We start from the raw sequence: 69,516 nt of genomic DNA, 5'->3' as shown, positions 1-69,516 counted from the left end.
ATATAAAAACTCTGATGATGTCACCAATTTCTGAATCGGATGAAAATTAGAACCTACAAAAACCCCAAAACAACCCCAAGATCTTACAGTCGTCATCCATCCATCCATCCATCCATCCATCCATCTTCTTCTTCTTCTGCTTAGCCAAGGTTGGGTGATGAGGGCAGCAGCCTAAGACAAGATGCCCGGGCCGCCCTGGACCAGCGGATCCAGAGGCGGATCCAGAGACGGATCCAGAGGCGTTCCCAGAGGCGGATCCAGAGGCGGATCCAGAGGCGGATCCAGAGACGGATCCAGAGGCGTTCCCAGAGGAACATAGTCTCTCCATCGTGCCCTGGGTCTTCCCTGCGGCCTCCCAATGCCGGGATGGAGGGACCAACGCAGAGGACCAACGCAGACAAAGCTTAGAGAGATGATGTTTCATCAAGTTAGGTTGAGGCTAAGAAAGCTTTGTGCTTTGACAGCAGGAATAAAGTTTGGTTGCGTGAAACGTTAGAGGACACGTCCAATGACACCCACCCCCCTCCTCCCTCCTCCCTCCTCCCTCCCTCCGCCCCTACCCAGGAGGCGGCCCAGGCCCTGTTCTTCCAGATAAGACCTCCTCCCCGGGAGGAGGAGCTGGTAGGGGCTGGTGGGGCCCCCCCCCCGGGGTCACCCCACTCCCGATAGCGCTATCAGCTTATGCTAATCACAGCTAAGTGTTTCAGGGGCGTCGTCCTAAAACATGCGTCTCCTACTTAACCTGCGCCGTATCGCGATGAGCTCGTTTGGCCCCCATTTAACGAGGGACCGGGATGAAGGGCGGGGGCGAGGGGGGCAAATTGATTAATCGTGTCACAAATTGATGTTAAGAGCCATCGCTGCTATCGCTCGTCTTTTTTGGGGCGCTTTTGGAGCGTATTGTTCGCCCTATAATGGCGAACGTGTAAGGAAGTGGAAGATGCCATTGTTGGGGGGCCCCAGATAACCCCAAAAGCCTGACCTTGACAACGTCACGTCACCAAGAGAAGATTTAAGACGTTTATTCTTCTTGGAGGTGTGTTCTTCATTTGAATAACCTTCCTACTTACATGAGGAAGCTATGGAACGCTAGCTAGCTTAAAATGCACCCTTTGGGGACCCAACATCTAAGCTAGCTGTTCATTAGCTAATGTTGGAAATGCTGGAAATTCGGAGCTAGAGCGGGTCATCCCGTAACTGGAGGGTTGGCGGTTCAAACCCCGCTTCCAGTCCCTGCTCTTGTGTCCTTGACATGCTACCCAAAGTCTGTTCCCCCTTGCTGACCCAAAACCCGAACGGCCATTAATACAATTCATCTTCAACAATTCATCTTCAGATAGATGGATGGATGGAAGGAAGGAAGGATGGACTGATGGATGGATGGATGGATAGAAGGAAGGAAGGAAGGATGGACTGATGGATGGATATAAGAAAGGAAGGAAGGAAGGAAGGAAGGAAGGAAGGAAGGAAGGAAGGAAGGAAGGATGGACTGATGGATGGATGGATGGATGGATGGCTGGATAGATGGCTGGACGGATGGTTGGATAGAAGGAAGGAAGGATAGACTGATGGATGGATGGATAGAAGGAAGGAAGGAAGGAAGGAAGGAAGGAAGGAAGGGTGGATGCATGGATGGAAGGAAGGGAGGGAGGATGGATGGAAGGAAGGAAGGAAGGAAGGAAGGATGCATGGAAGTAAGGGAGGAAGGAAGGATGCATGGATTATGGAAGGAAGGAAGGAAGGAAGGATGCATGGAAGTAAGGGAGGAAGGAAGGATGCATGGATTATGGAAGGAAGGAAGGATGGAAGGAAGGAAGGAAGGATGGACTGATGGATGGATAGAAGGAAGAAAGGAAGGATAGAAGGAAGGAAGAAAGGAATGAAGGACGGATGGTAGGAAGGTAGGTAGGAAGGATGCATGGAAGGAAGGATGGATGGATGGATGCATGGAAGGAAGGAAGGATGGATGCATGGAAGGAAGGAAGGAAGGGAGGATGGATGGATGGATGGATGCATGGATTATGGAAGGAAGGAAGGAAGGAAGGAAGGAAGGTCAAAGTGACCACTGAGTGTTTGCATGTAGACCCCAAAGACCCTAAAGACCCTAAAGACCCTAAAGACCCTAAAGACCCTAAAGACCCCAAAGACCCCAAAGACCCTAAAGACCCTAAAGACCCCAAAGACCCCAAAGACCCCAAAGACCCCAAAGACCCTAAAGACCCCAAAGACCCCAAAGACCCCAAAGACCCAAACGGTGTTTGAATGAATAGAATGAATGTTGAACTTGATTGACTTGAAGAAAGAAAGTAAAACTGTGTTAAAAATAGTAGTAGTAGTAGTAATAGTAGTAGTAGTAGTAATAGTAGTAGTAGTAATAATAGTAGTAGTAGTAGTAATAGCAGCAGTAGTCGTGTTTTCCCCTCAGTCCTGCTACACTAACACATGACGCCCTTGCTAGCTAGCTTACCTCGCTAAGCAGCCTGGAAACAAACTTTTAGAAATGACACAAAAATATGACGCTAGGCCGTGACCCTTCCTCGCCAGCCGTGGAAACGAGTCCCCACCGGCACCCCCCTCCGCCCCCACCGGGGCCGTCACCGGCTTGTTGAAACTCAGCAAACACGCTTTGATTGGCCCTGGTATCTCCCGCCACCTCGCCGCTCTCCTCGCGTCCTCGCTCTGCTGTTTAGATAGAGGCGCTGCGGGGAAGTCGGGGGGACATGAGGTGAGGTCCGCAGATACGGGCCCCCATTGTGGTCCGGGGGGAAGGCATTGTGGCTGGATTTGTCCAGTTTTATGTAAAAGCAGTCCTCCTTTCACCTGAACTAATACAAGCTGCGGCGTAAGCCCCTTACTGCCGTGTGCTGCATTTTGTCCTAATCTCTCCGGATTCAGCGGCGTCCTCGCAGACCTCAGGACGGCCGCTGATAACGCCCGGACTCTTCAGCGCTCTACCTCGCCTCCCCGCCACACACCCCCGCCCCCCCGCACCGCCGCCGTGGAGCAGCCTAGCAAAAAATTAAAGTGATCAAGAGATTTAGAGGAGAAAATCACTTTGTGGATTCCATCTTTGCCCAGGAGATGAGAAAGCAGTGGAGGGAGGGAGGAGACATATTGGACTGGACCATGCAGGTCTCCCCCCGATGATGAAACTACGTCCACTTTGTCTTCAAACGACTGACATTCACGTGAAAATCCAAAAGGGAAGCTTCTGTAAATCTTGAACGGAGGCGACCGGACGACTCTTGTCGGTTGACCGGTTCACCGTTTGGATTATAGGAGAATGGTTTATATTTTTAGAAGTGACGAGTCTCCCTATTTAAGTCCCTGGTGGGTGTGTCCACTGGAAAAAAGCACAAAAACTGGGATGGATGCTTTGTTTGGGCCGCTTGGTTCCGCGGAACGACATGCAGGCAAATGGATGGTTGGTCACGAGCAAGTTTGATTGTACGAAAAAACTGGGACACCAATTGTCAGTAAAAATCTAATTGTACAAAAGGTTGGCTGCACGAAAACCACCCAAAATTAAAGCCCCCGCAAAAGTTGAATGGAGTTGAATTTGGGTTTCATTTATTTCTTCTAATTTTGGGGAGTCTCCCTATTTAAGTCTATGGTGGATGTGTGGACTGGAAAAAGGTCCCAGTCCAATAGGTAAGCCCCCCCCCCCCGAAAAATTTGAATGGTGGCAACTGGACTGTTCTTTTTGGTGCATTGCAACCCCCAAAAGGATTCAGTTTTCATTTTTATTCATTCATATCCATTTTTATGGCCCTGGTGGTGGTGGTGGGGGGGGGTCCCGTGGAAAAAGTGTCAAATCTGAGTGGCCAACACGTCAGATGCTTTTCGCCCAATTCCACTGAAGCCCCCCCCAAAAAAATTTTAAGCCCCCCTAAATAATTTAATATTTTTTATTGATTTTTTTATTGATTTTTTTTTACAAAAAAATATCTGGCAAATGTTATATAATAAGGGTAAAAGCAGGTTAATAAGCCAGCCAATAAGCAGGCTGGCTAATTACTAATAATAAGTAGTAAAAATTTTTTGGAATGTCTACAACCCCCCCCCCCCGTCCTCAGAACCTAGTGACGCCCCTGGTTAGAGGCGATGTTTGGTTGTACAAAAACTAAAATAGCGTACAAGGACTGGGGCGAACACGGCTGAAAACCGAGGTTTCACTGTCGATGAAAACCAAAATTTTCATTCAACAGGACTTTTCTTGAACGAGATATTTGCTTTCTTGATTCGGTGAAATGATACTCGGGCAAACTGGTTTTTGGTTGTACGAAAACCGCGACGGCAACTGCTGGGTACAAAAAGTAGGGCAAGCGAGGTTTCACTGTAGACCAAAAATAAAGCAACCAACCAAAATGTGGACGCTGGTCGGAAGTATAAAGGAAGGGTAGCTCGGTCTTGCCAATGTAGGGGTCACCCCCCCCCCCGCTGTAAAAACAACATTGCAAAAGGAAGGCCAGCCTTTTTAGCACCAGCCTAATCTGTCCTTTAATCCCGCCTAACGTCCCCGGGACGCGCCGGTCCCCCTCCGATGCTTGTGATTGTGAATCAGGAAGCCGAGGTGTTCCAGCGGCAGCGGCTCAGGTGGGAAGCGTCTGGCTGACAGCATCTTTATTCCGATGAAGATGCTGTCAAGGCAGATTAAGTGCTCAGCGGCCCACACGGGGATGTTCTTGCCAAAAAGTACACGTCTCGTAGCGCTGACTCCTCGTGTCCCTCCTCTTCTTTCAAAAACGTCCTACATTGTCTCTATCGCCTCCTAATCTAGCCACCGGCTTAGGCGGCCATGTTGGCGCCGAGTGCGATCGCAGAGTGGCTCGTCAGGCGTCACGCCGCGGAATTTGTCTTCTTTTCTTCTTGTGCCGTCCTACACCCCCCCCCCCCCACACACACACTTGTCCTTCCCTGTCGTTGCGAACGTCCTTTTCCCAAATGTTCCGCTTTAGACCACAACCACCACAACAATGGATTGATGAGGACGTTCCAAGGCGATATCCGGCCTGTGCTAACGCTAAGCTAACCTTTACTGAAGCTAATGCTATACATTTTGGAAAAGTCTAAAAGCTGTGACATACAAGCCACATGTTTGTTACGGGAGAGAAATAGAATTCCAAAGGGAATATTCCAATGATGTTTTCATGTCATGCCTTTATCCAACACACCATGCACACTCAGCCCTCAGCTGCACGTGTTCCTACGCTCCCATCGGGGAAGGTCCCTTGGCTTTTTGCCATGATTCCACAACCGCCCCCCACCCACCCACCCCCTCCAACCCCACAACCAAAACTGGCAAAAAAACATGTGAAAGTGGGAACTATTGGCCAGAATCATAATATATGGAAATGAAAAATAAAAATAAATTAAATATATAAATAAATAAATAAATTCTAAATAATTTCACTTTAATAAATATATTGTAATGACATTTTATTTTGTTTAAATTACTTGGAAAATATTTAAAAATGAAATAATTATTTTATAATGATTATAATAATTTCCAATAAGAATAATATAAATAAAAATAATAATCATTTCTATTTTGTATATGTTGAATACACTGGTATTTTTTCGATGTTGCATGGTGGGCGGCCATGACAGTGGGTGGGCCCTATGTGTGTGTGTGTGTGTGTGTTGGTATCGGAACGCTCCATCAGAGAATTCCTATCAGCAGATAAAAAGAAGGAAGAACAACACCTCGGACAAGATACGCCTTGGCTAATCTGCAACACTTATCAAGGCTTCCCTGCTAATATCGCCTCCTTCGCCTGCCCCCCCCCAGCTCTCTTAAAGCCCCCGCCCACATGACCCCGCACGAACACACACACACATCCTCGCGGTGCGTCGGCAATGTGCTTCCGTGTGATACAGAGCGCTCGTCATAAAGAGCAGACCATAATAATCTAGTCTTAACGACAGGTTGTAGCGCCCCCCCCCCACCTTGGCTAGAGAATGACACCAGCATTATAAATAGTCTAATCTATATGGTAATAGTGTTGTATTCTACAAGGGGAGAATAGGAGGAAGATAACATTGTGACTTGTATGGTAATTGTTATCAAAGGTTATTTGGGATGACATCGCCTCCTCCTGATTGGCCGGCCGCTCTTATTTACGATATGAATTATGATAACCGCCGTGTCGCCGAGCCCCGCCGCCGCCGACGCCGCCGCCTCGCCGGCCGCCAGATACAATAAATTGCTATCGTTAATCACGCCGCTTTGTTCTGCCGTCATTACCCTCGGCCGCCATGACACTTTTATTTAAGGAGGAATATGGATTCGCCGGCGAAATGAAAGTGACAATATTTTATGTCCTGACGTTTCATTTGCGGACGTCCGCCTCATTTGCATGGGGCGGGGGGGCGCTCTGCGTTCCCTCCTCGCTGAGGTGTGCTGATCAGGCCGGATGCGAAGCTGAGTTCGCCGGGAATGTCGGCCAGAGTTTGGCTTCGAGGTCTTGTCTCCAAGAGTGTCGAATAAAAGCAGAAACACTGATCCCACTTGCTACATGTTCTTATTCTCTGGTGCCTGCATGAGGTGTGCCACCAGACAGTCCTGTTATAATGTGTTTATTTAGAAGCAAGAGCCAATAGGGAGCACCTGATTCATTTGTGGCGGGCCCGGGTGTGTGTACCGCTCTCACAAATCCATCATTGTACTTACACACTTAGCAATTTAGTTAGCCCCCCCCACCCCCTATTTTAACTTTCTATATTTTCTTGAAATGTTGAAATATAGAATCCACACGTTTTAGGTATTTTAGGTGTACCCCATTGTTGTATTTTAAAAATGCATTTTATTAAAGCATAAATCTGAAAATTTCAAGGATTTACTATATGAGGTGGCCCCCATTTTAGGGGGAAAAACGTGTTCTGATGATTTTTTAAAAACCAAAAATGCACACATTTGTGGGAAATCCCTCCTTTGGGCGGACCCTGTTTTTGTCCAATAAGAGCAGAAACACTGATCCCACCTGCTACGTCTTCTTCTTCTCCGGTGCCTGTATGAGGTGTGCCACTACAGACAGTCCTGTTATAATGTGTTTATTTAGAAGCAAGAGCCAATAGGGAGCACCTGATTTATTTGTGGCGGGCCCGGGTGTGTGTACCGCTCTCACAAATCCATCATTGTACTTACACACCTAGCGATTTAGCCCCCCCCCCATTTAAACTTTGTATATTTTCTTGAAATATAAAATCCAGGTGTACCCCATTTTGGAATATTTTATTAAAGCATAAATCAGAAAATTGCCAGGTATTTACTATATGAGGTGGCCCCCATTTTAGGGGTTCTGCTGATTTTTTAAAAACCAAAACTGCACACGTTTGTGGGAAATCCCTCCTTTGGGTGCACCCTGTTTTTGGACATTTTTCATTTTATTTTGTTTTTTTCAGAATTCCCGGTGCCGGGAACTCTGTTGGAAACTCCCAAATTTCTCTTATTTTCCGTCATTTTCCAGAGAACGTGCCTTATGTCCCAACGTTGGCAGGTATGAGAGCTCGCCTTGCAGACAGGAAGTTGAAATGCTGCATCACATGTGCTTGAACAACAGCAACTCTACTGCAGGGCACGGCAGCTGAGGAGGACCATTAGAGACCCCCCCCACCCCCCCACTTCTTGAACACAGTACATTACAGGAGCCATTTTGGAACGACGGGAATTGTTACTGTTGTTTGGGTTTGGGTTTGACATGGACATCTAAAAAGGGGCGTACCGGAGTTCAGAGTCGACGTGTGGGGTTGATGACACGTGACCACGCTGTCCTCCATGTTGGGTCTGCTGCTTATGATGGCCTTGGGCACACAGAGAGAGAGGGGGGGTTGGGGGGGCAGCCTGTAAACATGGCGGCAAGTAAACAAGAAGCGCCTGCAGACTTTCAGACTGACTTGATCCTGCTTGTCCACACGAGTACACACAAGTACACACGAGTACACAGTCTTAAGACACGGGTACACACCGGCGTGACCTTCCCGTGCGGGATGGAGGATGTACGGGAAGAGGCCCTGACTGGTGCAGCAGCTTTGAATAATTGTGCCACAATATGAGCGTCTCTGATTAATTGCCTGAGATAAGGACTCCTCCCGTTTGTGCAGCTCCTTCCCAGGAACGCCTTGGCGTCCCTAATTCCGACTATACGGCGAGCGAACGCGAGGGGAGAAAACTATTTAAGTGACCCTGTCATCTCGGAGTGCCGTGATGGCTGTCCTAATTACTCAACAATAACAAAAGCGCTCATTTAGCGGCGACGAGCGCCTGCAATCAGCACTTCTATGAATAACTTAACAGGAAGGGGCTGGGGGCGGGGGGGCGGTGGGGGGGGCATATTTACAGTGACATTCATTCACAGCTAAAAGACAATGCTTGTCACCTCCAGCTTACTGAGGACTCAGGTGACAATCAAGAAGCTAATCCGGTGGTGCGTTCAAGGACAAATTGCAAAATCCACTTTGTTTTATTTTAGTTTGGTTTAGTTTTAGTTGGGGGGGGGGTTAACCAAACACTTGCAGGGATCCACTCTGTTAGGTCTGCCCACGTTTGTGGTGTTAGTAGTACCTTCATTTTTAGCTTTTTTATTTTTGATGATTTTTTTAAAACAAAACTTCACAAATTTGAGCTAAGTGTTTCCCTATTTTTTTCAAAAAATTGACAAATTTGCAGGAATTCACTGTAATACATGTTCACTGTGTATTTTTTTAAAACGCACATTTGTGGGGGGCCATTCTTTTCGGTATGCTTTATTTTTGGAGAGTTTATTTTCAGATTTTTGTTTTGAAAAAAATATTTTTTAGAAAGAAAATTTGCGAGTATACGTAAACTCAATTTGGTGCACCCTATTTTTGGAATATTCTTTTGCGAATTTTTAAAAGCAAAAATCAGCAATTTTGCAGGGATATTCAGTGTACACTACTTTTTTTTTTTTGCAAAAATCCATCAATCACTGTATTAGATGTAACATATTTGCAGTATTTGGAATCATTGTTTGGCAGATTTTTAAAAAATCCAAAATACATGGGGGTTGTTTGTTTTGGGCATGTGACCAATCACAGTGGAGTGGGCGTGCCCAGAGACGGGCCGGGGTGGATCACATTAAAACAGAGCGTTTTGGCAGGAAGCAGGAATCCAAAGAAATCCAGCTGGAATAGGTGCATATTGTGGAAGATCTAGAAAACTTTGTGTGCTGGTTATTGTGTGTAGCTGCTCTATAGGAGTCCACAAAAATGAGCATAATAGGTCCCCTTTAAATCAAAAATCTTCCATTTGTGAGTATCCACTGTATTAGATGGACCATATTTTTACAGCATTTTTGCCAGATTTTTGTTGGATAGTTGGACAGATTTTTTTATTTTAATTTTTTTTTACCCAAAATCATAACATTTGCAAGGATTGACTGTTTTAGGTGAAACCTCTTTTTGGAGATTTTCTTTAAGCAGAATTATTATTATTAATTTTTTTTTCAAAAAATAGCATTTACTGTATTTTTGCCATTTTTGCTGAATTAAAAAAAAAACAAAAATCCATAAGTTTGCAGGGTCCACTATAAGACATGTACCCTATTTTGTGTTGGTGCGTTAGGTGTGCCTAATGAAGTGTCCAGTATTTACACATCAAACATGGAGCCTACAGGAAACGAGGAGGATGTAAAAATGTTTTGTGATAAACACTAAAGTCTTTGCCGTGTTACATTCAAATGTTTCGTGCACACACACACACACACACACACACACACACACACACACCATGGGGGCTGCAGAGGTGCGAGACGGCGAGAAGAAGACGTTAGCATGAGGAAGCTGATGAAGATGATGAGGCGGGGCGGCCAGCGTACACTTGACACCGCGCTAATAGCGAATCCTCGGCTTGATACTGTAATTTACCAGGCCGCCTGAAGGCCCCGCCGCCTTTGAAGTGCTCCCAAATGTCGACTCAATTAAATGAAAGAAGAAGGAATTCAATTGAAGCGTTTCACATATGAAGATAATCGCTAACATTTCATGATAAGGGGGGGGGGGGGGGGGGTGGGGTGGGTGTAAGAAAAAAAAAAGTAATTTAAAAAGGCTGGGCTCATTTTTCTTCTTCTTCTTTACAACGGTGGAAAGGTTGTTGGTGGTCACGTGACCATGACGGCAGGAAGAGAATCCATTTAACAGAATAATAGTCTTCATCACCTGACGATGTACTACACCTGCGTGTGCGTTCATCATTCATTACTGGCTAATGTGGCCTCCGAATGAATGAAGACCCCCCCCCCCCCCCCCAACCCCCCCGTTAAAGTAAACCAGGCGTAAACCAGACTTCATCTTGTCCGTCACGCTTTTTCTTTGGCTTGCCGACACTGCGTCCCAATACTTTTGCTTCCATATTCCAAAGGGCACCCTCATGCCGGGGGGGCTGTGCAGCGCGTGGAATAGCATGCCTTTTATACCCCGCCCCCCCACCCCGAGGGGGCGATGAGGGCGTGTGATAGCGCTTACAAAAGCGCAGTCACTGGCACAAAACGTGTTTTTTCAGGGCCTGGCGCCACCCGCAGCAGCGCCAACAATAAACACGCATGTTGTGTACGTGCCGGTCGGCAGGGCGGCGGCGTGCGCGCGGCCCCGCCGCTGTTGTGGCGGCGCTGGCGCATTGTGACGCCCGCCCGTCTCAGATCTGCTCCACTACGTCCTTGTCGACAGCGCGTCAACAAAGTGTTTTTTTAGCACCTTTGGCGTTAAAAGGTCCCATGCTACCTCCAGGCAACCGCCGCCCCCCCCCCCGCCCCCTGCCCCCCAGCCCCTATCTCTGGATCTGTCTCGGCCCGGCTGGCGGTTCTGTTACACGGTGGACTCGTAGCAAATTGTCTATCACTTCAAAGTGGCCGGTGATTGCGTCCCACAGTGATTAGGGGGCCGTTAAGAGGGGGCCACTTGAGCATTCCCAGTGAACCAATGAAGGAATGCCGGCTCGGTGCCGGGCGGCCAGGGAGTACGCCCCCCGGAGATGCACAAATCCCATAAAGGCCGTGCAGAACACGCAGAACTTTCTCTTTTGCTCTTTTCCTCCTAAAAAGTGAAGAAAGAAATTCTCCTCAAGTTGAAGGACTTCCTGTTTCGTCCCACATGGGGACCGGCCAGGACCAGGAAGAGCCCCGCCCACTTTAATGGCAGCTATTTAAGTCCAAATGGATGCTTATCAGCCCGCAAAGAAAACGTTTGTTCCGTTATGTAAACATGATAGCGGGGGGGGGGGGACAACATCACAGCAAGCAAGATGGTCGCCAAACGCCAGCTGACCCCTGACCTCGGGTCGTCCTTGCAAGGTCGCCGCCGAAGATACGACAACGGCGTCGTCGGGCCACACTCGGCTGGCGACGGATAAAAGTCGTCTTGATGCGTGACGGACGTGTTGTCATTCCTGGCGATTTTTGCCCCTCGCGTGACCTCGCCGCCGCCGCCGCCGCCGCCATCGCCGGCCGCATCTTCAGCTTTGTCCTCGCCCACACCGTGACCCGCGCACGACCGCATTCCTGGAAGGCGGCGTTTCACAAACATTCAGTGACACCTACTTGAACTTACAGCACCAGCTCCAATACTACAGTACTACTACTACTACTAGTACTACTACTAGTACACTACGGCTATACATGTGGATGATCTTGGAAGCTGCCATCTGTGGCTCCTTCATGGCTCCTCTGGCACCTCCTTTGGCTCCTGGGGGTCACGTCAGTGGCGAAGGTGGCACATGGTAGGATGCTGTGGCCCCCGAGGGGCTCCTGACAAGCAACTCCATCTAAGGGGCCTCCGTGGCACCTTCATGGCTCCTCTGGCACCCCCGTTGGCCTCTGTGGCACCCCCGTTGGCTTCTGTGGCACCTTCATGGCTCCTCTGGCACCCCTGTTGGCCTTTGTGGCACCCCCGTTGGCCTCTGTGGCACCCCCGTTGGCCTCCGTGGCACCTTCATGGCTCCTCTGGCACCCCCGTTGGCCTCTGTGGCACCCCCGTTGGCCTCCGTGGCACCTTCATGGCTCCTCTGGCACCCCTGTTGGCCTTTGTGGCACCCCCATTGGCCTCCGTGGCACCTTCATGGCTCCTCTGGCACCCCCGTTGGCCTCTGTGACACCCCCGTTGGCCTCTGTGGCACCTTCATGGCTCCTCTGGCACCCCCGTTGGCCTCTGTGGCACCCCCGTTGGCTTCTGTGGCACCTTCATGGCTCCTCTGGCACCCCTGTTGGCCTTTGTGGCACCCCCGTTGGCCTCTGTGGCACCCCCGTTGGCCTCCGTGGCACCTTCATGGCTCCTCTGGCACCCCCGTTGGCCTCTGTGGCACCCCCGTTGGCCTCCGTGGCACCTTCATGGCTCCTCTGGCACCCCCGTTGGCCTTTGTGGCACCCCCGTTGGCCTCCGTGGCACCTTCATGGCTCCTCTGGCACCCCCGTTGGCCTCTGTGACACCCCCGTTGGCCTCTGTGGCACCTTCATGGCTCCTCTGGCACCCCCGTTGGCCTCTGTGGCACCCCCGTTGGCCTCCGTGGCACCTTCATGGCTCCTCTGGCACCCCCGTTGGCCTCTGTGGCACCCCCATTGGCCTCTGTGGCACCTTCATGGCTCCTCTGGCACCTCGTTTGGCTCCTGGTGCTGTGACACCCGAGTGGCTCTTGAAACGCCCCAGTGTGGTACCTCCTATGGTAGTACCGATGTTTATGAAGGACATGAATTTCTAGTACTACTACTAGTACTACTGTATGCAGGAGCACTTCTGTGACCGCTCGTGTGTTGGAGGTGTAATATGGCCTGGGGGGGCTTTAGTATGTTTTGCCCCAGGGTCCAAAGCAACACAAGCCCCCCCCCCACGACCCCAAGCCAGAATGCCTGTGAGGTCATGGGTTGGGGTCAGTCGGAGGGGAACGCTATTGGAGTTTATTTGTTTAATTTTCCATCCAATGCCAGCGTCTGCCTCTGATCAAGATGACTGGATTACTGGGGGGGTTGGGGGCGGGCGAGGGAGGGAGGGAGGGAAAATGGGGGGGGGGGACTGCTTCAAATTAGGCTGTAAAAATAATCCAGCCTGGGCCCGCTAAACACGTTATACTTATTGTCAAAAGTCAAATAAGCTGGAAAAACCACAAAAACAGCCAAGTGCCAACCGACATGGGGGTCAGCGTCGGTCCAGGGATGCTTGGCTCCTTCAGGGCCCTCCTTCTTCATATCTTCATATCTTCATTCTTCATATCTTCATATTTAGCCAACATTTCTTCCCCTTATTTCACCACACAACCAGGAAGTAGACTTGTTGGCCCCGCCTCCAGAGAACTCACGGTGGCCTGAGCCCTCATGTGGGACAAAACCTCCATGTGACTTTTTGCCTGCTCGACGCCGACGCAACAATACACTTAATTTGCTGTGTGAGCGGAGGTGTGTGTGTGTGTGTGTGTGTGTGTGTGTGCGAGCACGGCGCCAGCAGTCTGCCCTTCCCTTGAGAACGTAACGGCTGAGTGCCATCGGAAAGAGGAGCCGGCCGGGAGGGGCGACAGGTAAAGGCTTTCAGGTGAGATGGGAGGGGGGTTGGGGGGGGCAACATTAAAACTTTCTCACCCATCTTTTTAGGCTTTTACATTTTGGCACAATCTGTTTTTGGCGTCCATTTTTTGGAGGAATGTCAAAGAATTCCTAAAATATGACCGCTACAGACAAATTTGGCGCTATCTTTTTTTACTTGGCGCTACCTGTCCAACCCTCAATCATCAACATATTAACATAGAAAATAAATGAAATGGGACTACCACAGATGAATTTGTGTGTTTTTAGACTTGGCGCTACCTGTTCCTGTTGGCTGTTCAGCACATCAGAATGGAAGCGTTTCCGCTACTGTGGATTCCAGCAACAAGCGTACTTGAACACAACATGACGGAAGATTCCAGAAGAGCAACTGCGTCTGGACGGCTCCGATTCCCATGACAGCGTTCCAGCCAACGCCACTTAAGGTCATTACGGGCTATAAATAGCCGCGTTAGCACAGCCAGAATGTCAACAGCGTTTGGGTCTCGTTAGGACACGTAATTGCCTTATTTACATTCGCTTTCCTCCCTCAAAGAGGAGGCCATTATGTGGCCGCCGCCGCCGCCGCCGCCTCCGCCGCCATTAGGCTCATCATCCAATGGGCTCCCGCCTGTCTCGTGGGAATACGGGACACAAACAGGAAGATGCTGAAACAGGAAGTAGGACGTTGTGATGATGCTGGTTTGGTTCACGTCGGGGTGAGCGTGTTTGCGTGTTTTGCTGAGACGATTGCAGCAGTCGAGCATCGAGACGGAAGATAAGCCAGCAGGATGATGAAACGCCAGGCAACGAGCACGAGCCGCTCCAAGATCTCTGATAAACGCAACCGTCACCCGCTCTGCCTGGACCAATATGGCCGCCACCGACACGCCCCTACTTCTCCAGTTGATAGCAGCTGATCATGTGACACGCACGCCGATACGCTACGGTGAAATATATGATGGTCAGCCAACCGGCGATGAGTGGGGCCCCCGCGCCGCCACTCGGGGACACAGCGGTGATTGACAGGGCGGCCCCCTCCCGCTGACAGATTATTCATATCAGCCCAGTTAGGTTTTTCGTGAAGCAATTACGTGGCGTCACACTCCGTCAACTTGGGGGAATGACACGCCGCTCCGGTGGCGGGAAAACGCCCGGGGAAGGAAGAGGAAGCCGGCCCGGACGCTAATAGAATGTGGCGGAAACGAGCGGGAAGATGGACACGCGGCGTCCTGGGAGCTCGGCGAAGGTGAATGCTGATGCACACAGAGTCCCGCCACGTGCTCCAATCAACACACTGCGCTGCACTAGCCCCGCCCCTTTGGGGGCTCATGACAGGGTTCCCCGTACTTTCATTTATTTGGCGCTATCGCATCCAAAAAACGCTAACCGATTGTCCCGAATGTCCCGATTGTCCCGTCAGCACATTAGAATGGAAAATGACAAAAACAAATAGCATTGGACGCTACGCGGCCTCCATCTTGTTTGGCACTACCTGTTTTATTATCACTAATAAAATGGGGGGGGGCGCTACCTGTTGACCCTTGCTCATAAACACATTATAATGGCAAATAAATGGAAGAAAATCAAATATATTAAAAATATTATACTATATTGTATAATATAAAATATTATAAAATATTCTATATTGTATAATATAAAATATTCTAAAATATTCTATATTGTTTAATATAAAATATTATAAAATATTGGACCACCACAGATATTTTTTTATTTTAATAGAAGCAAGAATTTAGAATGTATTTTTGTGATTTGGTGTTTGAGTGTAGAAACTTTTATTGTGTAGCATTATGGGATGTCAGCTGTGATTAATGAAACACCTGCTACACCTGCTTCACCTGATGCACGCTCACTTCCTGTCCTACGTGCAAACAGTCACGCCACTGAAAGACGCCACAAAAGAACCAACAACAACCACCAAAACACGCTAGCCGTGACATCATGGCAAACTGTGCTCCTGGAAACACGCAGGGGGGCTAATTGAATGGGGGGGCAGAGGTGGTGCTGGGGGGTGGCCATGAATACGTTTGTCTGGCTTGGGAAAAACGGCAAAGCGTCTTTGAATATTTCATTAAGCGTGGGAAGCGCGTGCTAGCACGCACCGTTAGCACAAGGTGCTAACATGACCTACGTGACATGCTAACACGGCGCCGCATGCTAGGACAGCGAGGGACGTGAAATGATCTTTCTTTTCACGCCGTCGCCATGGAGCCGTGCCTTCTTCCCGCTCGTGCACGTGCGCGAGCACGTGCACGCGCACGGCGAGGTGAAACGTGGCATTTAACGCCTTCGCCGTCCTCCTTTTTCTTCTCCGCCTCCGGGAGACGCTCGCCTGTTTATTTCATCAGTGCTAGCGCTGGACATGCTCTTATCTGCATAGGAAAGGAAATGAAAGGACATAGGAAAGAGGGTGAAGGAAATGAAAAGAGGAGGTAGGAAAGGTAAACACAAGGAAATGACAGGCTAGGAAAGGAAACAGGAAAGGAAAAAGGCTAGAAAAGGAAGCATACTTACACTTGTCTTGTCGGTGCACAAAATGGACATCTGCCCCCTCCCCCTCTAGAGTCGCCATCTTGGGGAGGAGCCAAGTTCAAATCATGGCGGAGGCCTTGTTTCCAAAATAAAATGCGTATTTATTTTTTCAGAAGAAAATACTTATTTACGTTGTTTGAAGGCAAATCTTTTATTTTCCCAGATTCCCCCCCCCCAAAAAAAACATTCTGTCATTTTCCCTCTATTTTAATAACCAGTTCTTTTATTGTTGCCTGTTTCCTGAAAGCGTTAGCATCAAAGCTATGCTAGAGAGGGTTTGCGCAGCGTTAGCATCGGGGCTGTGCTAGAAAGGGTTAGCGCAGCGTTAGCATCGGGGCTATGCTAGAAAGGGTTAGCGCAGCGTTAGCATCGGGGCTATGGCTGAATGGGTTAGCACAGCATTAGCATCAGGGTTAAGCTAGAAAGGGTTAGCACAGCATTAGCATCGGGACTGTGCCTGAAAGGGTTAGCGCAGCGTTAGCATTGGGGCTATGTCTGAAAGGGCTAGCGCAACATTAACACCGAGGCTATGCCTGAAAGGGTTAGCGCAGCGTTAGCATCGGGGTTATGCTAAGAAGGGTTAGCACAGTGTTAATATCGGGGTTATGCTAGAAAGGGTTAGCACAGCATTAGCATCAGGGCTATGCCTGAAAGGGTTAGCACAGCGTTAGCATCGGGGTTATGCTAGAAAGGATTAGCGCAGTGTTAGCATTGGGGCTATAGAAAGGGTTAGCACGGCGTTAGCATCTGGGCTATGTTAGAAAGGGTTAGCGCAGCATTAGCATTGGGGCACATTTTCTTCCATAATAAGTGAAAAGGGCTGAGATCCTGGTCTTGTAGTAGAATGTTTTTGCCTTTGTTGGACAGGAAGTAATCCAGGAGGAAATAAGAAGGGGCAAAGTAAGGGGGGGGGGTATTGGCAGGTGTGATTGGGAGTAGAAGAAGATACTTCTAAATGTACACATCCAATGTTGTGTTGGTGTGAGATTCCCGTTCCATGTAATATCCGGCAATGGTGTCTGGTTGCCGGTCTCACATACACACGTATGAAAAGGGTGTTATTGGCGTCAACAAGCGTGCGCGTGCGTGCGCGCGCGCGTGAAGGTTGGCGAGGAGATGAAGAGGCGGCGGGAAGAGGGAAGTCGTCCTCTCCAGAGAATCCCATCATGAAAGCACAAAGACGCACAGGAAGCTTTCATCCCAGGAGACGCGGCATCGCCGGAGCAACAGCGCCACCCAGCACACGTCCTCGTCACGGCGCCCCCCCATACCCCCAAAACCCCCTTCCCCCGGCTGACATGTCTGTCAGCGGGAAAACCTTTTTATTTTTAATTCAGCGATCAAAATGAGCGAGGCAATCAAAGGCCGGCCTCCTTGCTCCGTGCGGGAACGGAACACTCAACGCCGCTCCGCACGCAACATCAAACTAATTACAATTCGTCCTTTTTCTCTTTTGTCCTTTTCACAAGATTCCCGTTTCATTCCCAAGTGTGCGTGCGCGCGCGCGTGCGATTTCAATAGGCCGCTCCTCCAGCCGGAAGATGCTAGCAGTGTCATAACAATGACAAGTGGCGGCCCGCGGCGACTATTTACAATATGCTCCTTAAAAAGGCGGATCTGCCATTGAGAGCGGATACGCTATCACACGCCGCGCTTGTCATTCCCGCTCTAATCTCCCGCACGCCCGGAAACACCCAGAAACATCACAGCGCCTTCCCGGTGTCTGCTGGCGGATACGCCAGGCGGACCACACGCCTCGGCGGGGGAAGAACAACAACGCCGTTGGACTATCTTTTATTCCTGCTTTTCCACACGCAGCCATCTTCCAAACGGCACGCCCACCACACCTTTTGGAATGACAGGAAGTGAGCAGGAGAAGCAGGAAGTGACCACAGGAAGCGTACGGCGTGCTGTGTACAAACTAAAACCCGGTGGCCATTTTGCTTTCTTAGCTCTTGGCTGGCTGAGCCATGCCAGGAAATACCAAAATAAGAAACATTTGTCAGCAAAGTGGAATTTTCTTTGTTATTTTTAATGACAGAAAAATGAGGTAAAATCAGCTGACATAACCATAAAACTCCCATATGTTGTTCTTTTTAAGTTTCCCCAATTCCCCCCACTCTCTGCTTGATCCTAAAAGAAGGAGGAGTGGCACCTCTTCGCTTTACACCACCTTTGCAGGGTGGAAAGATGGCCGCTGCCTTTTTAGGACACTTTTTCCTATCTTTCTTCTGCTTCATTTGTATTTTGTGGCCTCAATTAAAAACATAAACTAAATAATCCTTTGAAGAAATAAAAGAAGTAAAGGAAAAGTAAAAAAAATGGACCTAAAGACAGAGAAGATGCTATACGAGCTAGCTTGCGTAGGACGACCTGACTGAAGCTTTTAGTTAAAAAAGAAGACACAATAAAGCTCTTAAAGCAGCTCAACAAAGTCATCTTTTCTTACCTTCACACGTTGATAAAAACAAACCAGGTTGTGTCACCAGGAGCTCCCATGTTTGCTAGTTTGCTAATGTGTAAAATAGTCTTCGTCTCCGCCACAAACACCAACCACAGCCGAAATATGGCAACCTGTCACCTTAACACAATCAATGGGAAATAAAAGCACCTTCAAACTTCGGTCTTCGTTCATTTCCTATCCGACAGCGCCTCCCGGCGGACCTAATCAGAACTGCAAGACACTGCCCGCAGTGGCCGCTAGGAGGTGCTCCTGCACTCGGTGTCCACATCATTAGGTACAGCCACACAATCCAACCATTTGTAATGCAAATGTGGATGTCATAGTACAAATAAATAATAAATACATATTCCCATGTATGTGAAAGCAGGGAAAATTAAAGAATTGCTGGGATTCCTTAGAGTTTACTATTTATTAAAGGGGGATAATATGCAAACACATCCATGTTTACACAAAGAGATGGTTTACATTACGTTCAGATAAAGATACTTTCCATCTTTAAAAAGGACAATGGAAACTCAGGGAATCATAGGGATTTTTCTTTCCAGAAAACAAGGAAAAGCGGGAATTTGGAAAAGACAGCCTTTCTGAAAAGGTTAATTTTTTTTTTTTTTACAAAAATGAGGTAAAATCAGGGATTTTTTTGTACCTCCCATGTAACAAAAATGTTGAAATAGAAAAAAAATGAATATGAGATGATTTATATTTGGTTTGATTTCATTCATTTTCTACCGTTTATCCTCACAAGGGTGGCAGGGGTGCTGGAGCCTATCCCAGCTGTCTTGGGGCGAGAGGCGGGGTCCACCCTGGACTGGTGGCCAGCCAATCCCAGGGCACATATAGACAAACAACCATTCACACTCACATTCATACCTATGGACAATTTGGAGTGGCTAATTAACCTAGCATGTTTTTGGAATGTGGGAGGAAACCGGAATACCCGGAGAAAACCCGGAGAAAATGCACGGGGAGAACATGCAAACTCCACACAGAGATGGCCGAGGGTGGAATCAAACGCCAATCTCCTAGCTGTGAGGCCTGCGTGCTAACCACTGCAGCCGATGTCCAATTTAACGTAGCTAAACATGCTAATGTATGAAGTGAAGCTAGCTGATGCTATCCCATCGTGATAAAAAGTAGATATACTGCATATAGAATATATAGAATGCTATAAATAGAGTATAGCAATACAGCATGTGCATCGTCCCCGTAGGAGCAAAAGGTCATGTGATCCAAGGAGGCACGGGACAGCGTGGGGTGGTCATGTAGAGGTTTATTCTCTGTATATTTTTACAAACACAATTAAGGATCGGAGAGTGTGGACGAGGTCCGCTTCACGTTTCCACGTCCGTCTGCTCCGCTTATCTGCAAAGACGCAGAAGAAGACATGGTCAACAATGGCTCCTCCGTGAGGGGCATGGAGTAGCAGCGTCTACCCGGGACAAATCTAGAACTAAAGCTCCTACAGATAAAAGCTCCTAGAGCCAGCCTACATGGAGGAGCTAACCTCCACTAGGTTACCTCCTCAAGTCCTGGATGGGCAGCAGGTTGGGTTTTACAAAGAACATGTTCACCTTCTTCATTAAAGGAAGGAAAGAAGACGGATTATGAAGATGATGATGAAGATGGACTCACAGGGCGGCGGCTCCAGAGATGATCTCGATCAGCTCCTTGGTGATGACGGCCTGTCTGGTGCGGTTGAAGGTCAAGGTCAGCTTGTCAATCATCTCGGCTGGGAGGGGAAGCACATGAATCAATCACAGTCCGTCACCCCCCCCCACCCCCAAACATGAAGTCATGATGGGGTTGCCATGGTAACAGGCGGACAGGCTCACAAGCGTTCTTGCTGGCGCTGTCCATGGCCGTCATCCTGGCGCTCTGCTCGCTGGTGGACGACTCCTTGAGGGCCAAGTAGATGATGTTGACCAGAGCGAACTCCTGGTAGTTCCTCAGCACGTCGGCGTCGATGTCGTCGTAGACGCTCATGGTTTCTGTCGAGGGAGGGGAGGGGGGGGGGTTTAAAGTCCTGGAGCAGGGTCAGGTGACTCTTTCAAGAAGGTACCTGCGTTTGCCACCACGTCTGTGGAGAACACGGGCTTCTGGTCCGTCTTGTAGGAGATGACCGACCTGCACGAGGAAGGGGGGGGCGGGATTAACGCCAGTCCGACTGCATTGGTCTGAGCGTGTTACCTGAAGCGGTTGTAGACGACGGCGCCCTGGTCAAACTCGTATCCGGAGTTCAGAAGCTCCCCGGCGATGATGGAGGCGTCCCCGAAGGTGGGGGGCTTGCGGCCCACCTCCTTGCAGTTCAGCATGATGTGCTTGCCGTGAGTTCTGAGGAGGAAGAGGAGGAGGATGATGAGCGATAAGAAGCGGCGGCGGCGGTGATTTGCAGGGCGTACCTGTGCAGCAGACCTCTCAGCTTGTCGCCCACGTTGACCACCATCACCTCCTTGCCGCTGCCCGTCAGGGCGGCGATCTCGTTCTTGATGGTTTTGGCCACGCCCGAGTGGATGGCGCCGCAGAGGCCACGGTCGGAGGTGACGCCGATGATCAGGTGCTTGGCGGCCTTGTCCTCAGGCGCCTTAATCTCCGCCTTCTCGTACAGCGCTGCAGGACAAACTCAATTAGCATCTTCTCGTTTTTGGAGTTTCGTACGTGGCGGCAGCGGCGTACAGAGGGCTCCGGTGCCGTAGACTCGTGCGGGTTTCAGCTGCCTCTCGGCCCGCGCGTACTTGGCGGCGGCCACCATTTTCATGGACTTTGTGATCTTCTGGATGTTCTTGATGGACTTCAAACGGATGGTGACTGCGCACAAAAAAAACTTGGTTGGGGCTCCTTTGTACGGCAACACTTGAAATACACAAACATGCATGGGTGATGCCCGGACGTGACGCCACATGGGCAGCATTCACGTCGTCTCGGCAAGAACTTACTGTCCTTCAGGGTAGCCATGTTCCTGACCTGCCCACTGCAAAACAAACAATGTTAACGCTCATTCCACACCGACATCAAACTTCTGTGTGCAAATAAACCCTCGCGGTGTCATTTCATAGAAAAATATCAATATTTTTAGTAAGTCACACGAGAAATGGGTGAAATTGTGAGCTAATGCTAAGGCTGCAGAGATGCTAACTCTCCACTGGTGACGGAGCTGAAGAAACTGCGAGCATTATTTGTGTAACATGGTTAACATATCATATGTACATTGGCATTAGATGCCCTCATAATGTGTAAGTAGCACAATGTCAAGCGGCTTATTTCTTTAGCATTAGCTGTTAGCCTCCGTGCTAACGTCATTCATTAGCCGAGGCCTCCACATTAGCACGTCCTTCCAGAATCCGATAACACTCACGCTACATAAATTATACCACCTGATTTCTAGCAACAAGTAGCTAGACGCGGCACACCACAGTAAATGTAATAAAACAATTAAATAAGTGAAGTTTTACCATTGTGGGGAGAACACCAACAAGCTGGTCCTGGCGAACATGGTTACTGTATGAAGGTCAGACACACAGAACTGCGCATGCGCACGGTGCCGGCAAAATGGCCGAAAGGTGCATTCACTGACGTGCGAAAAATCAGACGAAGAGGCTCCGCGTTCCCCAGAACGGAAATGGCTTTTGTATGCTTGTTAAACAAATAAAGGCTTCTTGTATTCTGACTGCGTGATATAAAACTATTTACAATATTTAAAAATTAAATGATTTATTTATTTTATAGATTTTATTGTTTTAAAGTGTTTAAAATTCAATTATTTATTCTTTAATAATGAAATACATTTAATTTTTAATATAATGTATTTTAGGTAATGCCAAAAAATATTTAATTCAAATTTTGAAAATATTGTAAAAATAATACTTCATGTTTTTATTATTAATAAGTAATTAAATTGTACATAATTATTAATTCTAAATATATTACAATGTAAATGACCTTTGTAGACGTATGAAACAAATAAAGGTTTCTTGTATTATTAAAATAAAATAGCAATTTAATAACTCCCATATATTCTAACTAGAAAATCACTTCAAAACATCTTTTGCATTATTAATGCATGATTATTATTTTGCTTTTGAGTCCGTCAGTCGCAGGCTTTCTCAGCTAGATGGCTCCACACCGGCTTGCGTTTCTCGATGAATGCCCGTATCCCCTCCTGGCCGTCTCTCAGAGCGAGGTTGTCCACCATCACCTTGGAGGCGGTGACGTACGCCGCATCTCGACCTTGAGACATTTGTCTTTGGGGGAAGGACAAGCGCGCGTCAAAGCCAAAGCGATGCCAAAGTGATGAGAAAGGAGTAAATGTTGCGTTCAAACACCTCTGGAAGGTAGCCTTGCCCAGCGCCACCACGGGTCGGCTGGCCTGGCACACCCGCTGGGCGATGGCTAGCGTCTCCGCCTCCAGTCGCTCCTCTGCCACCACCTTACTGAGCAGCCCGTGCAGCAAAGCATCATGGGCTGACAGGGGGGCGCCCGTGAAAAGCATCTCCATGGCAACCTGGCAGACCAGCAAACAATGTCATCAACATGCCATCCAAAAAAAGAGGTGTCATCCTTGTGCCCTCATACCTTCCTGGGCACGGCTCGGCCGATGGCCACGGCCGGCGTGGAACAGAACAGACCCACGTTGACGCCCGGGGTGGCGAAGGTGGACTTCTCGGACGCCACCGCCACGTCACAGCTGGCCACCAGCTGGCAGCCTGCCGCCGTGGCCACGCCGTTCACCATGGCGATCACCGGGACAGGGACGTCCTGGATCAGCGTCATGACCTGGGACACAAAACAGTCATCTGACAAAGACGGAGCAGCTGGGAAAAGGGGGCAGGGGGGGAAGGGACGCACCTCTGCGCAGGTGCGAAACACTCGCGTGTGATGGTCTCGACCCTGTGCTGATGTCAGCTCCTTCAAGTCGTGTCCAGAGGAGAACACCGGACCTTCAGCTGATAATAGTCATGGTCATATAGTCATATTTTACACCATTAAACATGGTTATATAGTCATATAGTCATATTTTACACTATTAGACATGGTTATATAGTCATATTTTACACCATTAAACATGGTTATATAGTCATATAGTCATATTTTACACCATTAAACATGGTTATATAGTCATATATTTACACCATTAGACATGGTTATATAGTCATATAGTCATATTTTACACCATTAAACATGGTTATATAGTAATATACGTATTTACACCATTAGACATGGTTATATAGTCATATTTTACACCATTAAACATGGTTATATAGTCATATAGTCATATATTTACTCCATTAAACATGCTTATATAGTAATATAGTCATATATTTACACCATTAGACATGGTTATATAGTAATATAGTCATATATTTACACCATTAAACATGGTTATATAGTCATATAGTCATATTTTACACCATTAAACATGGTTATATAGTAATATAGTCATTTATTTACTCCATTAAACATGGTTATATAGTCATATAGTCATATATTTACACCATTAGACATGGTTATATAGTCATATAGTCATATATTTACACCATTAGACATGGTTATATAGTCATATAGTCATATTTTACACCATTAAACATGGTTATATAGTAATATAGTCATTTATTTACTCCATTAAACATGGTTATATAGTCATATAGTCATATATTTACACCATTAGACATGGTTATATAGTCATATAGTCATATATTTACACCATTAGACATGGTTATATAGTCATATAGTCATATTTTACACCATTAGACATGGTTATATAGTAATATAGTCATATATTTACACCATTAGACATGGTTATATAGTCATATAGTCATATTTTACACCATTAAACATGGTTATATAGTAATATAGTCATTTATTTACTCCATTAAACATGGTTATATAGTCATATAGTCATATATTTACACCATTAGACATGGTTATATAGTAATATAGTCATATATTTACACCATTAGACATGGTTATATAGTCATATAGTCATATATTTACACCATTAGACATGGTTATATAGTAATATAGTCATATATTTACACCATTAAACATGGTTATATAGTAATATAGTCATATATTTACACCATTAAACATGGTTATATAGTAATATAGTCATATATTTACACCATTAGACATGGTTATATAGTAATATAGTCATATATTTACACCATTAGACATGGTTATATAGTAATATAGTCATATATTTACACCATTAGACACGGCACCCTACCTGAAATGATGATGACTCTGAGGTCCTGGCTGTCCACGTCGGTCAGGATGTCCTCCCTGAGGGACTCCAGCATGGACAGAGACAGTGCATTCCTCTTTTTGGGATTGTTGAGCGTTATTCTCCTACAAACAGCACACACACATTCACAGCAGCTGTACCTATTAAACTGGCCTTCGACTTCAAATACATAAAACGTTACGCAAACTTTTGCCGAAATACGCCGAATCCGTGAGAAGACTTTACTTTGTTGTGTAAGTTCTTTTAAAACAGGCAGCGGTGCCTCGCTAGGTAAATAAAACAGTTTTCGTTTTTTTTTCAAGCTAGTTCGCCGCTGGGGCGCCGAACAACAACACAAAACCGAGGTCACCTGATTCCGTTAGTCTGCCTGCGGAGAGTCAGCGATTCCGGTTCTGTCCGAGAGAAGAAGCGAGGACCAGCAGGCACCTGAGACCTGGTCAGAAGGGTTGTAGTCCTGCACAGAAACCTACCTGCCATGTTTGACTCTGAAGCGGACTGTGACACTTCCGGGTTGGTGACGCCATTACGCATCGTACGTAAAGCGTCCCTGAAAGTGTTTACATCCACCTTTTATTATTCTTGAAATGAAGTTACGAGAATAACAAAACACTTTTTGGATGAATTTTGTAGTGGATTGTTTTGTTAGTGTTAGTTTGTTGTTTATTATTCAACTAGCAAACATGTGTTGTAGCATCGCTCAACAAACAACAAACAGGAAGTGATTAGTGTGATTGTTTATTCAAGTGATGATTTAAATAAATGCTAACATATTGTCAGGGCAGGATAATAAAAGGAACATTTTCTCAGAAAAACACTACTATGAGTCGTTATTTCCACAAATGAAATGCTAGCTGGAGAAATACTGGGAGAGAAGTCGGCTCCTACGGGGTCGGAGGTCACAACCTCCACAAAACCTCCTCCCCACCACGAGGAGGAAGATGGCCACCGGCAGGAGGCGGGCCTCATGTCAGGTGACGGCGTTGATGCCCTGGCCGCTCTCGGCGGGCGTGAAGAACTGGACTTTGGGCGAGGCCTGCAGGGCGGAGTTGTTCCGCCGCAGACTCCCGCTGCTTCCGGCGCCTTTCCGCATGGAGTTGTTGCGGCGCATGGAGTTCCTCTTGCGCAGCGAGTTCTGCTGAGACAGCTCGCTTTTCTGCAGCGTCTGGATCAAGATGGACGGCTTCTCGTCCAGTTCCCTGGCACTGCAGCGCGGCGTGGCGACCTGTCGGGACGGCGGCAATGCAACCGGCGTCAAAGACTACAAACATGGCGCCTCCGCCCGGCTTTGACACCCACCCGCACTGTGTTTCCAAACTTGGAGTAGTCCACGGAGTAGACCCCCTCCTCCTCTGTCACTATGGGAACAAAGCGGTGGCCCCACTGGATCTCCTCGGACACGTAGGAGGTGCGGGCCTGCGTGGTGATCCCCGTGGTCTCCACCACCCCCTCCAGGATGACGATGACCTCCAGGTCGCTGCACTGCAGCTCCATGGCCGACAGCTCGTACAGCGGGCTGCCGCGGCACACGACAACACGTCAAGCGGCGAAGTGGCGGGCGAAGTGGCGGCGGAGTTCAGACCTGTTCTTGTCGATGACGTGGCAGATGATGAGCGGCGCCAGCAGGAACAGGCTGTTGCTGGCCACGGCGCTCTCCGTCTGGACGTCGATCTGGTGGATGGGGATGACCTCGCCCTCGGGGGTGGTGGTCTTCCTCACCACCTGAACATCATCATCATCGTCGTTTTTAGGGGACCCAGGAGGCCGCAAACACACCGCTTAGCATCCGCACACACACACACACACACACCTGCAGCCGCACGGTCGCCCCGATGATCATACTCTTCCTCAGATCTCCGATGCGGATCATGAAGCACAGGCGGTTGTTCCGCACGGCGATGACGGCGTGGCGGCTGAAGATGAGCGTCTCCGCCCGCCGGTTGGATTGCGCCGTCTTCATGAAGATGCACCCTGCAGGAGGTTGACATGACAACAGTACAGCGACGAGCCCTGCCGTTGGCTGGCCACCAGTCCAGGTGCCCGCGGGGACCCGGGGTCTTACCCAGCATGACGGCGTTGATGATGAGGCCCACGATGTTTTGCAGGATGAGGACGGTGATGGCGGCGGGGCATTGCTCCGTGATCATCCGCCCGCCAAAGCCGATGGTCACCTGGACCTCGATGGAGAACAGGAAGGCGGAAGTGAACGACCTGGAGGTCATTAGAAGGACAATCACCAATCAGAGCAGAGGGGGGGGGGGGGGGAGAAGTCAGGGGGCGGGGCCAAACGCTTTCCTTCCCGGTTGGAAATGACGGAAACGGGACAATAAAATGTGTCGAAATAAGAGCATAAAGACGTTCCTACTTGACGTCGGTGACGCAGTGAGTCCCGTTGAGGCGCTCCGGGTCCAGGTCTCCGTGCGCGAAGGCCACCAGCCACCAGCTCATGGCGAACAGGAGCCAGCTGCTGACGAAGGTGGTGGTGAAGATGACGAGGGTGAAGCGCCACTTGAGGTCCACCAGCGTGGTGAAGACGTCCTGCAGGAAGCGGCCCTGCTCGCGGATGTTCTTGTGGGCCAGGTTGCACGAGCCGTTCTTGGCGATGAAGCGCGCCTTGTTGACGCGGTCCCGGAACACAGGCTTGCGAGGCATGCGGGACACCAGCCCCGGCAGGCCGAACTCCTCCGGGATGATGCTCTTCCTCGCCAGCATGGTCGCGCGCCTCCCGGCTGGGCTTCGGTGCGCCTTTTACGCACGGACAGCGTGAGAGTGCGCGGGATGTTTGGGAGCCGCCTCTGCTCCGAGGAGGTTCTGGGTTCTGGGACGGCCCTTCCGAATCCCGAGCCCGGACCCGCTTCTGCTGCTTCCTTCTCGAAGCGCCACAGCCGCCAATCAGCCGCCGACCTTTCTTCTTAACACGTTCTCAGGAGTGTGCAAAAACCTAGGTGGCGCCAGTCAGCACTTCTTGCGGTCCAAAACCGCCCCCCCCCCCCCAGCATTTACTTTCCGCATTCTTTCCAAACCACACCAACAGGACAATAAAGTGGGGGACTAAAAAGCACTTTAGACCAGGACTTGGATATAAGTGTTTGCCCCCCTTCCTGATTTCTTCCGGTTTTGTCACATTTGAATGTTTCATCATCAATCAAATAAATATTATCAATGACAGCACAGCTCAACACAAAATAAAACATTTTATTTTTAAGGGAGAAATAAAACACACATGTCCTCGTGTGAAAAAGTACCTGCCCCCCACCCAGAAAGAAACCAATTGAGATCTAACCGTGGAAAAAGGTTATGAAGCCATTTCTAAAGCTTTGGGACTCCAGCCAACCACAGTGAGAGCCATCCTCCACAAATGTCCAAAACACGGACCAGTGGTGAACCTTCCCAGGAGTTGCTGACCGACCAAAATGACCCCAAAAGCGCAGCCGCGACTCACCTGAGAGGTCACAAAAGACCCCGCAACAACATCAGTGTTCATGCCTCCGCCATCAGAAAGAGTTCCAAGACCAAAACCACTGCAAGAATAACTTTAAGGCTCAATTTTACCAGAAAACATCTTAATGATCCCTAAGACCTTTGGGAAAAACCTTTCGGGAAAAACTGTTTGTCTCAGCAAAAGAAGAGTAAAATATGGTGGTGGTAGTTTGCTGCGTAAACGGAAGCATGAATCCTGCAGAAGGAGAAGGTCGAGAAGGTGTTCAGGGCACATCCGAGCGGTCGGAGGCCTCGGGGAAGACCCAGGACCCGTTGGCGAGACCAGGTTTTCAGTAGCCAGATGAGACTTTAAAGAGGGGCCAGTCATGATTGAAAGACTATAAAACTTTAATGCAAGTTAGTCTTGCGTCATCGTACAAGTGCTGACTTGGAATCAAACACGTAAAAAAAGTGATCCTATCAAAGTGAAACTAGGAATAAAACTACAGAATCGTCTGATGCTGATTCAAGGCGGTCCTGGACCGGTTTTCCCCGTGTCAAGGGGGTCTACATGTCGGCCTTGACGAAAGACGCAAACATGCCGTCCTGCTGCTCCAGGAGAGTCTCGGGCTTGTCGTACTCCAGAATGTTCCCCCGCTTCATGACGATGACCAGGTCTGCCGTGAGGATGGTGTGGACTCGGTGCTGGGGGGGGTAGAGGATGCGTTGGTGAGTACATAGAACACAAAAGGGACAGACCCCAAGCTCCCTCCCTCCAAGTTCTTTGGTACCAACCAGGCTGTCTGTGGCAGACCCGGAGGCGGACCTCCAGCCCCAACCCGACCGGTAAGTGAGAAGAAGGAAAGACAGGAAGAGGAGTGGAACGGGGGGGGGGGGGGGCCCGAGACCAGGTCCGATCCGGGTCTACTTGTGAGTCCTCACTAGCACACTGAAGAGGCTCTCCTCCTGTGCTAGCAGGTTAGGACCCGAGTCACTCTCCACCAAAATCCCTGAGGAGAACACCAGCACCTGTCCGGCGTCCAGGATGGAGGACACGCGGTGCTGAGGGCGGGGCCAGGCAGGAGGAGACAGGACAGGAAAAGAAGGAAGCAAGGAAGGAAGGAGGCGACAGAATTGAAGGGATCATTGAGAAGATGAAGTCTTGGCGTTAAAGTGTGCAAAGGACAGAAGGAAAAGGAAACACGTGAAACATTTCAAGGTCTTCAACTCACAGCGATGGTGACCACCGTCCGATCTGCAAACGCCGTCATCACAACTTTTTGGAGGATGTTCTCCTGCACACAAACACTCCCCGTAAGTATGCCAGTGCACACTTTAAGTATACAAGTAAGGAAGTATACAAGTGTCCTCGTATGCTCTAAAAAGACTAAGTCTGCACTTAAACATCAAAAGATGCACACTCATTTGTACTTGTAACAAGTAAGTACGCGAGTATGCACTCAAAAGAGTAAGTGTAGGTATATGCAAGTGCAAGTGTGTATGTAAGTACACAAGTGTGCACTTATGCACCCAAAAGATGTGTAAATAGAAGTGTGCACTTACATACTCAAAAGAGTCAGCACGCAAGTGTGAGTATGCAAGTGCACACTTGTACTTGTGCATGCAAAACGCAAAGTGTAAGTACGCAAGTATGCACTCAAAAGAGTACGTGTAGGTATGCAAGTGCATACATTTGGAATGCACAAGCGCGTGTGTAAGTACACAAGTGTGCACTTATGCACACAAAAGTTGTGTAAATGTGTGCACTTACATACTCAAAAGAGTATGCAAGTGCACACTTGTACTTGTGCACGCAAAATGTGACGAGTAAGTACGCAAGTCTGTACTTATGCACTCGAGGTGTGAGTATGCAAGTGCACACAAGCAAAAGGCTGTAATTAAGCACATAAGTGTGCGTGTAAGTGTGTATGCAAGTGTCCGCTGATGGACTCCAAAGACTCGGTGTAAGTACACTTGTGCCTTTCAAATGCTATGTGTAAGTACACAAGCGTCCACTTATGCAGTGACAAGACTTAAGTATGCGACACAAGTGCACCAACTCAAAGACTGAGACTTTCTGTGTACCGTGGGGGGTGCACACACACACACATGCACAGACGCACCGTTGCCATGTCGATGGAGGCGGTGGCCTCGTCCATGATGAGGATGCTACTCTTGCGTACAAAAGCTCGAGCCAAGCAGAAGAGCTGGCGCTGACCCACGCTGAAGTTCTCTCCGCCCTCCGTCACCACCGCATCTGGTCACGTGACGCAGCCAATCAGAGAGCGGCACACCATATTATGTGTGTGTGTGTGTGTGTGTGTGTGTGTACCAAGTCCTCCAGGCACCGTCTGGACCATGTTCTTCAGCTGAGCAATCTCCAGCGCCTCCCACAGGCGTTCATCGTTACACGTCCGCTCGGGATCCAGATTGAACCTGCAGGAGGTGAGAGGATCCAGCGCTTCAAACCCAAAACCAACAGCGCCTTGGGGTCACGGTGGGCGGCGGCCCTGCCGCGGACCATCCGAGTTCGTCAGAAAGCGGCCACGTTTATCAGCAGAGTGTGAAACACTCGACCGTTCACCCCATGAGCACACACACGCAAAGTCCAAACAAACACAGTCCCGCACGAACACAAACACGCCGAGGTGGCGAGGACGTCACATGAGGTCTGAGGCCGACTTCCTGCGGCGTTTCCCACCACTAACCTCACGCAGATGGCCATCTAGCGTGGTCACGTGACACTCCCAGCTCTGGGTTCACGTCAGGAGTTACAGGAAACGCTCAGAGCCTTGTGTGGAGTTCCACAAGGCTCGCCTCCCGCTCCTCTGATGTTGTGACGTTTGCGTGCATTATTATGATTATTATTATTATGATTATTATTATTATATAAGTAGTGTGAAAGTAAGTGTGTAGCAGACTGTGTGTACTCCACACGACCTCTCCAGCGGCCTCTATTTACTGGCAGCTAGTTAGGAGTACATCCTCTCAGTACAACACCAACCAACGCTTGCTGAGGCGCTAACATAAACAGGAAGTTGTAGCTATTTTGTGTGCGTGGAGAAAGCGAGGCGAGCAGCTGGGAAGTGTGTGTGTGTGTGTGTGTACCTAATGGAGCCGCTAAACAAGACGGGGTCCTGCAGGATGATGGACAGCCGAGACCTGAGAGTCTGCAGAGGAAGTTTGCAGATGTCGATCCCGTCGATGACGATCTTTCCTGCAAGCAAAGGAGATGGCGGCTCATTGTTTGTAATATTACAACTTTTTTATAGTAGGCGTCACTAATATGTTATCTCGTGTCTTGAGGGTTCTAATAATGTTATACATACACACGTTATTATATATTGGGAAATAGGAGGGTAAAGGTGACTATAGGGGTGCTATTTTGTATCGAGAGGGCTCTAATAATTTGTAAAACTGCATTTAGAAAGTCGTAAACAGGTTTTCTTTCTTATTTTCTCATATTACGTCTACTGTATTGGGAAATAGAAGGGTAAAGGCGAATGTAGGGATGCTATTTTGTCGCTAGAGGGCTCTAATAATGTTAAAAACTGCATTTAGAAGGTCAAAAACAGGTTTTCTGTCTTATTTTCTCATATTAAGTCTACTTTATTGGGAAATAGAAGGGTAACGTTGACTGTAGGGATGCTATTTTGGGTCTAGAGGGCTCTAATAATGTTAAAAACTGCATTTAGAAGGTCATAAACAGGTTTTCTCTGTCAAATTTTCTCATATTATGTCTACTTTATTGGGAAATAGAAGGTAAAGTTGACTGTAGGGATGCTATTTTGTGTCTAGAGGGCTCTAATAATGTTAAAAACTGTATTTAGAAGGTCGTCAACAGGTTTTCGCTCTCATTTTCTCATATTATGTCTACTTTATTGGGAAATAGAAGCGTGACCGTGACTGTGGGGATGCTATTTTGTGGCTAGAGTGCTCTAATAATGTTAAAAACTGCATTTAGAAGGTCATAAACAGGTTTTCTCTGTCTTATTTTCTCATATTACGTCTACTTTATTGGGAAATAGAAGGGTAAAGTTGACTGTAGGGATGCTATTTTGTGTTTAGAGGGCTCTAATAATGTTAAAAACTGCATTTAGAAGGTCGTCCACAGGTCTTTTGTTCTTATTTTTTCATATTATGTCTACAATATTGGGGTAATAGGAGTGGTAAGGTGACTATGGGGGTGTTATTTCATGTCTAGAGGGCTCTAATAACATAAAAAAAGTATATTTAGAAATGCCATAAACAGGTTTTCTGTGTTACAACTATTCCATTCATAAATGATGAACATTCACTAATCCCGGAATGACTTGGAAGTGAAGTGTGGCCGCTCCAATAAACACACACACATTCATACATAAACACGGAAGAACAGCTCAGTAAGTTGTTCCGCACCAAAGCCACCCAGCATGCCTTTGTGGGATATTTATATCCCCTGAAATCAGGCCTTTATGGCTACAAACTCCAAACGACTGTACTTCAGGCCTGCTGGCTCCTCTCAGACATAAAATGAAGATGAAACTTGTTTAAAGAGACGACAAACAAGTGTTAGGATTTTGAAATGATTATTAATAATGGGGGTTCGTATCGGAGCGTGTAAAGACATTGACTGTTTATCCTTCCTCAGCTGTCCTCAGATCAGTGCGCTCATGCTGGCACCACACTTTCCCCAAAGAAGGGAATCTTGGAAAGCTGGGAATGTCTTGTTTTAAGGAGACGTAAACACGACTCCGACTCACCTTCAAAAATGTCCACCATGTTGAAGAAGGCCAGGGACAGCGAGGACTTGCCGCTGCCCGTGCGGCCGCAGATTCCCACCTGGCGGGAAGCAGAGAGGTGGCAAGGAGGTGATAATAAGACCACGTGCGGCGTCACGCACGCCATGTGCTTGCGACTTCGATGGAAGCGGCCGCCTTCGCCTGACAGCCGCGTGCTAATTACCTTCTGGCCCGGCTGGATGTACGCGTTGACGTGTTTGAGCACGGGCTTCAGCATGGGGTCGTAGCGCACGCACAGGTCCTGGATCTTGATGCCCCCATCTCGGGGCCAGTTCTCTGGGACCTGGGAGGCGTCTGCTGACAAAAAGACTCGCTGGGTCCTCCGGTGAGGGTGCGGAATGAAAGTCAAACATACCCATGGATCCCTCGTAGTTCTCAGACTCCGTACTCAGGAAGCTGTTGACCTTTTTCACCGCCGCCATCTGCACCTCCAAGTCCGCCAGGTTCCTCACCACCCAGTTCAGGTAGTTGGTGACCTGCACCCAACACACTGTTTCTACCTCTGGTTCTGTTGGCGACACGGCCGAGTCCGGGTAAACTCACGGTGAGGGCGTAGGTGAGAGCGAGCCCCACCAGACCTCCAGACGGTTCTCCGCAATGTAAACCCCAGATGGACGCCCCGGCCGCCGCCAGCACGATCACCGCTCCCAGGTAGTCCTGCTCGGAGAAGACCACCACGTGAAGTCACACAGGTAATCCCTGACTGGCAGGGGCCCCCATGTGACAGACATGCGCTGACTAGACCCGCCCGGGGGGGCCGGCGGGACCCCTGCCTGCCATGATGGGGAGGTGCCTCACCGTGCGGACCTCCAGCCAGCGGTTGGCAGCAGAGAGGAACAAGTAGGCGGTGTTGTTGGTGTCGGTCAGCTCCAGCATGCGTTGTTTGAAACGAGCCTCGTGTCTGGAACAATAGTTGACTTTTCATGGAAACGGAATGGCGGGGGGGGGGGGGGGGGGGGGCAACACACACACACACACACACACAGTAGTTCATCATCATCATCACCATCATCATCATCTTGGTGGTGGTCAAGAGGAGAGAATTACTGCTGTCCCACCCGGACTCCTCTGGAGGATGTTGGCAGGAACTTTCCCGCCAGTCTGTGTGTGTGTGTGTGCATGTGTGTGTGTGTGTGCGCGCGTGCACAGGGGGTCCTCAGGGGGACGATGGGGAGCAAAGCCTGAGACTTGTTTAGATCTGGTTCACAACTGTGATGGGAAAGAAGCCTCCCGTTAAAGCAAAATAAAACCGCCACCACATATGGCGTGCGAGGCTCCTCCCACTCGCCCTCTGGAAGAAGTCAGGATTTCGTATGACGTTAAGACAAAGTGCTACCTAAAGGCTCTGATGGTGGTGAGACCTTCAGCCGTCTCGGAGAAGTGGCACAGCAGAGGGAGCTGCGTGGAGTCGTCCAGGTCCTGCAGGTCCCTGTCGGCCGCACAGGAAGTGGTCCAATGAGCGGCGCGCACACTAAAGGTCTGAGCTTTGAGCTTTGAACTCACTTGGAGGCGACCCGGAAGTACTTCTGTATGAAGTAGAAGGCCACAGCCAGGGGAACCAGGGCGATGATGAAGGTGGGTGTGATGCGGGAGATGACCCCGATGGCGGACAAACACAGCAGGGTGGATCGGGTCAAAGACTCCAGCGTCGGGGGGATGTGCTGGGGGGCGAGGAGCGTCAGCCATTCGTGTCGGCTCATTCGGAGCAGATGCAAGGAGAACCTCATACCTGGTCAATAATGTTGGTGTCAGCTGAGAACCTGTTGAGGATCTGCCCCAGTGGGGTGATATCAAAAAACCTGAGGAGAGAGAGGTGCAGACCGGAGAGGTTGGGACCACCAGCATGTGTGATGTCAGATCAGGGTGAGGTTCTACCTGAGAGGAGCGTGGATGATCTTGTTGAGCAGGTTGTGATGAAGGTTAGTGGCGGCAGAAAGACCCAAAAACTCCACGGTGAGGGAGGTGATGAGGCACAAGGTGATCCCGGCCGCGCACAGGACGATGAAGACGGTCAGGTAGAGGGAGTCCTGCACACACAGGAGGTCCAAAGTCCAAAGGGTGCTTGTCTGAGCTTTCAAACAAAGACGGCTGTGATACCGGACCTCGTAGTCCGGGGAGCCGGGGAACGTGGTGTTCCTGCTGATCACTTGGACCTGGCACGTTCCGTTGGGTCCCGCCACAATGGTCTGATTGGACTTGGAGGTCCACATGGCCAGCCAGTAGTCCATGGCAACGATGACCGAGTGCTTGAGGAGCTTGGAGGACACCATGAGGAAGACCATGAGGAAGCCACCGGAGGACATGTAGCACCAGCACACCTGAGAAGATGAAGAGGAGGCTGTTGAGTCAATTAGACGGAGAGCAGGGTTAGCATCTCACGTGCGCGAGCATCACCTTCCACGGCACCTTGGACCTTCTGCTTGTGGTCATGGACAGGTTGTCATCATCTTCCTCCTCCTCTTCTTCCTCTGATGGGATTGCAAGCGCCATTGAGGAGGACGTGACCCAAACAATCTTCATGAGAACTTATACCTTCATCCTCATCATCCATTTGGTTCTTGGCCTCTCGTGAGTAGAAGGCCCTGCGGAGAGTCTTTCTCTCCAGCGTGGTTTGGCTGTCCTGCTCGATGTCCTGCAGACAAAAGTCAAAAGTCAGGTCAAAAGTCAGGAGAAGCCCAGAAGAAGAAGGTCTGACTGGTAGACACCAACCTTCTCCAGCTCCTGGTCCTGCCGGTTCATGAGCGTCTTCCAGTGGTCGTAGAGCTCCACGTCGTGAGTCTGGATGTCCTTCAGGGTTCCTTCCCTCAGCACGGAGCCGCCCTTCATGGCTATGATCTGAACTTGCACACGTCAAACACCTCCAGGCGGAAACATCAACACGGAGACACCAAAGTTCTCACCCAGTCGGCGTGGATGAGGTACTGTAGCTTGTGGGTGACGAGAACGACGGTCCGCTTATCGTCCTGCAGGAACTTGAGGATGCCTTCCTGCATCAGGTGGTCGCTCAGGTGGATGTCCAGAGCCGAGAAGGGGTCGTCCTGAGGGGAACATGGCAGACGGCGAGGTTTAACACGAGGTCCGTGACAAACAACACGTCTTTAACTCGATCGCTATCTGTGGGGGTGAAGCTGACGTCGTCACGGCAACAGACAATGATGCAAGCCCTGAGACCTCCAAACATAAACAGGAGGAGAGGGCGTCTCCCCGATGCACGCTAATCTAATCCAATGATTGAGTTTCCTCGCATTAGCGGCGCATCAGCTGACCAAGAAGACGATGTTGGTGTTCTGGTAGAGCGCTCGGGCCACGCAGATCCTCTGCCGCTGTCCGCCGCTCAGGTTGATGCCCTGGCGAGGAAGTGCAACGCCGGTCGTGAGCGCAAACAACACCACGAAACGTGGGTACCGAGCCCGCTGCTCACCCGCTCGCCAATCTCCGTCTGGTCTCCGAAGGGAAGAAGGTCGATGTCCAGTTGCAGAGAGCAGGCGTCGATCACCGCCTTGTACCTGGCAACACGCGGGGACGAAGGCGAGTGAGATGCCGGGTTACCACGGAAGCCAGCACGAGAGCGACGGGCGGCACCTCTGCTTGTTGAAGGGGCTTCCGAAGGTGATGTTTTCCTCCACCGTGGCGTTGAGCAGCCAGGACTTCTGGGTGGCGTAGGCCACGGAGTACCGGTTCTTGCTGGATGCATGATGGGAGAGGCAACACATTATTTGCTTCACAAAGGAGACAAATCCACTGCAGGGTGAAGGTCACACGGGTCAGCTTCACCGCCACAGACCATGGCAGGTCAGGTGCAGACCTCCGCCCAACCAGCACACCTTCACGCTCTGCATGATGAACGTCATGAAGCCTGAGGAGCTAAATGCTCAGGCTGAAGAACATGTCCACAGACTAGCATGCACACGGGAAGATGAGGATGAAGATGGAGATGCTTCAACGCCGGGAAGAAGGTGAGGTACCTCCTGGCGTGGTCCTGGGCCTCCTCCTCCTCCGCCTCTGAGCAGCTGTGAAAGCGTGAGGACACGCCGAGGCGGCCTGACGCTAACGCTTGCGTACAACATGAGGCAATGCTCCATTTGAGCGTCTCCATGGCGAGCAGCAAACTTTGGGCTAATAGACTTCAACTTCCCACCCAGAAAGGAGACACCGTGTAAGCGATGCCGTCATTGTCCGCCTACGATAATTAGGTTCCGTCTTTGACCGTCACGTCCAACTTGGAGGTCACGCGCAAGTCAGAGAGAGGCGTGGCTTTAAGAAACGCGACGTGAGAAAAGCGGGACGCATGAAGTGAGATGATGATGGATGCTAGGAGGGAGGATGTACCTGAACGTCCCCTGGTGGAGGAGCGTCTCGCAATCAGGCAGCCTGACGCGGCAAGAAGGCAGGAAGCTGGCGTTAACACACGTGCACGCTCACGTGCGAACGGAACGAGAACACGCGGGGAAGCGCCGGGGCTAACGGATCGTGCGGGACTCACTTGCTCCAGTGGACACGCCCACTGATGGTCTGCATCTCGCCCAGCATGGCCAGCAGCAGCGACGACTTCCCGCAGCCCACCTGGCCCACGATCATGGTCAGCTGACCTGAGCGCACACAGGAAGTGGACGTTTAGACGGCGCGATGAAACGTGGCTTGTCGTGGCCTCAAAGTGTCCGCACCTGTCGGGATGCGGATGTTGATGTCGGACAGCGTTGACAGGTTGCTTCCCCAGGTGAAGCATCCGTTGCTCACCTGGACACAATGAAACCCGACAAAATAAAAGCACATGTACAAAACGCGGCTTGTCACGTCGCTTCCCTGGGGTCACATTCCTCCTCGCTTGGGTTTATTTGTTCCCGTTATTTATTTTATCCTCCCCACATGACACTGACCCACAAAGGCATCTCCGTTATCCAAAATAAAAGCACTTAAAGCTACAAGACAATGGAGAAAAGTATTGGGACACAGCTCCTTATCCATGGATGAGGGGTCGTCCCAATACTTTTGTCCATGCGGGGCCAGCTGTTTGGATGAGACGTGAGACCACCAGTGAGATCAGTATGGTCCGAAGCGGGAATGGGAGGGAAGAAGCGCAGAAGAGATAAACAACAACGGAAGCGAGACGTGAAATTAAGGGGGTCACGTTCCGACCCGACAAACAGCGAGTGTAAGAACAGGAAGTGACCCTCGACAGCGCCGGGCCGGCCCACGACGTGAGCCACCGAGAGATGCCTTTCCCAGTGTTCTGATCCGGACCCGGGTCGGCACCTCTGGGACTGATCTGGAATGGTCCAAACCAAACCAGACCCTCCAAACCAGGACGCCACAGGATGCTCCCGTTGAGACGAGGCCGTGCGCTGAGATCATGTGATCAGCAGACACGCCACCCCCCCCTCCCTGACTCATTCTCCTAATGAGCGGGCCGTCGCCGGGTTGGCGGTGTCGCCCCGCGGGGATCAGACAGGAAGAGCCGCCTTCACTGGGGCCGTGCGCGGGGCAAGACGTTCTCATGTGAATCCTGAGAAGAGGGCGCGTACGTGCACATGGAAGGTCACGTGCACGCCGCCCCCTCCTGATAGGAAACAGCTGTCCATGAGCCTTGCTTCAGAGACGCAAAGAAGACACATTGGCGCACCTTGCATGGACGCCACATCAACGCTGATCTAAAGCACGTCTATTTCCTGTATTTCAAATGACCTCTGACCTTGACGGCCACATCCTCCGTCTCGCTGGGCCTCATCTGCCGCCTGGATGGCTGCTCGTAGTTGTCCATCTGGTAGCGCAAGGGCTGCTTCCTGTTGATGGCTTTGGTCTTCAGCACCAGGGAGGGGGTCGTGGAGACAGCAGCTTTAGTTGATATGCTGGCCACTTCCTGTAGCGCACCTGCAAGTGCGCCGTAAGCGCGGGGTGCACACTCACCGCCCCGGGGTGCTTCTTGGCGGCCTCCGAGGGCACCGACATCTCCCCGTTCCTCCAGCTGTCGTCTCCGATCTCGTCGCTCTGGAGGAACTCACCCAGCTTCTGCACGCTGCGGCGAACACAAACGTATCAATGAGGCGCCACGCTGCCGCTCCTCCTCCCTTCACACACGACTCACCTGACGAGCGCCTTGACGGCGAACCTGACGACGGTGGACAGCAGGAAGAGAGGCGTGACCAGGATGTTGAACAAGGCCAAAGTGGCGAAGGCCTCAGAAGGACTCGGACTACTTTTGGTGATGAAGTGATGCATGACAAAGGTCTGTGAGGAGGCCATGGAGGCGTTAGACTTCATGAGGAACGTCTCCAGAACCACCGCGGATGTGAGGAGAGGCTTACCACCAGGACGGCGGCGATGGGAATTGCGGCGTTCATGAAGACTACAAGCAGAAGGAAAGCCATCATGATTTGTGAGAACGCTGCAGCAGGAGCAGCCATTTTGTCATCTTCTCACTGGACATGGACGTGTAGAAGGCAAAGGTCTTGAGGCTGGTCAGCTCTTTTCCTCTCGTGTCCTCCACGCTGTCACAGAAGATGTTCTCCCAGGCGTAGAGCTTCAGCAGCTTGATGCCCTTCAGGATCTCTGTGGTCTTCTTCAGGCGATCCGTGGAGTGCTCCTGCAAGACAACACCCGGGGCTTAATGATGGAATGTTTCAAGACGAGCCGTCACGCTCACCAGTGTGCTCTTCTGCGTGTCGGCCAGCTTGGTGGCGATGAGGTACTGGACGGGAGCCAGTAGAACGATGACAGAAGCTCCGATCAAGGCGCTCCAGCCAAGCAGGTAGTAGAGAAGAATAACGCCCATCACGATCTGCCAAGACAAGAAGAATCATGAACATTGACATGTTGGTGATGATGATGATGATGGTGATGATGCCACCTGCACTGGCATGGCCCACAGGTTTGGGCACAGGAAGAGGAACCACATGAGCTGGTTGGTCTCTATGGCGACGAGGTTGTTGATCTGACCCAGCGTCATCTCACCCATGGACATGTTGGATGTGGACAGACGCAGGATCTTGTTGTAAATCATGGCCTGGTAGAAGATACGAGACGTGACTCGGGACGTCACAACCTCAGTCATTTAATGGCGCGCACTCACCAGCAGGGCGCCCCGTAGATTGATGCCCGTCTCTATGGTGACATAGTAGGAGGCCTGCAGGAAGGTTCTCTGCAGGACTAAAGCCAGGAAGAGAAGGACGGCCAGAACCGAGGTGTTCTGCAGAAGCTCCGTGGACAGCATGAAGTGGACGCCAAAGTATGTCTCCTGCAGCAACATCATGGCCAAATCAATACCTCCACAAAGCGACGGCAGGTTGGCTCCCCTTGGCACCGCGGGCGAGTGCGGAATTTGCCACGTCGCTCCCAAACGCACGCCGGCTCTCCTCGCTATCGCTATCGCTGCCGCCCGACGACGCCACTTGACGCTCGGACAGCTGGCGTTCAGCTGCGACAACATGCAGCCGCTCGCCGGACTTCTCTCAACACGCTGACCTTCACGCTTCACGCTTCACCCTCCTTTGGTGCCAATAAAGTTATGACACTCAAACACCAGCAACACAACCTGTAGTACTAGTCCTAAGTAGTTCAACCTGTAGTACTAGTCCTAAGTAGTTCAACCTGTAGTACTAGTCCTAAGTAGTTCAACCTGTAGTACTAGTCCTAAGTAGTTCAACCTGTACTTCTAGTCCTAAGTAGTTCAACCTGTACTTCTAGTCCTAAGTAGTTCAACCTGTACTTCTAGTCCTAAGTAGTTCAACCTGTACTTCTAGTCCTAAGTAGTTCAACCTGTACTTCTAGTCCTAAGTAGTTCAACCTGTAGTACTAGTCCTAAGTAGTTCAACCTGTAGTACTAGTCCTAAGTAGTTCAACCTGTAGTACTAGTCCTAAGTAGTTCAACCTGTACTTCTAGTCCTAAGTAGTTCAACCTGTAGTTCTAGTTCAAATGACCTAAGTGCAATTTGTAACATTATTAGAGCCCTCTAGGCATGAAATAACACCCCCATATCCACCTTTACACTTCTATTATCCAATATAGTAGACATAATAAGATATGCCTTTATCAGGCCCACAAGGGAAGATTTCAGAAAAGAGAATATATGGAATATATATATATATATATATATATATATATATAATAAAATAAAAGACAATATATGAAATATTTGGCATAAAAAACCTGTATTAGAGCCCTCTTGCCATGAAATAACACCCCTATAGTCACCTTTAAACTCTTATTACCAAATATAGTAGGCATATTATAAGTAATTAAGATACAGTACAACCTTCTAAATACAGTTGTGAACATTATTGGGGCCCTCTAGACATGACATCACACCCCCAAAGTCACCTTGAAACTCCTATTACCAATATAGTAGGCATATTACGGGGCTAGACCAGCTGAGTAGGACCCACCCTTATCTTGTCCTGAGTGGCGCCGCCTCCTTCCAGAGTCAAGTTCCTGACGATGCCCGAGATGCAGAGCGGCCCGGCGAAGCCCAGCAGGTCGGCCAGGTAGCGGAAGGTGCTGCTGAGCAGGATGGGCCGCCCGAACGCTCGGTACATGGAGCGCCAGATGGAAGGGGCTCGGTCGGGGTTCTCGGCCGTCTGCGTGAGCATCGGTGTTTCACCATACGGACGCTAGGCGGAGCTCCACGAGATGCCAGGACTCACCTTCTGGTCCTCGTAGGCGTCTTTGAGGCGGAGGTAGTTGGTGAGCGCCCTCATGGCGATGGGGAGCTTGCCGATCTTCTTCAGCTCGATGGGCCTCTTGTGGGCGCCCATGATGAGAGGGTTCATCCACCAATAGGTCGCCTGGCAGAAAGGTCACGAGTCACACCTGCTTTCCCCGATGTAAAACTGGTCTAGCTCACCTTCGACAGCAGGTTGACGAAGGGCTGCAGAAAACGGACCCCCAAATCTTGCAGGTCTTCTGGAGGTTTCACCTTCTGGGGGTTGGCGAAGAAGACGTACTTCTGCAAGACAAGAACGTAAAATACATTCTACGGGTCCAAGAACATTCCAGAAATGTTTGCTCCCACCCTGATCCGAATGACGTTGACCTCCACGGCCATGAGCAGGCCGTACAGGATCACCAGCAGGGCTGTGATGCAGAACCTCAGCTGCTGCAGGCCCACCTTGTACTCCACAAACTTCCACAGCTTGATGGACTTGGTGATGAAGGCCAGCACCCAGTAGATGAAGAGGACTGACCAGAACAACAAGCAGAGAGCTGAGCACATGAAGCTCATCCACCGGCAGACACCAGACTTGGAGCTCACCAAGGAGAAGTTTGGGGAAGTTGGAGGTCTCGATGTTGTGGTAGTAGACCACCGATGTGGTGGCCGCCACAAAGCCCATGAAGGCGGGCATGAAGAGGTGCAGGTGGTTGGTGTCCATCATCCTGCGGTGAGGCACAAGCACAGGTAGAACCTCCTTTACTGCTGGACCACACAGAACCAGAAGGTCTCATCCTTCCTGGGGGGATGTGAAGGGGGGCTCACTTGTTGGAGACGATGCCCTCAGCAAACTCGCACACATGGACGAAGAGCAGCGAGAAGGTGAGGATCCACCGCAGGTTGTGTCCCGGGAAGTGGAGCCAGGTGTTGTGATGGATTTGGACCTTGGAGCTCTGACTGCCCCATCCTGACACACACACACACACACACACTCCACTGTGTTCCTGTGGGCCTCTATAACTTCATGGACCACAACCATCTCCCTGGACGCAAGCCATAAAGCACTCCAGCGGGAACATCTTACCAATGAAGAGGATGGGGAAGGTGATGAAGAGCAGGAAGACGTGAGGCACCAGGTTGAGCGCGTCCACGAAGCAGCCATTGTTCAGCATGCCGTCGTTCACGCTGTAGCTGCTGGCGTTTTCATCGTTGCCGCAAAACGACAAGGCCATGGCGCTTGCCCGACTCCTCCGCCACGCGGGCCTCGGCTCGGTCTGAAAGAGGAGAAACCAGAACCGGCACCGTTAAACACGGCCGTCCCAGACCCAGCAGCGACAAAGAGAAGCTGCTAGCTAAAGTTGCTAAAGCTAAATACAAGTTGAGGGATGCTTTCAGTATTTGTCTTTCGTCTTTTGTTACACTCGGGAGGTTTCGCACACGGTTTTCCTTGTACTCTGTACAATGACAATAACATTTCCTATTCTGACTCAGCAAGAACCATCTAGAATGCCATCAAATATGGCGTCTGGTAACTGGCGGCCATATTTGATGAGGTCGAGTTCATTCATTTCTAAACCATTTAATTTTGATTCTCACTGTTATAACGTGCCTACACGAGTTAAAAAAAGTGAAAACTGTGCTATAAAGACATTGAAAATGAGACTTGAAATGAAAAGATTCGGTAAAGTGGTATATTATCGAAAACAACGTGACTGACTGTTGTGCCAGTGTTGACACTTGACACCCACCATTCTAATTATATATATATATATATATATATTGTATAAATACTACATATATACACAGTACAGGTGTATCAGACCAGACACATACAATACACCTCCAATAAGACGACAACTGCCACGTTTAAGTCGTAGCAAAAGCTCACTCACAAACAGCCATGAAGAAGACACGATCTTTGCTCGAAAGTGCAAATTGGAAATTCAAGTCTAACTTTCCTTACCTCGCTAAGGTAACTGTAAATCCTCACGGGAACACTTTCATTCCTGGCGGGGAAAAAAGGTGCGGTGAAACAAACAAAACAAGGATGACAAAACTGTTCAATTATGGAGCGAACTGAGAGAAGAGAAAAGTTGATTATTTTTAGACGCGCTCGAAGATCAGCTGCTCCGCATTCTGGCCACGGTCTGTTACAGCGAATACACACCAACTACTTCCGGTTAGCTTCGGGCTAAAGAATAGTGTGAAACGAGACGGATCGACCTGTAAGGTTAAATACGAAGACGTAAACCAACCATAGATCTTCATAGATCTTGGTTTCTTGAATGTACGCTCGTTAACCTTCTATTGACAGGTGGGATGCAATCAATTTATTCTGACGGTAGTAAAGAAAAGCTTCCGGTGAGAGAGGAGTTAACGTTGGCTGACTTGACACATACTCTCCTATCAAATTCCAACGAATGAAGCAGTTTAAGTTGGAGTTCATAATTCTAAACATTTTAAAACTGCATATCAGCAACAAATACATCTTAAAAGCAAACTCTTAATAACAAAACATGATTGACAGCATCAACAAGCCAGTGTTTGTATCTTTAAAATATAAATACTACACTTCATTATTGGGATAGTATTACATGTCACGATCATGTTAGTGAATGTTTACAAGATTTACATGTGACATATTTGGCTTTGCTTGGCATAAAAAATGACAAGGGGGCTTGGTTGAGACCCTGCTTGCAGCGGGTGGGGGCGGGGCCATATTGAATATCATCACAGAACATATTAAGGTCATTCTGGCAGGACATAATGCATCTTGTAGCTGTAGCTATGACAACATCATGCATCTTGCACTTGACGTCTTGGTTCGATAGCTAAATGTCCAAACTCCTTTGTGATGGTAATCAATTTAAATATGTTTATGCTTGTAAATGAGTACACGACAACAACACCAAAGCTACCCAAGTTTAACAGATGACTGTGCCTCACCTTTGCATTCGGCAGACGCAAACACCAAGCTAGGAAATGCACTTTGATGGAATATGTTCACATTTTCAATTGCCCCGCTTTGCTCCACACACCACTTCCGTCCGCCAAAACAAGAGAGAAGCCTCAATCATATTCATATTTTGGACATAAGCGCTCTTTCGAAATGCCTTATTTTGACGCCGAGTACAATGATGTCCGCTGGTGGCTTATATGTGTTGTTTGTGGGTCGATTGACGAATCTATTTTACCGCAAATACGATGCTAATGTGTTTTGCCGGTTTAGTCTATGGAGGCTGGTATTGGCATTTTGCGGTTTGGGTGCGTTCAAGACACTACGTGGATTGACGTTCCGATGCATTTGGACATAGACAGGCGGACAACCCCCCCTCCCGACACTTACCCGATCTCTCACACACTTGCAGCGGTGGTGGGCTTCGACGACTTAAAGGTGATGGGTTTCCTCTCATTGTGCGGACAAGGACCGGAAATAGCCGTAGATTGCGTTCACGTACCCATCACGCATGATGGCACTGAATCTGCTTTGAAAGGCTGTAATCTCACATAGAGCTGCAGGAAATGTAGGACACTTGGCAACGACAAAGATCGTGTATTGTTAATAAAGAAATAGATTCATGATAGGAGCTAGATATATTTATATTTTATCAATATCAGTGTATTATTACGTGTTAGGAAGAATTGAGGGTCTAGTATGACGTTTGATTTTCATTTACTATGTATATATTTCAAATATGATGATTTTATTTATAACATGAATGGGGTTGTACCGGTATCAATCAAAAGAGGGCGCACTTCAGCGGCAAAATAGCAGTCCATCCATCCAACGATATAAAACTATTTTGGTGTCATCATAAGCCCATTCCGACCGTTGAAAAGATCATTTATAACTGTACATGATTAAAAAATATTGGCCTGCAAGCCAGTGTTGTTTATGTACGTAAAAACACACACACACACACACACACACACACACACACACACTGGAATGCTCCTTTCCCAAAAGAAATCTCCTTGTGGTCTTGCACACAATTCGTCCACAAGAGGGCATTATGACAGCACAAATGGGTTTTCCTTTCTTATTTTATCTAACAATTTTCAAGCCCAGCACCTTTATTTAATACGCTTTTCCTTCAGTTCTGGTTTCAATGTGAGTTTCTCCCTGACAGGAACAATGTCGAGTTATTCTTTCGGGTTATATTATTATTATTATTATATATTTTGGAGTTTCGATTTTACACGGACGATATTGCGTCACCTTACACTGACAAAGACAACTTAACTTCCGGTTTGTACTTATTTTATTGTGAAAATGTTCCCCTTACACGACTTGCTAACTTCCGGGTTGCTAGTTAGTCGTTAGCGCGCCACAACAGGTGTGTCAAAACGCAATCTGTACCGGACGACGTTTTCTTTTTGACACGTTTAGTCCTTTAAATTTTTCAGGTAGTAGTCAACGATTCATCCACTGGACTAGATGGTTGTTGTTTTGATTCGACTTTTGAACTAGTTTCATCTATTTCACACAGGAGTGGAATTGGAATTTGCAAACAGGTAAATTAAGCATGAACAAATTAATTACATGTACGTGGTGTTTCACTTCTCAAGCCCACTCTATTTACTAAAATAATAAGCTATTGTCACTGATAATTGCCATTACTGGTGTGTTTAAATAGCTAGCTGGAGCCACGCTTTAGTATGTTTTGCTCCAGGTGCTGTTTTAATGTGGCGTTTCTCCCACACAGGGACGACTTTCGTTTTTTTGCATTTCACATACTATCGACTAATCAGCCTAATCACTAGATAATCACTTAATCTAACCCTAATCACTAAAAAGCCGAAAGAAAAAAAGTAAAATTATGACTGACAACACTTCCGGTTTGTATATGCTTCGTATTTTATTGTGAAACATTTCCCCTTACACGATTGATGCTGAGTGGCTTGATAGCTTCTGGTTACGTAGTTGCTAGACAACTAGTTGCTAGTTGATTAGCACTCGCAATGTTTACTTTAAGACAACGTTTAATCTGTTAAATTTGTCACCTAGTTGTCAACGACCTTTGTCGTTTTCTATCGACTTTTGAATTGTTTCCATCTTTATTATTGGTCCTAGCAAACGGATAAAATTAGCATGAGCTATTAATTACGTCTTAGGTGTGTTTGCCTATTTTATTCATTTATTTGCATAAATAGCCATTCTCACCGATAATTATCACCACTCGTGTGTTTTAAATAACCAATTGAGAGACAGTTTGGTATATTTTGCTGCTGTTACGGTTTGAATGTGAAGTTTCTTCCATACAAGTATACAATTATACTTTTCTGGCAATGGGAATTACCATTAATACTAATAATTAGTCTACTTTTTTCATGTCCTTAAAGTTTAAAATTGTTTAATTTACACACGCATTTACACATAGTCATACAGGTGTGATTGTGTTCCAAAGAAGAAACTGGTGAAGCTAATTGTTTACACTGTGGTCTTAATGTTGTAATTGCTTTCAGTAAGAAACCGATGAACGGAGTTGATGAGGCATTCACTGACCCTTGCGCTGTGTGGGGTGAAAAAGGCGCCTCGTTAGATGAGACGAGTGGGCACAGGGCCCAACTGATGGATGGATGGATGGATGGATGGACGCCAGCCATAACAAGCTCCTCTTCCCTCTTGGCCTCAGCTGGTGGCTTCAAACTGGACTAATAAGGTGACAATCACAGCCTTGCATGATTTCTTGGGGAATAATGCGGAATATTGTTGTTTGTAGGTGGTTGGCGGGCGGGGGAGGGCCGGTGTTGTGGGGCGGGTTCATTGCACTTTGATCCTGAACGGTCTTCTTCTTCTTCTTCTTCTTGATGTCGACTGGCAGCAGCTCGCTGCTGATGTTTGTGATGATCAAGTCGCTCGCTCGCAGCACAAAAGATTCCCGCTTTGCTCGCTGCTTTTTGCAACTCATCCCATCAAAGACCTTCCCGTCCCGCGCGGCACAAAAAAGACCAACACGCCGTTCTGGTTCTGGTCCACACCTTTGAATTAAAGATGAGACGAGCTTACTATGTTGTTTATGCCAACCCTTTTTGGGGATGGGGAGGCAACTCATTATTTTTCTCTTCTTGTTATTTTGTTTATTATTTATTCAATTAAATTATTTAAAGAAATGTATGTGTATTGTTCCCAAATTACATCCCGACTCTAATTATTCAATGAATGAACGCTAGTTATTTTGTCCTATTTCCTAGGTGAGAAGCCTTGGCGGAGGCGCTACGTGGGGTGCTGCAGGGTGGCCGTGGGCCTTCAGGTGGCAGCAGCGTGCCATGACGGCGTCAAAGACGAGAGGTACATTTCCAGCTCATTATTTCTCTGATGGTTCCGTCTCCCCTCCTGTTGCGTTTTAAAGAGGAGGAGAAAAGATGCCTCCGACTTGAAGTGACGCTGTCAAAAGTGTGACATTCATTGTTTATTGTCGAGCTCAGCCTCTGTCTTCATTGACAGCCCCAAATGAATGATCTTGTTCTCAAAGCTTTATTTTTAGAATCTAAAATCCTATTTCTATAGAAAAAAAAAATTTTTTTGGACCAGAAATCCACAAATGTAGCTCACTGTCGCCGCCTGCGGGCATAAGCGGTATTGCAAGACATGAAGTCTTGACGGTAAGTCAGAGAAAAACACCTATGAACTTAATTACCCAATGAATAATTAATGTTTGATTGCACAGCTCCCCCCAGGCTGTCAACACCAGATAATGTATCACAAAGTTCTAATGTGCCACTAATTGCTTTGGCAAGAGCTTTATGATTGAGAATCATTTGCTTATTAAATGCACAAATCTTATTGAGGGCAAATTTTTTTGTTTTTTTTTTGCGTCGATTTACAGCCAGCGGTGGCGCCGCCACGTTTGGGATTAAAAATAGCTGTTTGCACTTCATAATTTAGTTGAACAAAACAGGTGAGTATTTTAATGTGGCGACGGCGACCTCCGAGCGCCGATGTTTATTTTGAGGAGCGGAATTTAAATGACGCGCTCTGCGAGGAGTGTTTGCCGTGGGCAGAGGCCAAGTGGAGCCGACAGAATACACCACAAAAATGTTCTTATTATGCATTAATGCCATGCAAATAACTGCTGGGAAACATTTTTCCCCCTCATCAAACCGGGGTGTCACTTGTGAAGGGATAAAACTGGAGTTAAGGAAACAAGCAGGTCAGGATGAAAATGATTCCTAACACGGTGGAATGGGAAGTCATGCAGAAATCCAAGACACGCGCCCAAAAAAAATGATTTTGGTCCCGAGGCACTCGGGTTGGTACCTCAGCGTTCCGCATTGGGGAAAAAGAAATCAGATTTCGAGAAGAAAGTCAGTAAGTTACAAAAAATATCTGGTGAATTTAAACTGCTCTGTTTTGCTGCCACGTTATAAATAAAAGCTTACCGGAAGCAAGAATATCTATTTTTTTTTCTTGTAATATAACTTTGTGGTCAAAAATGTATGATTTAATTCTCTTAATATTCCGACTTTTTGTCCTAAATTTTCAACATTCTTGTAAACTGACTTTTTTTCTCCGGGGGGGGGGGGGGGTTGATAATGTATACATCTAAACAACGGGTGTCTGTTTTCCTGGGCTCTCCCTTCCGAAGAGGCAGGAAGAGGCTTTCAGCACCGTTCCATAGAACAACAGCATGAACGGAGTGAGCCCTTCGGCAGGGCAGGGCAGGGCAGACGCGATGCAAGGTAGCATAATAGAAATCAGTAGTACTACTATTAGTAGTATTATTTGCTAACCTTATTACACTTCATGATGCCTCGCACTGGAGTACCCAGAATGCCTTGCGGGCACTTTGTAAATGACACATGTTGACGTAAATGGGCCGCCCCGTGTAGCTAGCATTAGCTCTGAACGAGACCGCTGATCAATGACGGCGCGCCGTGTTTCCGTCCAAATGGATACAAACTTTGCTTTCCTCCTCTGACTCAGCCCCGCCCCCGTCACTTACCACCCGAACCCCCACCCCCTTTCTCCACCGCTGGCCGTCAGGTTTTCCTGGTCTAATGATGGGGTGGGGGGAGGGGGGGGTGTCTCAGGGCAGCTTCTCCGTGGTTGATTAGGATCCTCATTAAAGAAAGGTCCACCACACCAGACTGGCCTTCCACCCCATGCCCTCTCCTCTGTCTGCCTCCCCTTAGACCCCCCCCTCACCCCCCACTCCTACTCCCCGTCCTGTCAAACAGAGTGGCGTTTTTAATTACGGCAGCACGTCATGAAAGCAACACCCACACTCCATCATTACGTGTTGGTGTGCGTGTGTGTAAACTGGGGGGGGGGCATCACAACAAACCTGGCGAGCGACTCGCCGGGCCTTTAATGTGGACTCATTGTCATGCCTCCTCCGAGGCACTAACGAGCAACAACAGCTCGTTTAGCAAAAGTCCAAAGACAAGGAAGGAAGGAAGCAAGGAAGGATGGACAGGAGAAAGTGTCTACGAATGGGGGGGGGGGGGGGGGGCGTTCAGCAGATGAGATCAGTGCTCGGGGGTTCAAGATCTGATTATGTTCGCTAGAGAGGGCTAATCTCTAGGCTAACTGGGGTCACATCCCATAATACAACACCACTTCCTGTCTTTTATACGTCACGCATTCGCACATTTGCAATAAAAGTCTGGTAACGCGTTGATGACTTCCGATAACCCCCCCCCTTTAATCATGCGGAATAAATTCATATTTCACATTTTCTCCTAAATTTACACCTTTATTTTCATCCAGTTTTCTCATAAACGTACTTTATTCTCGTAATATTACGACCTTTTCACTCATAAATTGATGCGAATAAAATTCGACTTTATTCTCGTAATATTCCAGTTATATTTCTCATAAATTTACAACGTTTTTTCATGAATGTCCCACTTAATCCTCATAATATTCAGACTTTTTTCTTTGTCGTAGAGTTACGACGTCATGTTACGACTTTTTTTCTTGTAAATTCTGGAGAATAAAGTCGTAGGTTTCCGACTTTATTGATATTTATTTAATAAATATTTTATTATTTATATTTAATTAAGAAATATATATTATTTACTATATTGTAATATTCCAGTTATTTTTCTCATAAATGTAGGACGTTTTTCTCGTGACTGTACACCTTCCATCTTGCAATATTTCAACCTTTTATCTCGTTTGACTCCACGTGTGTGTGAGCTTTCCGCCGGCACGTCACAAGGCATTAGGCGTCACGCACGCTCTTTTCCTCCGCCGCGTCCAGCTCACTGACTTCCTGCTCGGCACACCCGCCCGCTAATTAGATTCCATCCGAGGTGGCGCTCGGTGCTTAAAAAGACCGCAAATAAGACGCCGCTTTCCGCGCCCCGCCACGCCCGACCGTGCGGAAAGAGGCTTAGACGGGATGACTCCAGCCGGAAGAGTCGGGCACGGATGTGATGGTTGGGTAGCTCGAGGAGATGGAGGGTGGAGATGGGAATCAGCCCGGGGGTGGGGGGGTTATCGGCAACAGGAGAGCTTGGCCACAAACTAACCGTCAGACCCGGATGAACTCCACGGGTGTCTGATGGGGAAAAGCGGGGTAATGATAAATGCACACGCGGACGCTCAATCGTCCGTTTTCATATTTAGGCATGGAATAGGAATGAACAGTGGCAATTGAAGAGAGAAGGGGAGGGTGACTTTATTGCAAATGTTGATCCTGACTCAGAGTGGAACGTCAAGCTATCAGGAGGGTTTGGATGGGGGGGAGGCTGATGAAGACATTCCCTCCCCCGGCTGCCCTTCATGGTAAGGACTGCCATGGGGGGGGCGGAGCCGCCACGTCTGGCATTCCGGGCTACTTGGCAGCATCTAAGCTAACCCGGGCGGCCGTCACAAATGTCAGCCAGTGCATTAGCATTTAGCCGCCACGCTCGGCTGTCAGTCCGCGTTCTTTGACACCTCCTATGGTCCGACGCCTCACCTCGGAAACACGCCCCCCCCTTTAGGAGTTAGCCTTTGTGCTAATAATTTATCAGCCCTCGACACTCGTCACCCGCCCCGCCGGCCATTAGTCATCCTGGAGCGGGACGTGCCAACTGTTGGCTAATTGCTTTCTTTGACTTTAGCACGTGTGATGTTCATCCCCCCCTGCAGGGGGCGGCGTGGCGGAAGGAGCTTGCTTTTGTTTTGCGGCGCCGGGCTCGCTGCTATTCATCAGCAGCGATATCTCCCAAAGTTGTTGGCTGTTTGGTGGCCAAAGATTAATGATGGCGCCGGAGTGGCATTTGCAGCAGGAGCTACATTGATCCGCGGATGCTCGTTGTCTTGTTCACCCTGCAAACAGCCTGGAAATACGAACGCCGTCTCCCTCCTCCTACTTTCCAGTGGTTCCTTTCAGCAGATCCGACCGCTGATGGAATCAACTCGCGGTCAGCAGAGACTTGGGCTATTGCTTGTAGTCCCGAAGGAAAGATGGGTCTTATTTGAACTTCTCCAGCAGCTCCTGTTTGGCCGCCTCTCCTTGGTGCTCAGTCACTCTGCCAGCTTTTGGGATTCAGTCCGTTCGGATGAGTCTCGCTTTTGGCAGGCTGATGAAAAGCAGTCGGAGGAGGTCCGCTATCATCCTCCCGCTCCTTTTGTGCTCTGGTTTGTTCACGTTCCTGCTTTTGTTTTGCTTCTCTTCTTCTTTTACTCCATGGGTGTCCAACGTGCGGCCTGCGGCATGTTGTAAAAATAGAATTTAACCAAAAAAAAGCAGTGTTATGAGAGTAAAATTGTCATATTTTTGGATAATTAGGTGTGTGAAAAATGATATAATGTTACTAGAATAAAGACTAAATATTATATATATGGAAGCACCGAAGAACTAGAGTCTGAGGCGGAGTGTCGAATTTGGGAGAAAACTTTACCGTCTCAAAAACCACGACAGGAGAGAAAAACCCTCTCCCTCGCACCCACCCCTCCGGGTGGCAACCACTCCCCTATCGATCGTTCCGGGGTGAATTATGTACCGGTAACCAAGCACTACAATATAAATATCATATATAGAGAATAAAATATTATCCCTCTTCCATGTACGACACAATGACAAAAAAAAAAAAAAAATTGTGAGAGTTTTTTCTCTCTATGCGGCCCTCATACTTGATTAGAATGATGTCTCTGACTTTTAACAATGCCAAAACAGCGCCCCTCTATAAAGTCCAGGCAGCATCAGGTATTGCAGGCAGCTCGGAGCAGGCTGCAGTTGCGTGTGTCAAAGCGTTTGGCCGTCTCCGCGGTTATTGCCGTTTGAAGTCGCTAATTAACCCCCACAACAAGCATCTGCTGGCTCAATGGAGCGACGCTGCGCCGTGAAGATGAATAAATAAGTAGATGAATAATTGAATAAAAGGCTCGACAAAGTAAAGACACTTGATTGTCGTGGTGGCGTGAAGCGCTCGTGCGGAGGCTTACAGGTGAATCAAAGACATCTGTCAGTGTGTCAACTTGTGATCTTCCTCCTCCTCCTCCTCCTCCTGCCGTAGCTCCTCACTTTGTAGTCGCTACCGTGCATTTAATACCAAAGGCTGCACTGTCGCTGCCAAATAAGGAACAAAAGTCCTTCATCCTCCGGTAAACAAGTCAGGACCAGAGCCCTCGCGCCATCTTCGCCGGCACCTCCGTCGGCACCTCCGTCGGCTTTGCACTTTGCTTCACCCCCCCCTCCGACATGACTCAGCTTTCCTTTACAAATGCCTGATTTTACTTTACTTTACTACTTATCACTCAGCGGTGACATTAAAAGGTCACGCAAAGTTGAAAGGGAGAAAAGTAGGAATATATCATTGATATGCCCCTAAAATATGAACATGCGTTGGGGACGATTTCGCCGATTGCATTCGTTTGTCGCTGACCATGAGCCACGCCCATAGCGACGACATGCCGTTTTCTGTCTTTCATTCATTCATTCATTCATTTTCTACCGATTATCCTCACAAGGGTCACATGGGGTGCTGGAGCCTATGCCAGCCCCAGTCCTGGGGTGAGAGGCAGGTCCACCCTGGACTGGTGGCCAGCCAATCCCAGGGCTCAACTATTTCAATATTTCTTAGGATTCTCCCTCATAATTACTTTATTCCCATAATATTTTCAGTGTATTCACGGAACATTACAACCTAATTAAAAAAGAAAATATAATGAATATTTTCTGTAATATTTGAATATTTAATTTGCTTCATAATATTACTTTTTATTCATTAATTTTCTACCGCTTATCCTCACGAGGGTCGCAGGGGTGCTGGAGCCTATCCCAGCAAGAGGCGGGGTCCACCCTGGACTGGTGGCCAGCCAATCACAGGGCACATATAGACAAACAACCATTCCCACCCACATTCATAACTATGGACAATTTGGAAAACCGGAGTACCTAGAGAAAACCCATGCAGAGAAGGGTGGAATTGAACCCGGGTCTCCTAGCTGTGAGGTCTGTGCGCTAACTCGTACGCCGTGCAGCCTCTTTGTACATTTTGGTTTTCCATATCTTTTATTCTTTTCATCCCGGCCTCACCGCCGCGGTCCCGATCTGATCCGTCTCGCTGCAAACTGCTCGTCACCCCGACGCCGCTCTGGCTGCGTAAACGGCGCTGGCAAAAGCAGTACACCATAACCATCCTTGTATACAGGAAGTTCTTGTAAACAACAGCCGTGGTGTTGTGCATTTTGCTGTTTTTTGACGTCATATGAAAATGTAACTTTTCATGTTTATTAATATTAATAAGAGTGCTCCTGCCAACATGCATTTCAATCTTCCGGAATGCTTCTGGCAGCCCCCCACGTCCATACGTCCTAATCATCTAGCACCCCTCCCTGCTAATTGCTGTAAACGTACGGTCCTGGCCGTGGTCGTACACGAAGCTCCACGTGACTTTGTCTCTGCTGATGCTTCTCTGGCCCGTTATTTATAGGCTGCGTACGTCAGGACCAAGGCGATGCTTTTTCCGGACTTGTCCGCCCCCCCCCCCCCCCTCCCCTTGCGAGGACAGCTCATTTACAGAGCCGCCTGCTGGGTCGCCTCCTGCACGGCCGCCATTTACGCGCCACCAGCAGCTGGCCGTGTTTAGAAAACCCTTCCAGAGAGGAATGAGCTGCGGGCGAAGACGCGGTGTCGGTGCGCAGCGGCGGGAATAGCTTTCAGCAGTAAAATAAAACCTCCCACGACTTCTCTTTATGTCGGCGCCAGGAAGGAGGGTAAACCTTTCTAATATCCACGTAGCGTGCGGACTAAAACATATGCATATAGATGTCACACAAAGCGCTATTGAGGCAGGTAATTGCGTCGACGGAACGAAGGGCGAAGTGCACGCCGACATTAGTCTGCATTCTGGCTCTCCATCGCCACTCGCTGACTGGATTCCATTAGAAGCCATTACATCTAAGAGCCCTCGCGCGCTTCAACTACACAAGTTGGGGACGGGGCGGGGGGGTTGGGTTGGGGGGTAATCCTCATTGAGCGCTTTTTGGCATGCGTCGGCCGCGTGGGAGCCGTCACGGCGAGGCCTGGCGCTCGCATAGTCGGATTGCAACGACTAACAGACCCCACCGAGGCCCTAATGGCGGCTCTTGTGTGCGTGTGCACACACGTGCTGGAGATGATGATGGGGGGGGGGGGCATCATGGCCGCTGAGCGGAGGGCCCTCATGGCGCTTGGCCGCCAGTGAAGTGTGCAGGGGTTGCTCGTCATAGAAATTGCACGTGAGCGTGGGTGTGCATGACAGTCCGGTGGTGCCCCCCCCCCCCCCACCTTACCATTTTAGTCATTGTGGAAATAACTGTATATTAATATTATACCTCTTATACCTCTGCTCTTTGTTATGCCCACACGTGTGCTGAATGCAAGGATACGTAGGATTCTATATTTTTTATTACATATTATTTCAACATTAAAATAGCAATAATAAAATAATAGAAGCTATGTGAGCTATTCTAACATAAGAAAACCAATTAGTATGAGCTAGCTTACAATGCTATCATTGGGATACTCCTATTTTCACTATGAAGCCCTCTAAAATAAATGTTGCATGGTTTGATATCCATGCTGAGATCATGCATCTTGGCCTATTCGGATGATTTGAAACACTAGCCAAACTTCTTCCTGAGGCGCATTGATACACGGAGAAAATGCCGCCGACGGCAAACCAGCATCACGTTAGCGAGGCGTTGTTAGTCGGCCAGATACACTCATTTTTGGAAATGTGACACTCTGTGTTTTTTTCTATGATTTTCCATTATGTCTGTTGTTAGCTAGCTCATATTAATTCCTTTTCATGCGCTGGAATGCACAGAAAAGGGAATGAAATATGTTCATGTTTCACATCAGGATTGGGAATGAAATGCAGTTCCCTTTTAACAACAAAGTTATATCACATAAATGTATTTTTTTTGTCATATTTTGCACCTATTAATTGGACTTTCATGGTTTCCTACGGGGAATAATTGAGTACATTTTGTTATCCTCATCACTTTGGCACCAATCATTCAGGACGTGGCCTTCCTTTCCGATTGTTCTGGAAGTCAAAGCCCGACGCGCGTTGGTGTGGGCGAGCACGGCGTTCTCGCGGCGTTCTCACCGCCACTTCACCGCTCTCCTTTTTAAATATCACCGCCGCTTCTCTAGCGGGATGACATTTTAAAAGCAACACCAGACCTTTGGCGACACGCGCCCGCCGGAAGTAAGAGAAGGATCTTCGTTGGAAATCTCCCGCGCCGAGCGTTAAACGGCCGCTTTAATTACGGCAGAGTTGAAGTTAAGACGGGGAAGCATGTCAACGCGGGCCATGAGATTCATTTGCGCCCCCCCCTCCCCTCGCTAACACAGGAAGCATTTAACTTGTGACACGCACGGACAGCTGTGAATGCCAGGCGTGTGCACGTGTGCGTGTGCATGTTGGCATGTGGGAACATAAGCTGCAAAGCCGTTGCACGGCTTCATCGATTTCCGTGCCCCCTTGGCACCTCTTTTCACATCCCTCCCCGAACCCCCCCCCCTTCTCCATCCGCCCCCTCTTTTGGCCCATCGCCCGCGGTGATGCTTCACCTCGCTAACCGCCGGCTGAGCAGGAAGTGGGCGGCGGCCTGCTGGAGAGGAGGACCTCCCCAGAGTGTTGAGTAAGGTAGGTCACGTGACTGCGCCTGAGGGCTGCAGGGTTGCGGGGTCGACTGCGGTTTCGGTGGGGACTGGAGGGGGGGTGGGCGCGCAGGGGTGTCCCATCGATTGCACTGCAAAGCGCATAAAGAGAACGCGGCGGAAAAGCAGCCGGAGAGATGAAAGCGGCGCCGGAGGAGGGAAGGAGCGATGACGCAATGGAGGAGGCCACAGGGAAGTTGGCCTCAAAAAACAATGTCAGACATGTTCAAATCCCGCAAAACAACAAGGAAGCAAAGCTACGTGTTTACCAAAACGGACCGAACCACCAGAACTCATCAGTCAGATCCCCCCCCCCTTTGGACTGTGTCACCTGATTGGCTGCCTTGACAACCACGCTCCTGGACGCCGCTCCATCCTCCAGATTAGCTCACTTGACATTTGACAGACTTAGCTATGAATATATTTGAATACATCAAAGCACGCTCTTTTGGACGCCGCCGCCGCCGCTCGCCGGGGCCCAGCTGCGGCGCCCGGATCCTCCATCACAGACCGGTTAGCCCTGTCTCGGCTAATTAAGGCGGGAAGCATCTGCTTGGAGCTGCTCACATGTCACACCTGCTCCCTCCGCTGGGCGGAGGGCATGTCGGACGCACGCCGGAAGAACCGAGGTCAGCGGTCTAAACTCGCAAACTCTGGAGGACCGTGGTATCATTTTGATATTGCCCGATATATGAACCGGTATATGATATATGAACCATTTTAAAATGTATTGACAGGATTTATTTGACAGGAGCCAATCACAAGCTAAAAATAAACTAAGAATAAACCAGAGGGAGGCCGACGTCATTGCAGCGTCATAAACATGTGCTCATATTGCCGATGTTTGCATATTAGCATACACACCATTTGAGTGTTAAATTGCTGTGTGATGAATATACTGTTGTTAGTAAAGTGCCGTCTGAAGATGGCGCTGTAATGACCTTCTGCCATTTCCAGTAGGTTGACACCCCCGTTCTGAGCCACTGATGGCTCCTGATTGGCCCAGCCAAAGAATAGCTACCATTCCCTCGCTGACTCAACAATTTAGTAGGTTCTGGAGTAAAGGAGATGTGACAAGATTAGAGTTTAGACATCGATTAGCTGCACCGCCGTATAAGCTGCAGGGTTCAAAGAGAAAAAATGGAATTCAGTCCACTTCCTATATCGATTTTTTAACGATATGGATTTTCCGTACGCATCCCTCCAGGCCAGTAGTTGGCCATGTCCCTTGGCCCTTGGGAAAGGTGGAACTGCTTGTCTCCACAGATCATCTTCATATTTAAATATCCTTGGCAGCTGTTGCGTGGGTTTATCATTTCATTCGAAAAAAAAAGCATTAACATTTGGGCTGAACGCGTCTCGCTCCGATCGGGTCACGGGCGGTTATGTTTGCGCTTCAGTCTTCTCTGCATGTTGTTGTCGGCTCAGGAAATGCAAAAAAACAACAACCCAAAATCGACTTCAGGCTAAAATCTCTGCAGCCGAAACACAGCTGATGTTTCCCAGGGCCTTCCTGCGGCTGCCACTTCCTGTCGGGAGCTGGCTGTCACCTTCCTCTTCGACGGCGTCAGCTGATTTCCAATGTAAAACCGTCTCATGGGACTCGGTGACAAATGTATGGATGTGGAATATCTCCCAGCCATGCTTGGATTTAATGAGCTCCTCCAGGCTGGACCTCCCCTCTGAGTGACTTCTGGAAAGTTCTCCGTGTAGCTTTCAAAGTGGGACGTTCCAAATATCACTCATCGGGTACGCTTCGGATTGTGTGTCATTTACCTCCAAAGAGCGATGCCTTCATCTCTTAAAGCGCCCTCGTCGTCAATAGCACCTAGGACACGGCGAGGGGTCCAGACCTTTGCCCCTCCACCGCCCCGCACGCCGCATGTCATCGATTAGCCGTGACGACCATTGTGCCAGGACTCGCTTTCGGGCAGAGTGCCATAAAAAACACACTCAAATGTCAGCGGGTCAGCGTGAGCGCCGAGCCGAGCGTCTGTTTTTCCTCCCCCCCCCCCCGAAGGCGGAGAGAAAAAACAAGCTGTGACTGTCACTGAGGGTGATGGAGGCCGGTCTGAATGGGAAGTGTCGTTGTTTGATAGCGCGTGTCTCCAGTGTGCCGCGGCCGTCACTAATCCATCACACATATTGATCCGCTGAGACGCACACACACAGACTGCGGTGTGTTCAGGTGCCTCGGTGTGTCATTCATCCTTCTGCTCGCATCGATTCTCAGCTGAAATATACCACTGTTTATTCACATTCAGGTTGTGGCGACCTGCTGGAAGACATATTGATTTTTTTTTTTTTACACTTGTTTGTGTTCGCACTACATCAGTAGACTTCATAATATCAGGATTATTTCATTAGGACGGCAAGAACGCGATTAGAGGCTTTAAATAAGATGAAAGACTACTCTATATTAATAATCAATTCATGAAAACAACCTTGCCCACCGCGTCACGGCTAAGGAAATGTTGCTCTTTAATCGACTATAAGAAATGCTGCAAACGTTAGACAGTACCAATCGTATGCCAGAAAATACACGTAGCAGCAATTCCACAACATAACCGTGGAAAAATGACACAATAAAGGACATATTGTACTGTATTATAATTTATTGCATTTTATCAACAGCTGTCATATACCATATCCTCAAATCATTTTAGACTGAGCTGTAATTCAGCGGGTATGCTGCAGAGGGCGGTCTTGGTTCCAAGCTTGGTTGGAACCAGGAAGAGAAAGCTTCAGGAAGTGTTTGCAAGGTTCCCGTACGGACTACATAAATGATGAATAAGTTATTACGAGATATTCCCCCCTTCAGTAGTCATGGTTCCCTCGCCACACTATCCAGGTTTAAGCCCTGAATATGCCTCACTCACTCAATGTCTCACTGCAACTACGGTGCATTCAAGGACCTGCCAACAAAGTGCAACATCTCAAGGCTTCATGGAAAGCAGAATTAGTGAATAATAAAAATGTAAACATTGACAAAATGTGGGTTTTTAAGATCAGTAATCCAAGTACGCTCGTCCCTTTTCCAATGTCGTGACATCACCTACATTTAGTATACAGGTGAGCAAATCCAGCGCTCCTTTTTTATCCTGCATGTGATGCTAACTTCCCCTGAGCTCACATTCGCTTTCCCAAAAAGGCATTTCATGTGCCGACTGTACCAAATGCTCTGTGATGAAGGGGGAAACATGCACAAAAAAATGTTTGCTAAACGTGATATGGAAGTGGTTTGGTTTCAGACACATGGAGTAGCCGAGCATATATATGCTATATATTAGCATATTAACAAGTGTGTGTAGGTGTGAGCTAATATTGTGAAAGCAGTTACCCTCAAAAACTGGACTAGTGACTTGCTGTGCCATAGGTAAGCATACTCTTCATTTCATTATTTGTAATGATATGGGTTAAAGGTTGTAGCATTTTCATTATATCGTCATACATCCCAAAATATTGGAATACATGCTCGGGTTCATGCTGCCCAACTCTACTTACGGAAATGTGAATTGAAAACGCTGCCCCCCCCCACCCCCTCTGTGCCTACGTCCCTCGGGTGAACATGGCATATCACCAGGGAACATTTTTTGGTTGTTTTGGGGGTTTAAGGACCCCCAAATATATTGTTGGCATTTCTGTGAAATGAAGTTGTTCTTTCACAACATTTCTCGCTTGGGGTCTACCAAAAGTCACACTAATGTAAGGATGTCCAGACAAGGACTTAGTTTTGGTCATTTGAGAATTCTATTTATAGGAAAACCACTCCTTTTTGGGGAATTTTGTGAATCATTCACTATCCTGTTGGGAGATTGCATTTTTTTCTAGTGTGCTCAGTAACATAGTTCTTGGGTGTAGCAATGTTCATTCATTCAGTCATTTTCTACCGCTTATCCTCTCTAGGGTGGGGGTATGCTGGAGCCTATCCCAGCTGGACTGGTGGCCAGCCAATCCCAGGGCACATATAGACAAACAACCATTCCCACCCGCATTCATACCTATGGACAATTTGGAGCGGTCAATGAAGCTAGCATGTTTTTGGAATGGGGGAGGAAAGCGGAATTGCCTTTTTTAGCTGTTTTTGTATCTTTAGAATGCAGTTTCCGGTATTCATAAGAATTGTGGATGATGGGCAAAATGGTGTGCATGATTGAAAAGTGATGGTATATCATTTCACGCGTCTTCAGAGGAGCGACAATGCGGTTTTGTCGCTGCCGTCAAGATCCACACAATATGGAAGTTACTTCCCTGACGCTTGCATTGTCTTCTTCTTCAATGAAGCTATCATCCTCGCTGTCACCGTGGTTCGGGATAGCGTGACAGTGAACGCATCACCGGTGGTGAATGCGGCGAAGGCCGTGCCGGGGCAGGAGAGGTCAGCAGGTGGATGGGCGCCCGGCGTGTCCATCCCCGTCCCTCTTTCGACACCCCCCCTCAAAGCAAGTCCCCCGTGGGTCTTTTGTACGGTGATTTGCGGCCCGCCGGCACCCCCTTGTTTCGGCACGCTGACCTTTAAAAGTGAGTGATGGCGCCTCTTATTGCGCGTGAGGCAATAACTGTCTGCACACGGCTAATCTTCACCAGCTCGTCTGTCAAATCCTGTTTCCTGCACGCCGTCAGGACAGCAGCAGGCGCACGGCGCACAGTGGCGCTCGGTAACGACGACGAGCGGGAGCAGTGTGTGTGTGTGTGTGGGGGGGGTGCTGGAAAGGTCACAAATCTCGGCACCTGAGTGGAAAGGTTAAAGGCGGAACTCAAAATAGCCCAACATGGCGGCCGCACGCGAGTACCTGACGTCAGTCTACAGCCCAAGCGAGGTCACATGACATGGGGGTCACAGCAGCTAACCACGGTAGGTTTATCCAGGTACGGGTCAGAGGCAGTAGTATCAGTAGGGTAGTCCAGACTTCCAGGAGGAGGACCTGAGACATCATCTCTCCAGCATGTCCTAGATCCGCCCCAGTAAATGCTGAAGGTCACAACCCAATGAGGCCATCAGGACCACAAGATCCTAAGGTCCCCAAACTAGACTCCTTTGACGCTTCGGCTGAGCCTCGAAATCCTCCAGTATCCTCCAGTGCCCTTGCAAGGGTGTTGAGCTGCTCCAGTGTTCCTCGACTGGGACAAAAACCACATTGCACCTCCTGTAGTCTCACCCTCCAGTCCAGCACCCTGGAATACACTTTCCTAACGAGGCGGAGGAGTGGGATCCGCTATAGTTGGAACACACTCTCCTTTCTAAAAGGGGGACCAGGACCATGCCCTGCCAGTCCAGAGGTACTGTTCATGGCCTCCATGCAACGTTGAAGACACGTGTTAGCCAAGACAGTCCCTGAACATGCAGTGTCTTGGGGGGGGCTCCCAAGGCTGGACCCACTACATGTTTACGTTCCTTAAATCGTGTTTGGAGGGCAAGATAATATCTGTGGTAGAACGAGAGAGATATCAACTTCCCTGTGGGACAAAGACAAGCTCCCAACTAACTGCAGTGACAAAATTCCACTGTGCAAAGAAGTTACATTTGGAGTCTGAGGACCAGAAGCTAGGCGGATAACAAAACATGGAAACAAAGACGGCAGAAATGTTCCGACACGGACCGCTTGCCGATCCATTGGAGCATCCCGAATTATGCTCTCTCTTAATCATCCGCAAACGTCTCCACTCTGGCCAGTTTTCCAAACAACCTGCCTTAGCGGTTGGAAAAATAAGCCTTCATCAAGTATCCGTAATGGTGTGGACATAGCCTGCGTAGCTTTTAGCAGCTAATTGAAGATGCTAACACAGGAAAGTCTATTGAGTCGTTCCTTTGAGAAGCTTTTTACTTCACTTGGGTCAATAATAAAAAGAACAGTTGATTCATTTCTGTCTTCTTACCAAAGAGAAATGGATAAATATCGTCTCTGGAGGGAAATTAAGACTTTCAAATGACTGAATTATTATGCATTATTCTAAAAATACATTTGAATGATCTCAATAAGACGGAATCAAATCCCCCATGTTTGCCTTTTCAGTGAATGGGGAAAGTGAGACAGACGCCCATAAAAGTCTATTTTTGATGCTTTAATCAAGCCTGGTGCCACAAAGCAGACCAGAAAAATAACACGGAATCTAACTGCACCACACGGACGAAGCGGTATCACAATAAACCATTACACACCAGTACTCCCACTCTGTAGTCCACATGTTGTTTCGCCTGCACTGAGAGTGAGGTCGGCGCTCTGCGTCAGTAAGGTTGAAAATGCCAAACTGATATTCATCCCTCCTTTTACGGCAGTCAATTGGTCCCAGACCTGACTGTGATAAGTGGATCTTCTCCAAGTCTGATTCCTTGGTTATAGACCCAATATTTGGGGACTTCCAGCACACCTTCTAAATATAGTTTTTAACATTGTTAGAGCCCTCTAGACATAAAATAACACCCCTATAGTCACCTTTACACTCCTGCTATGAAATATAGCAGACATGATAAATGGAAATAAGACATATTAAACATAAAAAAACCTGTTTATGATCTTCTTAACACTTTTTAACATTGGAGCCCTATTGTCAGGAAATAACATCCCATAGTGACCATTTCATTCTTATCACCCATTGTAGTTGAATTAAGAGAAAATAAGACACAAAAACCCTGTTTATGGCCTTCTAAATACAGTTTTTAATATTGGTAGAGCCCTCTAGACATAAAGTAACACCCCTATAGTCACCTTTACATTCCTGCTATGAAATATAGTAGACGTGATAAATGGAAATAAGACATATTAAACATAGAAAACCTGTTTATGATCTTCTTAACACTTTTTAACATTGGAGCCCTCTTGTCAGGAAATAACATCTCATCGTGACCCTTTCATTCTTATCACCCATTATAGTTGAAATAAGAGAAAATAAGTTATACAGTTTTTAATATTGGTAGAGCCCTCTCGACATAAAATAACACCCCTATAGTCACCTTTACATTGCTGGTACCCAATATAGTTGACATACAAGACATAAAACCCTTGTTTTTAGCCTTTTTAACATCGTCTTTGAATGCGTCATGAACAGGATGGATTTAAAAACGCTGATGGAGTGAAGCCGAGAAATGTCAAGTGCGATGTGGCGAGGGATTCCAGCTGAAGCTTCGCCAATGCAGACGGCTTCCTACCAACGAGCAGCCTAATTCTGGAGATCAGAAGCATTCTTTGCTAAAGGTGCTAAGCTTTGCTAAAAAGCTGAGGATGAATGCTGAAGCGTTAACAAGCTAGGAGGGAGGAACGGAGGACCAGAGAGCAACATGCTAATGCTTCTCTTTCTGTCATGTATTCACTTGAGCAAATTTATTGTTGCTAATTTGGTGTTTTGGTAGCAATTTCATCTCGCGCTTCATCACTCCATCACTTTTCGCGTCTGTTTCCAAATTGCCAGCATCAATTCAGCCGGCGGAAGGCAATTAGAGGCAATTAGGCTCGTCGAGGCCGAAACAAATCTCTTTGTCTTTGCGAGGCAGCGATAAATGAACGCAGTCCGCCGGTTGCTTCTGAGCTTCTGAGCTTCTGAGGACGCTTGCGTGTGCCGCGCCGAGTCCCGACCCGCTGCCGGCACCTCCATCAGCCAGGTGGAACTGGACAAGTCCCACGCTGGCAGGGAGCTAACCTTGGAGGCACTCAAGCCGCAAATTGACAGTCGGAAGGCTGCCGGCTTTTAGCCGCAACCTTGACGGCAGATACGGCGTCTGCAGCGGTCAGTCTGGCTGTTACAGCCGAAAAAAAAAGGAAAGAAAAGAAAACGCGGTGCAGAGTGAACTCCAGAGTCTGCCCGGAACCGAGAGCAAGTAAACAGAGCAACGCGGAGGAGAGGAAATAACTTCAGCCCACACATGCGCCTACACCGACGTTGCCATGGGAGACGACTGTTCCGTCTCCAGCGCTGTCTCGCTTTCAGGCCCGCCGTCCCTTTTTAGCCGCCTCACACTGACTTGTACGGGACTCGCCGCAAAGCGCTCCTCCAACGTGCTCGCCGATTCTCACCACACATCACCCCTGTTGGCCTTTTCCACCAAAACATGACCCAGACCGGGACCAAGGAGTCCGTATCATTCGCCTGTAGTTCCAATTAGTAACTGTAACTACAGTTACTGTAAACCATCCTGCCACATTTGGGTTATTATTTCACGGCTATGATGTGAAAAACGTGGCTTAGGTCCGAGTAAGCCCACACAAGCACGCAGTCGGGCGCCAGAGGCCGCATGGTGTGCCTAATCGTGTGGCCGGCGTGTCTAATCGAACAAAGATGGATGAGGCAGAGTTGCGCCATTAATATTTCCTGCTAATTGGACCGACACAGATGTGGGAAGCGTGAGGAGGCTGTCGACGGCGGCAGATGGGGGGGGGGGTTTGAGCGAGCGAGGGATGGCAGAGGAGGAAAGTGCTAGAAAGCGGCTGACAGACAGCGGAGACGGATGGTCGGGGCGCCGCAGATGGATGGATGGCGAGGAGGAGCGAGCGCCTTCCAACTCACGCAGGCTTGATGGCGAGCGGAGGCGGCTGGCTCGGAGAGGAAGCGGGAACCCGGTGAGAAAAAGAAGAAGAAGAAGAAAGAAAAGAAAAGAAAAACCCGGCTAATTCAGCCGTGGAGCGGCCCGATCGCGCCATCCTCTCACTTCTCCTCGCCGCTGTCGGAAACATGCTAATTAGCCAAGGCGGCTGACGTGAGCGAGGTTTAAAGGCTAATTAGCATAAAAATCCTACATGCTGTATTTTTACTTCCTCTAATCAACACCCTCACACGTACACGTTTCTCACATGTGACAAAAAGAGTCTTGATGCAATTAAAACGAAAATTAGCATCCGGCACAAACTTGTGTGTGTGTGTGGGGGGGGGGGGGTATTGTTTCCTTCGCTTTCTCTTCTCTTCACTTTTTGTTCGTTTAGAAGAAACAAGCCAGATCATGTTTGTTGTTTGTTGTTCCACGGGGGGAATAAAGCCGCCGCAGCCTGACAGACGGAACGTCCGACTCGCCTCACTCGGAAACCTCTCTCTCTTTCTCCCTCTCGCTCTCTCGCTCGCTCTCCTCCACAAACGCCTCTGCAACAACTTGCAAACTTCTTCTAACGAACACTTCTAGTACAGTTGGTGTCAGCTGACCCTAATGCACTCCACCGGGGGAATGGCTGGAGGCAGCATTGGACCGGCAACCTCCACCTTACCACATGATCCACGCCGCCCTGAGGACTTGGGACCTGCTTTCCCAACACCATTATGGGGCCTTCTAACCGGGGGGGCCTCCTAACCAGTCATCCCTGGGAGCTCCGCAGATGGACCGGCTATGGGGGGCGACCCGAAGACGCCTTCGGGGTACCATATGCCGGGGCGACTCGCGCCAATGATCCCCATGACTGTGATTGGCTGAGAAGCAGGACAAACTGATTGGGGGGGGGGGCGGAACCCATCAGACCACCGGTTCAGAGATGACGGAAGGACGGGAAAGTTCCAAAAGCATCCGACCACCCGACACGGCGGCGCTGTTTACTTTCCGTCGGAGCAAACCAAAACGGTCGCGTGCTCTCAGTTCTCGTTAAGCGGCGCCCGACGCGGAGGCCTCATGACGGGGCGAGTGACGCCCAGCTGATGATGATGATGACACGACGCGAGGCGCCGTGACAGCAGTTGCCAAGACAATTATCACCTCCCGCTTCAGCGGCGGAGGCGTGACGCCCACCCGGCCCGTCCCCGTGGCGGCGGTGCTGCTGCGCTGCGCGGTTGCCATGGTGACGCCGGCCCGCCGTGCCAAGCCCGGTGAGGGGAGGTTGCTCGTGCTGACACCATCCGCCCTAATAACTCGTCTTTCCTTCCTCAAACGTTCCCAAGTTGGCCTTTCTTGGATGAATGACGAATGAACCCCCGGGTGCTCCTGATGCTGCGTCTTCGCTACGTTCATAAATGTCTTTATGCTTTTGATTGGTTACAGACCCCCCCCCACCCGGAAGCAGCTTTTGGGGACCAGGAGCCTGTTAGCCTGTTAGCATCCCTCACTCAAGGCCCAACCAAAAATAACTACATAGCTGCACTATGCGATGCTTAGACGCCAATATACATGCAAAACCATTAGTTCATTTATAATCCGCAAGGCATGCTGGGTAACAGATTCTAACATAGTATTGTTGTATATGATAACCGATGTTAGATGTAAGTGTCGTTGGTGCACAATTAGGATTTGCGGCAATGGAACATCATGACATTCCTACCACCAGGACAGCGTAGAGCAGGGATGGACCCGCCTCGTGTGGCCCAGCAAGGTGCCCCGTATCGGGGCACATATTGGAGCAGCCGCCGCGATGCTCTTCACGTAGGCTTTTTGTGTTTTTATTCCTCCTGGCACGTGAAACGTCTTCCTTTATCAGCCGATAAACCGCGAGTGTGCGGACTCAGCTGAAGATTTCAGAATAAAAGGACCAGATGCCATCCAGCAGAATAAGAGCCTGCAGCTCGTCAGGCGTCGGTGCGGGGCATTTCTTTTATTTACCCCCCCCCACACACCCCCCACCCCTCCCTTTCACACTTCACTCAGGCATCGCTGTCAGAATGTGGTTGTAATTCTAATGAGATTAGGCGCTGAATTGGAGCGCACGTAATGTGACGGATGCTTTATTATGGCGCGCCGGGAATAGAACTAATTCCGTGACATTGATTGGAAGACGAACGCGGGCGTGGGCGTTCGGACCCAACGTGGAAGTAGCGTTTAAGAGAGGCTAAGGTAGATCTAGCATCACGTACAGGATCTTTGATCTTAAAGCATCACAACGCTGCTGCGTGTAGTGGACCTTTGACTAGACTAGACTAGACCGAAGGATAGGTAGAGTCTAGGTTAGCGATGGTCTAGGGTTCTGTGATCCAGGACTAAGTCCCGATACTTTGACCCATTCGTAAGGCAAACAACGACATGTTTGGCGTGACACGGCTCGCAGGTAGGCGTGTAATCACCTGTCTGAGGCACGGCGGGGGGCTGGGGGGGGTGGGATATATCTGCGGGACTGTGACAGAAGGTTGGCGTCTTGATGGCCGCGGCTGTAAATCAGAGCGCGTGTAATGGCCGCCACGCTGCTCCCTCGCTCGCTTCAGCCGCCACGCGTATGTTTTATGTGAGCGGACCAGACAACGGCTTTGCAGCGTTTTATCGTGCGGTCATTAATGGCGGCTCCGGCGGGGATTGATGCGGGTCTTTAATGGCGGCAGGTCATTTGTGTTAATGCCCCCCCCCCACCCCCACCTGACACCGCCGAGGAACTTTAACGCCTCCAAACGAGCCAAAGGTCACCGCACGTTTTCTTCCATCGAGCGGACGGAATCAATGCGGCTAATGTCCTCACCGCCGCCGTTGTCGTCGCCTCGTGGTTCGCCACCGCTTGGAAAATCAAAACCATATTTATGACCGGCGTCGTCGGCGCCCACCCCCCACCCCCACCCGGCCCCCGGCTGATGAAAGCGGCAAAGTGGGGAATCTTTATTCATGTTCTGTCGTTGAAATTCCCAGCGTTGGCCCTTGGTGGATCTTTCAAAGCCTCGTGTTGTAAAATATTTAAAGACGGCTAACCAAAGAGCAACAATTTGCTGTGTCTCGCAGGGGGCGGGGGCGGGGGCGGCGTTGTTATCGGCGGCGAGCAGAGCGCAGGCTGCTAATCAAAGAGATGCCTGTGCTAGCCCACGGAGCGGCCGGAGATGGCGAGCGGGGAATAATTAGAACAAACACGTCAATAAGCAGCAAGACCAAGGCAGCAGGAAGGAATTCAGCTAAAACCGCCGCCATCTTTCTTTCGCACGCTACACTTGCCACCGAGTGTGGGGGACCCGTCCCCGTCCACCCGTGGGCGCCAGTCACCGTGCACCGCATGACAGCCCAGGACGCTAGCCGTCTAGCCAAAAGCCTGAGCGTCAACGTGTGAAATTTAGAGTGGACTTTAAACACAGTGGCACTCCTGTCATATAGAGGATCTTTGATAACTTTTTTTTTCAGGAGTTCTTAAAACATCACAACACTCCTGTCATATAGGGGATCTTTGACTACTTTTTTTTCCAGTAGGTTCTTAAAACATCACAACACTCCTGTCATATAGAGGATCTTTGACTCTTTTTTTAGGTTCTTAAAACATCACAACACTCCTGTCATATAGTGGATCTTTGACTCTTTTTTTAGGTTCTTAAAACATCACAACACTCCTGTCATATAGAGGATCTTTGACTCTTTTTTTAGGTTCTTAAAACATCACAACACTCCTGTCATATAGGGGATCTTTGACTACATTTTTTTCAGTAGGTTCTTAAAACATCACAACACTCCTGTCATATAGAGGATCTTTGACCCTTTTTAGGTTCTTAAAACATCACAACACTCCTGTCATATAGAGGATCTTTGACTCTTTTTAGGTTCTTAAAACATCACAACACTCCTGTCATATAGAGGATCTTTGACTCTTTTTAGGTTCTTAAAACATCACAACACTCCTGTCATATAGTGGATCTTTGACTACTTTTTTTTCAGTAAGTTCTAAAAAAAAAAAAACATCACAACACTCCTATCATATAGTGGATCTTTGACTACTTTTTTTTCAGTAAGTTCTAAAAAACAAAAAACATCACAACACTCCTATCATATAGTGGATCTTTGACTACTTTTTTTTCAGTAAGTTCTAAAAAAAAACATCACAACACTCCTGTCATAAAGAGGATCTTTGACTTTTTTTTAGGTTCTTAAAACATCACAACGCTTCTGTCATTTAGAGGATCTTTGACTCTTTTTAGGTTCTTAAAACATCACAACACTCCTGTCATAT

General features: G+C 48.7%; 4 protein-coding genes across 8 annotated transcripts; all 4 read right to left on the bottom strand.

The window, feature by feature from the left end:
• Positions 1–19,792: 19,792 nt before the first annotated feature.
• On the bottom strand, positions 19,793–22,102 carry atp5f1c (ATP synthase F1 subunit gamma). 2 transcript variants are annotated; one of them, XM_058067541.2, is made up of 9 exons: positions 21,987–22,102; positions 21,471–21,505; positions 21,211–21,342; positions 20,937–21,144; positions 20,725–20,868; positions 20,597–20,661; positions 20,370–20,525; positions 20,170–20,266; positions 19,793–19,899 (listed from the first exon to the last, which is right to left on the bottom strand). In XM_058067541.2, exons 1-9 carry the CDS (start codon positions 22,025–22,027, stop codon positions 19,896–19,898), a joined length of 882 nt encoding a protein of 293 aa, XP_057923524.1. In that variant the 5' UTR covers positions 22,028–22,102; the 3' UTR covers positions 19,793–19,895. The 2 variants fall into 2 exon arrangements, with proteins under 2 accessions (XP_057923524.1, XP_057923523.1); XM_058067540.2 differs by lacking the exon at positions 19,793–19,899 and having other exon boundaries at positions 20,166–20,266; positions 21,987–22,065.
• Positions 22,103–22,446: 344 nt separating this feature from the next.
• Positions 22,447–25,292, bottom strand: echdc3 (enoyl CoA hydratase domain containing 3). Its single transcript, XM_058067794.2, has 6 exons — positions 25,125–25,292; positions 24,758–24,879; positions 23,380–23,477; positions 23,107–23,307; positions 22,857–23,035; positions 22,447–22,775 (listed from the first exon to the last, which is right to left on the bottom strand). The coding sequence occupies exons 1-6, from the start codon at positions 25,250–25,252 to the stop codon at positions 22,622–22,624; spliced, it is 882 nt and encodes a 293-aa protein (XP_057923777.2). The 5' UTR covers positions 25,253–25,292; the 3' UTR covers positions 22,447–22,621.
• A 214-nt stretch (positions 25,293–25,506) lies between these two features.
• Positions 25,507–27,708, bottom strand: kcnj8 (potassium inwardly rectifying channel subfamily J member 8). Its single transcript, XM_058067254.2, has 6 exons — positions 27,138–27,708; positions 26,835–26,983; positions 26,583–26,743; positions 26,355–26,494; positions 26,072–26,288; positions 25,507–25,997 (listed from the first exon to the last, which is right to left on the bottom strand). Exons 1-6 carry the CDS (start codon positions 27,482–27,484, stop codon positions 25,743–25,745), a joined length of 1,269 nt encoding a protein of 422 aa, XP_057923237.2. The 5' UTR covers positions 27,485–27,708; the 3' UTR covers positions 25,507–25,742.
• Positions 27,709–28,582: 874 nt separating this feature from the next.
• Positions 28,583–43,790, bottom strand: abcc9 (ATP-binding cassette, sub-family C (CFTR/MRP), member 9). 4 transcript variants are annotated; one of them, XR_009129203.2, is made up of 42 exons: positions 43,579–43,790; positions 42,700–42,889; positions 42,441–42,582; positions 42,219–42,340; positions 41,979–42,145; positions 41,811–41,912; positions 41,611–41,751; positions 41,353–41,544; positions 40,040–40,204; positions 39,818–39,973; positions 39,614–39,748; positions 39,391–39,553; positions 39,276–39,316; positions 39,056–39,198; positions 38,878–38,986; positions 38,663–38,770; positions 37,638–37,710; positions 37,457–37,562; positions 37,303–37,344; positions 36,556–36,657; positions 36,395–36,479; positions 36,240–36,320; positions 35,874–36,011; positions 35,683–35,808; positions 35,506–35,605; positions 35,368–35,441; positions 35,076–35,291; positions 34,849–35,000; positions 34,703–34,772; positions 34,477–34,634; positions 34,310–34,402; positions 33,772–33,874; positions 33,517–33,630; positions 33,329–33,449; positions 33,137–33,267; positions 32,935–33,013; positions 31,301–31,409; positions 30,525–30,628; positions 30,316–30,449; positions 29,425–29,487; positions 28,988–29,254; positions 28,770–28,897 (listed from the first exon to the last, which is right to left on the bottom strand). XR_009129203.2 is itself a non-coding variant. In XM_058069356.2 (41 exons), exons 2-41 carry the CDS (start codon positions 42,845–42,847, stop codon positions 28,760–28,762), a joined length of 4,746 nt encoding a protein of 1,581 aa, XP_057925339.2. In that variant the 5' UTR covers positions 42,848–42,889; positions 43,579–43,757; the 3' UTR covers positions 28,583–28,759. The 4 variants fall into 4 exon arrangements, 2 of the variants coding, with proteins under 2 accessions (XP_057925339.2, XP_078647374.1); XM_058069356.2 differs by lacking the exon at positions 28,988–29,254 and having other exon boundaries at positions 28,583–28,897; positions 43,579–43,757; XR_009129204.2 differs by lacking the exon at positions 37,303–37,344 and having other exon boundaries at positions 43,579–43,759.
• Between the last annotated feature and the right edge of the window lie 25,726 nt (positions 43,791–69,516).

The sequence above is a fragment of the Doryrhamphus excisus genome, linkage group LG6, assembly GCF_037039965.1.
Source record: "Doryrhamphus excisus strain RoL-2023G ecotype Guam linkage group LG6, RoL_Dexc_Guam_v1.1, whole genome shotgun sequence".
Classification (NCBI taxonomy): Eukaryota; Metazoa; Chordata; class Actinopteri; order Syngnathiformes; family Syngnathidae; genus Doryrhamphus; species Doryrhamphus excisus.
The sequence above is the reverse complement of the archived record's forward strand: the minus strand, read 5'-3'. Positions and strand labels throughout refer to the sequence as shown.

What these genes read in the sequence shown, in the direction of transcription:
- kcnj8 (XM_058067254.2), bottom strand. Translation starts at nt 27,484, where the DNA reads ATGCTGGCGAGGAAGAGCATCATCCCGGAGGAGTTCGGCCTGCCGGGG. An exon ending in CACGTCATCGACAAGAACAG is followed by an intron (nt 26,289 to 26,354) that starts GTCTGAACTCCG and finishes GTGCCGCGGCAG; the next exon opens with CCCGCTGTACGAGCTGTCGG. An exon ending in AGTTTGGAAACACAGTGCGG is followed by an intron (nt 25,998 to 26,071) that starts GTGGGTGTCAAA and finishes CCGTCCCGACAG; the next exon opens with GTCGCCACGCCGCGCTGCAG.
- echdc3 (XM_058067794.2), bottom strand. Translation starts at nt 25,252, where the DNA reads ATGGCAGGTAGGTTTCTGTGCAGGACTACAACCCTTCTGACCAGGTCT. An exon ending in AGGCAGACTAACGGAATCAG is followed by an intron (nt 24,880 to 25,124) that starts GTGACCTCGGTT and finishes TGCTGTTTGTAG; the next exon opens with GAGAATAACGCTCAACAATC. An exon ending in TGTTTCGCACCTGCGCAGAG is followed by an intron (nt 23,308 to 23,379) that starts GTGCGTCCCTTC and finishes TTTGTGTCCCAG; the next exon opens with GTCATGACGCTGATCCAGGA.
- atp5f1c (XM_058067541.2), bottom strand. Translation starts at nt 22,027, where the DNA reads ATGTTCGCCAGGACCAGCTTGTTGGTGTTCTCCCCACAATG. An exon ending in GTCGTCTACAACCGCTTCAG is followed by an intron (nt 20,662 to 20,724) that starts GTAACACGCTCA and finishes TTCCTCGTGCAG; the next exon opens with GTCGGTCATCTCCTACAAGA. An exon ending in AGACGTGGTGGCAAACGCAG is followed by an intron (nt 20,526 to 20,596) that starts GTACCTTCTTGA and finishes CTCCCTCGACAG; the next exon opens with AAACCATGAGCGTCTACGAC.
- abcc9 (XM_078791248.1), bottom strand. Translation starts at nt 42,847, where the DNA reads ATGGCCTTGTCGTTTTGCGGCAACGATGAAAACGCCAGCAGCTACAGC. An exon ending in CTTCTACACGTCCATGTCCA is followed by an intron (nt 39,317 to 39,390) that starts GTGAGAAGATGA and finishes TTCTGCTTGTAG; the next exon opens with TCTTCATGAACGCCGCAATT. An exon ending in CAACATCCGCATCCCGACAG is followed by an intron (nt 37,563 to 37,637) that starts GTGCGGACACTT and finishes GTGTGCGCTCAG; the next exon opens with GTCAGCTGACCATGATCGTG.